This window comes from Zeugodacus cucurbitae, chromosome 3 (assembly GCF_028554725.1).
Source record: "Zeugodacus cucurbitae isolate PBARC_wt_2022May chromosome 3, idZeuCucr1.2, whole genome shotgun sequence".
Taxonomy (NCBI): Eukaryota; Metazoa; Arthropoda; class Insecta; order Diptera; family Tephritidae; genus Zeugodacus; species Zeugodacus cucurbitae.
In genome coordinates, this window is record NC_071668.1 from 1937866 (window position 1) to 1988398 (window position 50533).

At 39.0% G+C, this 50533-nt stretch overlaps 9 protein-coding genes and 1 pseudogene across 9 annotated transcripts; 3 read left to right on the forward strand and 7 right to left on the reverse strand.

The window, feature by feature from the left end:
• The first annotated feature begins 5476 nt into the window (after nucleotides 1–5476).
• LOC105209741 (uncharacterized) lies at nucleotides 5477–6286 on the forward strand. The gene has a single exon (XM_011180320.3). It carries the CDS (start codon nucleotides 5611–5613, stop codon nucleotides 6094–6096), a length of 486 nt encoding a protein of 161 aa, XP_011178622.1. The 5' UTR covers nucleotides 5477–5610; the 3' UTR covers nucleotides 6097–6286.
• Nucleotides 6287–7580: 1294 nt separating this feature from the next.
• Nucleotides 7581–11741, reverse strand: LOC105209742 (ras-interacting protein RIP3). The gene is made up of 3 exons (XM_011180322.3): nucleotides 11468–11741; nucleotides 9398–9697; nucleotides 7581–9333 (listed from the first exon to the last, which is right to left on the reverse strand). The coding sequence occupies exons 1-3, from the start codon at nucleotides 11474–11476 to the stop codon at nucleotides 8095–8097; spliced, it is 1548 nt and encodes a 515-aa protein (XP_011178624.2). The 5' UTR covers nucleotides 11477–11741; the 3' UTR covers nucleotides 7581–8094.
• A 9117-nt stretch (nucleotides 11742–20858) lies between these two features.
• LOC114805278 (odorant receptor 33b-like) lies at nucleotides 20859–21217 on the forward strand (annotated as a pseudogene).
• Nucleotides 21218–21980: 763 nt separating this feature from the next.
• Nucleotides 21981–23184, reverse strand: LOC114805287 (odorant receptor 33b-like). The gene is made up of 2 exons (XM_054227382.1): nucleotides 22454–23184; nucleotides 21981–22392 (listed from the first exon to the last, which is right to left on the reverse strand). Exons 1-2 carry the CDS (start codon nucleotides 23173–23175, stop codon nucleotides 21981–21983), a joined length of 1134 nt encoding a protein of 377 aa, XP_054083357.1. The 5' UTR covers nucleotides 23176–23184.
• Nucleotides 23185–25741: 2557 nt separating this feature from the next.
• LOC128920311 (odorant receptor 33b-like) lies at nucleotides 25742–26972 on the reverse strand. Its single transcript, XM_054227383.1, has 2 exons — nucleotides 26209–26972; nucleotides 25742–26153 (listed from the first exon to the last, which is right to left on the reverse strand). The coding sequence occupies exons 1-2, from the start codon at nucleotides 26928–26930 to the stop codon at nucleotides 25742–25744; spliced, it is 1134 nt and encodes a 377-aa protein (XP_054083358.1). The 5' UTR covers nucleotides 26931–26972.
• A 2650-nt stretch (nucleotides 26973–29622) lies between these two features.
• On the reverse strand, nucleotides 29623–31064 carry LOC128920491 (odorant receptor 33a-like). Its single transcript, XM_054227809.1, has 2 exons — nucleotides 30090–31064; nucleotides 29623–30034 (listed from the first exon to the last, which is right to left on the reverse strand). Exons 1-2 carry the CDS (start codon nucleotides 30809–30811, stop codon nucleotides 29623–29625), a joined length of 1134 nt encoding a protein of 377 aa, XP_054083784.1. The 5' UTR covers nucleotides 30812–31064.
• Nucleotides 31065–32768: 1704 nt separating this feature from the next.
• LOC128920492 (odorant receptor 33b-like) lies at nucleotides 32769–33956 on the reverse strand. Its single transcript, XM_054227811.1, has 2 exons — nucleotides 33235–33956; nucleotides 32769–33180 (listed from the first exon to the last, which is right to left on the reverse strand). Exons 1-2 carry the CDS (start codon nucleotides 33954–33956, stop codon nucleotides 32769–32771), a joined length of 1134 nt encoding a protein of 377 aa, XP_054083786.1.
• Nucleotides 33957–35897: 1941 nt separating this feature from the next.
• LOC105209792 (odorant receptor 33c-like) lies at nucleotides 35898–36909 on the reverse strand. The gene is made up of 2 exons (XM_011180394.2): nucleotides 36062–36909; nucleotides 35898–36006 (listed from the first exon to the last, which is right to left on the reverse strand). Exons 1-2 carry the CDS (start codon nucleotides 36781–36783, stop codon nucleotides 35898–35900), a joined length of 831 nt encoding a protein of 276 aa, XP_011178696.2. The 5' UTR covers nucleotides 36784–36909.
• LOC105209795 (odorant receptor 33b-like) lies at nucleotides 36904–40187 on the reverse strand. The gene is made up of 5 exons (XM_029038706.2): nucleotides 39469–40187; nucleotides 39022–39403; nucleotides 38660–38673; nucleotides 37814–38446; nucleotides 36904–37755 (listed from the first exon to the last, which is right to left on the reverse strand). The coding sequence occupies exons 1-5, from the start codon at nucleotides 40185–40187 to the stop codon at nucleotides 37344–37346; spliced, it is 2160 nt and encodes a 719-aa protein (XP_028894539.2). The 3' UTR covers nucleotides 36904–37343.
• A 2154-nt stretch (nucleotides 40188–42341) lies between these two features.
• On the forward strand, nucleotides 42342–44397 carry LOC105209796 (odorant receptor 33b-like). Its single transcript, XM_011180397.3, has 2 exons — nucleotides 42342–43204; nucleotides 43285–44397. Exons 1-2 carry the CDS (start codon nucleotides 42462–42464, stop codon nucleotides 43694–43696), a joined length of 1155 nt encoding a protein of 384 aa, XP_011178699.2. The 5' UTR covers nucleotides 42342–42461; the 3' UTR covers nucleotides 43697–44397.
• The last annotated feature ends 6136 nt before the right edge of the window (nucleotides 44398–50533 follow it).

A 50533-nucleotide genomic window follows, 5' to 3' on the forward strand; every position in this document is an offset into this window, starting at 1 on the left:
TTCAGATTCTTCTTTTTTTAACTATTTTCGTAAATGTTTAAGACAATCTTATTTTATTAAAGAAAAACTCTCATTTCTGCAACTCAATTGCCATTATATTTCTGTCACGTATCTGCAGCCTTTCAACCATTCCATTCTCTCAGGTATTTAGCAAAGTGTACGTGAAAAATCAACTAAATATGAATTCTCGAAAATATGCTTTCGAACACCTGCCTCGAATTTCCATAATTCATGCGCACGCGCTGCTATCACTCGACCTGTGGAATGCAACAAGCAAATACACAACAAAATACAACGCAGCATGCCATGCCACATTCGCAAATCGGAACACGTCGTACACTAATTTATGTGTACATACGAGTATGTATGCCAGCCAGCGCTCATTGACAGTTCATGTGCAACACACATACATACATACACACATGCGTTGCAGCGCATTTTCGATATATTTCGTACTTTTTGGTCGCTCCTTTTGCAGGCAATTTACCAATTACAGCGGCGCAACTGTGCGGCGGCGGTGGCAGCAACAGCCGTTATGTCGCTGCTACAGTTGCATTATGCAGAGTGGCCATAAAAGGCCGCGCGGCCGTGCAATATTATGTGGCATGTGTTGGGGCACAGCGCTACCGCCTCCTCCTCCTTCACTGACCATCATGGTCCAACAACAGTGAAAAAATGTGTGCGCGTGTGCAAATGGCTGGCAAGTGCTCAAATATGGACAAACAGAATGGGAAATAAAAACTCAAATATGCTCAAATATGCTTGAAAATGCTCGAAAAAGTGCCAAGTGGCAAATACACACACACACATGCACATTTTGTGGCAGGAATTCGTGTGGCAGCACTAAATTAAAGTTGCTGCTATTTGCACTTAAATGCCGCGCCGAATTTGCATAAGTTCGCCAGTTGCTTGGCGGCCGTTGACGTGCAAATCAGTTGCTGCCACAACTGTTGCAAGTTGATGTTCTGCTTACGATGTTGCACATATACTATATATGTATACATGTTGCAGCTATATCTTTTTGTCAAATATGCCAACCAATTGGTGGTGGCGGCGGCAGCAGTTGCGGCGAATTCCCAACCGAATTTCGTGGTACATTAGATTAGGAATTTCAACTCTGATGCCGAAGCGTTGAAAACGAGAAAATTCGAAAATTACCCTTAATCAGCATAGAACAACAACAATAACAACAGCAAATGCGAAAAGAGATCACGCCAAGAAGTAAACAAGCGTGAGTCCAAATGGCTCAAAGCTGACATTACGCGGCGGCCGCATTGGAATGCTGGACGCGGCGTCTTGGCCGCCAATGATTTGGAGTTTTTGGAGCAGTTTCGTCTCGTTTCGTTTCGTTTGGCTTGCGAAAACGTGCTGACGATGTCATTGCGGCAATTTGTGGAGCATAACCGATTGATGGCGCACAGAGCCGGCAGTGCACTTTTACAAAAAGTGGCAAATAAGTGGGTTGAAAAAAGAAAGAAGAGTAGGCAAATAATCGGGTCGCCTGACCTGTGGATAACCAAATTGCATTACCAGCATGCTTGGGAATTTTTCGAATTTGTTGTTTTTGTAATAAGACTTGGAGGATTGGCTTTTCTTTTTGGTTCATTTGAGAGTTTATGAAATACTAGACTGGCTCAAAAGTTCCTGATGCTGGAATTGAGCTCCGAACTGCTTCCGGGTCTGATTTCAGTGGGTGTATCATGTTCCAGGCCTTCATCGAATAATCGCTGGCAATAATTAATAGAGCTTAAGGCCTATATATAATTCGCCTTTACTTCATTAAAATAAGCTTTGATATACTTTTTGGAATCCCTAATGACTCACTGTCTGCTGAGTTTTCTTATCTAAAATTCACACTATTATATTTATTCGCATTTATTTCTCTACAGGGTGGTCAATTGCAAATATCTCAGCCGAGGATTTCCCATCAAATAAATTATTTTCTCAACGTCACCCCTGTGAAATGCAAACAATGCTTTAAGAGCGTTGAAGTGCTGGCAAATGCCACAGTGGTGGGAAAGTGGAGGGGGCTGAGCGCTGGGAGAATGCGTCAACGGCAAATTATTTACAACTGCATAACATTGTATTTGTCTGAGCCATAAAAATTAAAATAAAACTAAAAACAAAAACAAATATGTGAGTGTGTGCGAGGAGTTGGTTAGAAGCACGCAGCGACGACACTGACTGACAGCTCACACTTGGTGCAAATTATCTACGTACCGACATTTGCGTCAGGTCGCACCGCACCGCGCCACACACACTGGCTCACTCACTTCGCATTGTTTGCATTGTATTTGCTTTTACACTGACGCGACCTGCCCGGCTGAATTACTCTTTACTCACTCGGCTGTTCCCAGCCACGATTTTCTACCTTTTTAGTGTGCAATTTGCATAATTTGCATTCCCCCCGCCCTTCATCCAGAAAAGTGAAGCAAATCAGCCAGCGAACTCAGCGAAGTCAGCAAACTCACACAGCGTCTGACAGTGAACTCCTTAGCGTATATGCATCGGCCAACTGACGGACTGTGAACACTTGTGGAGCCCCACAACATGCCACATGCTTACGCGGCGGTCTTGGGAGCTCAGACTAAACAGCGGTTGGAGTTGCAAAAACAAATGCAAGAAAAGCGGAATGAAGTCGAAGTAGAAGAAGAAGAAGATCGCGGCAAAAACAGACATCGAGCAGTTGGTACCGCAACAACAAAAACTACAAAAGAGCAAATTGACGTATCTAAGCAATAATGCCTGCATGTGACAGAGCTGTCCCGACTTAGTTGCGCTTTGACAGCTGCAGTAGACTCCAACTACTGGCGTTTTTCGTTTGTTTTTTCCTCTTTGCTTTCATGTGATCTGCCACTTGACGAAATTAAGACAATAAAATAAGTCAAATGCGCTTGTAATTTCATAAGTACCCACGATGACATCGCCAAAATACAATAAAATCACGAAATTGTCGAAATGGTTGGAACTGCAACAGCAGCGATTTTGGTAACAGCTCGATTGGTGGAAGTAGCAGTTGCTTGAAATGTGATTTGCTGACGGGAATATGTCAGCTCAGGCTGTAAGTCGATGAGCCGCCTCTGCCATGTATATAGCGTTAAGCACTTTGCTCTCGGCTATTCAACGTTTCAACGACTTGAGATGATCTCGATAGTGTTCATCCCAGTAATCATAACATATCTTAAACATATCTTAGGTTTTTCGATGAGATGGCATACATCCAGGTCCCATTTTCTTAAGAGCAGTATCTAATCAACCGAAGACTAATAAAGTAGAGTAAATGGAAAGCAATGTCCTCCGGATCAACGAGGTAGTAATCAACATTGTATAATATGTTAAAATGTATCTTTCAAACAATGGTTTGAATGGCAAAATGCTTCCGCAACATTTATAGCACCCACCAAGTATGTCCATTCATTCATTATTTCCAAACTTGTGAAAATCTCAAGCAAACCCCAGCCTAACAGCTAACAGAAAGTAAGGAATGCCGAAAAAGCAAAAGACTAGAAGTACTAAGGCAAAAACCAAGACAAGCTTCTGCTGCCGTGGTCTCAGTCGTCGCTACTGTTAATCGCAGCGGCGAATGCCTTCGGCGCAGCTTCAACGGACCTGCCGCCATCGCCATCTCATAGCTTTTTATTTAAATTAGCGAATTCTTTGCTTAGTTTTGGTCAATGAACCATAATGATGCAAGTGGAAATTCCAAAGCGTTTCGTAGCGACCAAAGACGATGCGCATGCGCATTAGAACGGAACGTTGTCCCTAGCGAAGCAGCCGGCGGGTGCTGTTGGTGCTATTTGCCGTTGGCACGAGCGAGCGTTAACATCTTTGTTCATGCTCACATTTAGTGCTGGCCCAACTATTTCGTGCGATTTTGTGTTTGTGTAGGTGTTCTTCCGTGTGTTTTCCACATTTTGTCTGCATGTTTGAACACTTTGCATTCTTCGGGCTGCCGCTTCTGTTTGCCCCGCCGTCGGGCGTTATGGAAAGAAGTTTTTCTAGATTTATGGCGCTTTATGAGCCATCTCTTAGTTAATGAGGTGTTGAAAATGGCAAACGGAAACCCATTGCGACTTGCCGCAGCAGGAGTAGCGCACATATTTTGGCATGAATATGGCAGTAACTGTACATTCCGCAACACTTTAGTGCCGCTATTGACATTGTTATTGTGAAGTGTTTACAGCAGAGCATCTCCGAAGGGTTTTTGGTATTTATCCAACAATAACAGTTGGATTGCGAAGCTAGTTTCATGGATGGTCGATTCAATTAGGAGAGTAGAAGTGATTGACTCAATTAGTTTGGTCTCTGTATATTGATTTCATCTAATTCATATACCGCTTGGAACGGATATAAAAGAAAATGAGTTATATAAGCAACTTTGTATCCGTTATATTAACCTCTACCACCCTGTTACTAGCGGTGAACTGTGAGTAGTGACAAACCAAATATCCATATTATAGTAATCGAATTTAAATATAAGCTAAATTGTTTTAAAATACGGTTTAATTAATAAAGTTATGAGAACAATGAGATAATCAAAGTACATTTTTTTATTATAAGGTATATATGTTCTACTTGAAATTCGTGGAATCACAATTATTTACAGCAATTTGTTTACTTCCACATAATATTGTCATTCCTTGCTGTACCATGTGATCTCGGCGGCAGTGTTCAGATCTACAATTCAAATTTTCTGATACGCAAAATGATCGGCTGAGAAATTAACATACTACATATAAGTTACTTATTTTTTACTCTGTCGTTAATATATTGATTGTGTATACGTCATTCCAATTCGGCATTTCAAATTCGATCTCATATGATTCGCTCTCTTAAAGAAGTATTAGTTTCTTTTTTGTTGGAATTTTATATTTATAACTGATTCTATAATTATTTCTTTCCAGATATCGGTACTAGTTATATGTACTAACATAAAACATTCGGTTCGGCCACTAATTTTAATTGTAGCATAAAATTCCAACCGATATTTTGTTTCGTTATGTGTGTTCAGTTTCATATCATAAATCTTCATAAAATTGAGTATTAACCCAACTTTCTCGTAAATAATCTCCTAGTATTCAGGAAAAGTCCTCGTAAAGAATATGTATGCTATATGGCAACTCTATTAACAAAGCCACAAACCGACCGTGACAATCATCACGTGGCTTGTGTCTGAGATATTTCAGCAGTTAAGGCAGTTCAGACACTGTTTTACCGACAGCACTGCTGTGTCCACATGACTGTTGGCTAAATGTTGATATCAAATAAATTTAAAAATATATTTCAAATTTTTTTTTATAATTTCTTTTCTGTAAAATAATTTTAGATTATATTATTTTCCTGAATATATAGCTTCACAAGTCTAAACTTAATTTCCCAGCAAAGTATAGCAAAAGTTAAAAAAAGTGTAATGTACTCAACACCGACATTTTCGAGATCACATCATCTTTCATTATTATTTCATAATAGATACACATGTATTTTCATTTTTAATAACAAATAAAAAGCTTTCAACATTGTTTAAGAAAATTTTTGAAAAATTGTAAAAAAATATATGAAAATTTATTTAATTATTAATTTGTATACTAAAAAATAAAAGATTAATTAATTATGTTGCGTGGCTGCTCGAAATTTACGAATTTATCACAGAGTATCATGAGAAACCTACCACTGAATCCCACACAATTCAAACGCTACATAGCCGACAAGTGCTGTCCGTCACAAGCGGCCGATGACACAGCGGATCAAGCCTCCGCTAAGCCCGCTTTCAAAAATGACGCGTTTACGCCACCTGCGTTTATGCCCCTCACCGCATATCGTGCCTTAGACGATCCGAACGAGGTGCTTGGACCACAATGTGGCGCACATAAATGCAAAGACTACAAGAATCCGGAGTTTTTTGCCTACCATCGCTACTCATTCTATGAATTGCAGTACGCCACTTTGGCATTGGCTAAAAACTCGGAAGGCGGTGTGCTCTACGAAGCAGAGCCTGAGGACGAATGTGAGAAAGAATGTGCCGAAGACGATAGTGCTGAAGCGGAGATATGTGAAACAACAGAAAACGAGTGCAAAGAGAGCAATGCAGATAAGTGAAAGAAGTGCTAAGTTGTAGAGAGGAAAAGGAAAACTGAAGACTTATTTTCAAGCGAAAGCGAAAGAGAGCAGTAACTAAATTTTGACTAATATATTTGTTATTGTTGTTATATAAACTTGTACAGACATGTATGATGTTAAATTTATGTACTGATTTTTTATATAAAGGTGTGCCTTTGTCTCCTAAGCATTCAGAGTATTCTTAATGTTTCAACACCTTACCTCTCATGTTCACAGAATTGGATTATACAATCCAAGAAATGCAGAGCTAATTTCTAAAATTTAGCTTAGACACGCTCCTACAATTGTATTTCTTCTTTGGCAACAGTCCGGCAACCCTCAAGTGTCAATTGACATCTACCGCCAAAACGCCGTTATGTGTCAGTTTCCTCTTAGCGTGTGTACTTGTAGATCGCTGCTCGGCAAGTGATAAAATAATTGTTTAATTTGTATTAAATATCGCGGCAAGTGAACGTTTTTGTTGGAAATATGTTAGTTCGCATGTTGATTGAACCTCGGAATATAAAATTAAGCTTCAGGCGTTGATTTTTAAGTGTTAATTTCGCGAGTGAATATGTGCCTATAGCAAGTGTTAGCTGCTTGTCTACCTTCTGTAGGCTTTTGTGTACAAGGAATTTGTGAAATCCAGTGTTGTACAGTAGAACTCAGGGGAATATACTCTGTTGTAGCATTCTTGGTAAGTTAATAGTACTTAATTCTAATTTATATATGTATATGTATGTATGTATGGATATTGAAAATGTAGCACTTATTTTGTTTGATTGACATCTGCTTCCGAGCACTGCAATGCCAGCAGTTGGAAAGCAGTGAAGAGCTGAATTCACAGTGTTATTCAAACTATAACATAGAAAACTGAGCTATTCAAACCGTCATATCCAATATCGTTTTGAAGCCATTGATATTTTCGATTTTTTTGTTTTTTTGTGGAGCAAAATTTCAGAAAAATTTTTCAATAAAATAACCGTTATTTTCTTTGCAAACTTAAATCCATTTATTAATATTTTTTTGTGTTTTTTGTATGCCATATGAAAACTGCAAGTTGCACTTAAATGTCTAGTTTCTTAAAATGTGAGAACAAGTTGAATACAAACAAATATATAAAATCAATGAGTTGAATATTAGTAAGAATAAATAATATAAAGCTTGGTTAGTTACATAACGTTAACATGAACAACAACACTTTAGTGTACATACATAAATATTAAAAATGAGCATAGAAAAGAATAAAGTAGTTTATATAAACAACAGAATACTGGATAAAAAAGAATTCTTTCAGTTGAGTAAAAAATATCGATAAAAATATTTTCGGAAAACATAAAGTAAGTCTAAATCACAAAGTTTAACATTTTTATATAGAAAGCATTTTATATACATGCGTATTGGTATTTATAACGGTTAACTGTTCGTTCACGTTCGTATGTGCTCGCAGAAAGCGTATGTAGTAAAAGCGTTTGTTAATGTGAGAGTTAGTGCGCGCGCGCCTGTGCGTATGCTATAGCTTTGTAAAGCGTAGATGAAAAAAAGCGATAGCTGAAGTTCACCCAAATCCCGCGAAAGTACAAGTATTAAAAGTAAATAAGTATAGAGTAAAAAATCAACTAAATAGCTCGCTACCACAAGTTGGTTAGTAATTAAATGCTACTGAGAAAAATGCAAACAAAACTAACAACTAAATCTCTAAGTCTATGTTAATGCCGTTACAGATGGCGGCTGCTGCAAATCATAGTCCGTTATACAATAGCTATGGTCCGTTGCCAAATCGTTGCTGACTGTTGATCACACTAGTTTTCTTTGAATACATTTATGGCTACACTCTAACACGCTCCACTGTCACGCTACATTCATTATTGTCTATTCTACGCATTCGTTTGCATGTTCGTCCTACTCTCTCTCTCTCTCTCTCTCCCATTCTCTTTAGAATTGTTTGAATTTAAAAATATTTTTGTTTTGTTTGTGTTGTTATGTTTCCTGTCTCATTTACCATGTGGATTTGCCGCTGCCGTTGCCGCTCGAACCGCTGCCGCTGCTGGAGAAGAGGCTCTGCAAGCGTCTGTTTGAATTTCTTAGTCCATTACGGAGGTCGTCACGAGCATTGCCGCGTTCATCCGAACCGCTGCTGCTGCCATCGAAACCGCTCAGACCGCTGCCGCCGCTGCTACCGTTAAGACCACCGTTGGTGCGTCCCTTGATGCTGCCACCGCTGCCGCTGCTACCAGTACCGCTCAGCAGACGCAGGCTGTTGCGTGTCAATGTGTCGTCATCGTCAGTGTCGAGCTGGTTCAGCAGTTGGTCGGCAGCGCTCAAGCGTCCGGCATCGCCGCGAAGTGAAATGGTGCTGCTGCTGCGTCCACCGTTGCCGTTGCCATTGGTGATCTTCGTGGAGATGACGCTGCGCATGCCTGTAGCGCCAGCGCTGCCATCCAACAGCAGTGGTGAGTGGATGACCTGAGCTTGTACCGTTGCGCTAGCCGGTTGCGTGATCACTATTTGCGGGAGGTTAGTGCGTTCGATGATCTGGCGTGCGTTACCGTCGCGCAGTTCCTTCAGTGTGGTGATGTCGCGTTGTTGGGCGTACACGGTGCCACTGGGTGGGCGCGACAAGATCGTGGGTGGGTGCGAAACAACCGTGGCATGTACGCTGTGTCCGAGCGTGCGGGTGGGCAGTGTTTGCGAGAGGATTATGGCTTGTTCGTTGGTCAGTCGGTCTTGTGATTGTTGGGACTGCGTACGCAGTTGTTGTTGCTGTTGCTGTTGACGTTGTTGTTGCTGCTGTTGCAGTTGAGCCAATTGTTCCTGTTGTTCTTGCTGTTGCTGCTGTTGTTGTTTGTACTGTTGCTGGAACTGCTCCATCAGTTGTTGGGCCTGAGCGCGTGCCTGAGCCTCCGCTTGTATGCGTGCTTGCAACTCAGCGTCGCTTTGCACCTGAGCCATTGCCTCAGCATGTGCCTTAGCCTGTGCTTGGAGTTGTGCTTCGGCGAGCGCCTGAGCCTCAGCATAAGATGCGGCTTGAGCTTGTGCCTCGGCAATGGCTTGGGTTTGGATTTGCGATTGCAGAGTTTCGAAGCTGTTGTACCGTGAGGATGAAGCAGTAGCCGAAGCGGAAGCGCGAGAGCGCTCATCCACCAATTGCTTGGATACTATGGCGTTGAAGCCATTGATATCGTCAGCGGTGTATTCCACAACACGGCGTGTGCCATCTGGTTCAACGAGTGAGTACTGAAATGGAAGGCGTTTTATTGAATTCGTTGTGTTTAGCGTATTTTTCACTTAAACTACTCACTTGTCCTTGCACTAGATCGCCATCGCGTTTTTCTTCCTGCTGTTTCTCATCGCCGGTCAGCGTGTCGCGTACATCGTAAGCAAAACTGTACTGCGGATGGCTGTCATAGTCTTCGGATGAGTCGGTGGTGGTGTCGGTTTGCTCTTGCGATTGCTGGTCCTGTTGCTGTTGTTGCTGCTGCTGTGTAATTGATGACTTCTGCTGCTGTTGCAGCTGCGAGAAATCAATCGCTTGCAAGTGCGAATAGGAGGCGTGCACCACATTGCACGACAACAAACACACACAGAGAAGATAGTAGAACTGCAGGCGTGTTGATGAATAACGAGCAAACAAAATTAATTATTTAGTGTTGTGCCTACTAGTGAACACTTAGAAATTTAAATGTGCCTACTCTGGTTGAAATAAATTTGTGTTTGCAACATTTCGCTTTTACAGCGCATTTGCCGCTGTCTCCCTCGCCCGCCTTATGACGCGCGCAATTTCAGTGGCTCACAACACTTCAGGGAAATTAGCAACTGCCATTTTGATGACGCGCATGCCGAGTGCAAATGAACGAGTGTGTAAAAGAGAAAGCTTAATGAAATCGTAAATATTTTATGGTCAAACTGCCAGCAACAGCCCGCATTCGGATGCAAAATTGCATTTGCTTATGAGCCAATATATGCTGACGGCGAAGGCGAGTGTACCCTCTGGCGAAAATCTGCAACAGTTGCAGGCTCTTTAAGCTTGTCAGTTCGGAAAGATTTGAAGTTCCATTGGGGTACTCAGAGAATATACTATAATTGTTGTTGTAGATGTCACTCTATTTGCATTTGGAATAAAATATGTTGCACGAGCATCTCACTAGTGGCAGAGATTTACTGCATTGCCGTGGACTAGCGGTAATTAAAAACGACTTTCGCTTTAACGTGGTTTTTTTGTGATTTTGTCATTCATATGCGTATTTTAAATGACAGAAGCACACAGTTACGATGTATCTAAAAAGCCAATTAAAAAGCTTTATTTTTCCGGATTAAGGCGCTTCTAGAATGAAATTGTAGGCGAATCATCAAAAATAATAGTTCCTGTCGATATTCAGCACATCTAAGCTTCTTTATGTGCAAATTTAAGCGGAGATTTATGAAAATTGAAACGCTTTAAATGACAGTTGAGGCTACAATGAAAAGCGTTGAAGCTCCACTGAAAGCTACATCAAATGATTGTAATAAATCATTCAATCTTCCTTGCAACATGTTGCTGCAGAATTCATTATGAAAGTGTTGTCATAAAATTGTCAATTGAATAATTTGCCATAACAAACACTTCACTTCGTCAATATTCTAAGCGCGCCAAAAAGCAAATTCGTCCTTTTGCTTGACAATGTGAACATGCAACATTGGAGGCTACTATATACAAAATCGTGTTCAATAAAGCAATATTTGAATACTTGCATTGTAAAATATTTATGAAAGAGCGCCATTGCAAGCATTTATATTTATGACAGTGTCTGTCGACTTGTGTGAGTGAATATCCTGTGACAAGTGTCCACATTGTATCGGCATTCTATTGTGTGTGGGATATGCTGTGCCGCCAATGATTTATAGGCGCAGCAGCCATGTCGTTCGGTTGCAATAAAGTATGACAATTTGCCACTACAGGTCTTGCATGTGCTGTTATTGGTGGGGCCAGGAGTACAATGTGCTTTCATGCCGAGTCACTTTCGTATCATTCAACATTTCGTGACAATGTGGCATGCTATGGGATTAATATTGAATTACATTTGAATGGAGTTGTGCAACTCGCAAGTTGTTGCATTTGCTAAATAAATGAGTTGAAGTGAGACGTTGAGTTTTAGAAAGCACAAATGGAATTTTCTTTAAATATTTGCTAGGAAACTAGAAGAGTTTCTTTATGATAGTGCCACAAAGTGCGAAATATGATTTAAAGAAAGAAATTTAATCACTATAATTTTTGCAGGAGTTCCTTTCACTAAATTCTCCCTAAAAATAAATATTTTCCCAATAATTCGAGTTCCACCAAATTCACCCTTCAATAGTGCTTTTCACCAAACACCAGTTATCCTTCACATACCCGTTTCATTATTGCTGCTGCGCTGCTATGTTGTTTCGTCACTTAGAAAATCACTTTACAAATTTCTTGAAATTAGATTCAACGCTTTTTGGTCGCTTTTTTATTTATATTTATTTTTACTCTCTTCACTTGCAAGAGAAATACAAGCTACTGCGGTATTCAATCCTTGGAGGCACACTTTGTTGCACGTTCACTTTTTTATTGAATGACACTTTGTCAAGAGACGCACACCCAACTGTTGTCCGAGAATGCAATAAAACTTTTGATGGCTTCTCAAACTTGCCACCAGCTTTTATAGTACGTTACTCGGTCGGTCAGCGATGTGTGTCGCATAAAATGTAGCTGGCTTTTTGACTAATAAAATAAAAATAAAATAAATGAAAAAGAAATAACAAAAAAATGCCGCTTAACGCCACACAATAACCGAAAAGATTGCAGTCGCATAACTGATATCTGATAGTAAGAACTTTCAAATTTTTATCAAGTTAAAATTACAAATAACCTCAAAGCATTTGGCGCAGAAATAACCGGACGTACAAATTGTGTTAGGCGACACTCGGACTATGAGCATACTAATACATGCATACATACATATATAACTTGGCGCGCGCTTGTTTTTAGCAGCTTCTCCAGTGCGCGAAAGATTGGCCATTAGTGACGAGACTTGGCTTTTTCGGCCAACGGCATTCACTTGCACACGTCTCAAATTCACTCACATAATGCAACGGACTGAAGGGCAACGATGTTCACGCGTTGCTTTGTTGTAACTAAATTGTAGTTTGGCTCGTGGTGCGCTCAAATTTAGTTGGATTTTTGAATTACTGTGTAAAATCTGACTTACAACGAAGTAATCTTTGCTTATGCCTGTGGAGCATACTTTGGGAAAAGAGGGACACAGACTTCCCAGCTCTACGGTGAGATATCCTTAATAACCATTAAGTCGGAATTCATTTATTTAATTTTATTAAGATAATATATGTACAATGCGATTTATATATTCGTCATAGAGTCCACTAGAATAACGATAATCTTTATATAACGTAGATGAGGGCTAGGGTAATTCCTGTACTGACTTCACTCACACCAAGCTCTATTGTATCCGAGACTATATGCTCACTTCATTACGGTAAGATATCTCACATATTAATCGATATATGGTCTCAAGTCCACCAGATGTTTGAAAACTCTAATATTAGGTATATACCTAATAATATGGGCTAGGAGATGTTATATCCCGACTACACCCATTTTACCCACAGAGGCACATTACTAGAAAAAATAAATGCCCTCTAAATTTCTATAATATATCTGAGAGAATTACCGACATTTTCTGTAAAAAATTAGTCACATGCACTGAGTTCTTCATGTTCGATGTTTTCTTCTTCTTGACTGGCGTAGACACCGCTTACGCGGTAATAGGCGATTCCACAACAGCGCGCCACGTTTCTCCCCTTTAGCCAGTTCGGCGCCAATTGGTAATACCAAGTGAAGGCAGGTCCTTCTCCACCTGGTCCTTACATCGGACCAGGGTACTGCATCGAAAACTTTCAGAGCTGGAGCACTTTCATCCATTCGAACAACATGACCTAGTCAGCGTAGCCGCTGTCTTTTTATTCGCTGAACTATGTCAATGTCGTCGTATAACTCGTACAGCTCATCATTCCATCGTCTGCGGTTTTCGCCGTTGCCAATGTTTAAGGGACAATAAATCTTCCGCAAAACCTTTCTCTCGAAAACTCCTAGTGCCGTCTCATCGGGTGTTGATACCGTCCACGCTTCTGCACCATAAAGTAGGACGGTAATGATGAGGGACTTATAGAGTTTAGCTTTTGTTCGTCGAGAGAGGACTTTACTTTTCAATTGCCTACTTAGTCCAAAATAGCACTTGTTGGCAAGAGTGATTCTGCGTTGGATTTCACTGACATTATTATCGGCATTGATGCTGGTTCCCAAGTAGACGAAACTATCTACTACTTCAAAGTTATGACTGTCAACAGTGACGTGGGAGCCAAGACGCGAATGCGCTGACGGTTTGTTTGATGACAGGAGATATTTCGTCTTGTCCTTATCCAGGCGGGAAAAAGCAGAACTAACGGCCTCATGTTCGATATCTGGGCCTTGAAAAGTTACAGATTTCGACAATTCTTACATCAGCATTTTTGAAAAGTTTTATTCTTTTATCTTCATTGATACTTGATATATAGATTGTAAAGTGAACGAATGAGATGAAATCCCAAAATGGTTTTATATAAAAAGTAGGCGTGGTTGTTAACGAAATTCGCCCATTTTCCACCCATGTAAAGTATTATGTATCAAATTTTGTTGAAATAATTTATAGTTATCTCTACGGAAGGATAATACAGCTTTAATCTCAAACAATTATCAAAAGAGTCGCAAAACGCCGTAACTTTCTCAAAACAAAAAGGAAATGAATGTATTTCTGAAAGCATGCTAAAACGCTTAACTACTTTTCCAAACACATCAATTTCCCTCTATTGCAGCAACTAAGCTAAGGAGTTTCATCAGAATTCCAACCTGTAGGTCATCTGCCATTTCTTAAGCCCACAACAGTTCGCCGAATAACCGGAAATTGAAAACTTGCTGCACAAATGTGCAATAAACAACACACACACACTCACACACATGAGCGCCGTTACTGGCGAGCATATTAGAGCAGAACGGCGCACTTCGACATACATAAATTGCACATCGGACTCCACAGCCGAACGAATTTCCGCCAATGAAGTATGCCCAAGCAACGCAGCAACAGGCAAATGCATCAAATGCGGGGCAGCTCAGCAGCAGCAGCAATGACATGCGATATGCGAGTTGGCCAGTTGTTGTTACTACTGTTTGTTGTTGTGCAGTCCACTTAATCTACTGCCACTGCCACTGTTGTTGCTCTGGCTGAATCACATTGAACTCATCAGTGTTGGTCTTCACTCTGCTGGAACATATCGCATTTCAGAAATGTCAAAGCAGTTATCGTTGTTGTTGGTTCATTGCAGCATTTGTTTTTTTTTCTTGGTTTGGATGTCTCTCTTAGCGTGCTATCAAGCTGCATATGAGCGGCAGACAGGCGACTGCAATGCAATCGGTAACGGTAGACTGTCGGTGGCTGGCCCATTTACTAACTGAAACTCGAGCAACGCGATCGAAATTTGTTTTTCAAAAATACTCTGAATTTTTGTTGTAGTTTGGAATAAAAATTTTGAAAATTACTTGCCACAAGTTTCATCAAAGTTAATCTGGCTAATTGTCGAGGAAATCGCAAATACGCATATCTTCACGTATTCAGTGGTGAAATGATTTACATTTAATTGCCAGCAGTCTCTCCAGTGTTTGCACTGCTTCCCATTCATCACAGCACAGAACAACACGAGCGCAAAAACATTGCGTTTGAGCGCTGGTTGCAACACCCATCGCCATTGTGGCACAGCGCAAAAAGTTCATGTGAAAAATGGCGAAAAAATCACAGAAAAAAATCAACAAGCAACAACAACAAAATGGAGAATGAAAAGCCATGACACACTGCCAACATGAAGAATTGTGCAGAACAGAACCTGTGTGCCACGCAGCCACTCACACGTCAAGCTCGAGTGTGTTTGAGTGTTTTTGTGCGTGTGAATGAGTGACTGACTCTCTTTGTGTTTGGTTGCAGTTGAAAGGCAATATGGCAGAAGTCACGTGCTAAAAAATATGCAAAAGTGTGTAACAATGCAAGCGACATGTTTACAAACCGGACAGAGGTTGGTTGAGTGCCAGCGAAAAATATTGAAAATAATAAAAATTTTGGAAAATTTTATTAAAGGTGTGGATATGGGAGTGAAGTGAAGTTATTGATAAAACTTGGTGAAAATATATACGGGCTTATACATATTTGCGGGAATATCGATGAATTTTAAAGAGGTTATCAGACAATAAATTATATTACAGGATGCTCTTTAATCGATACTGAGCTTTTGCCCAGTAGTACTCGGGCTACTTTCAAGCACGGTGGAGGTCCGGTAATGGTGTGTGGATGTTTCTGCAGAGCAGTTTAAGCAGAAGGTGGAATAACAAAACTCTGGCTTATTTGCCAATTCCGTGCACTAGATGCCCCGACGTGTAGAAACAGTAATAAAAGCCAAGCTTCTAAGTATTAAAATTCTTATATTATTATGACTGTCCTATTATATGTTTGACAAGATTTTTTCTGATTTTATTTTATTTTTTTTTTATTTTAAACATATGAAGGTATTTAAATAATCTACAATTCTGCATCAAAACTTTTTGAAAATTTTCCCATTAAATCGGCATTTGAGTATTCTGAGTGTCCATTACACTCAACACTTACAAACAACCGTTATGTGAACAAAACTATGATACTTAGCAACTTTCGTTACGAAAAAGTTCCTAGTGAAAAATTCTGTAATACTGGTTCAAAAAAATTTATTAAAAACGAAATATAAATCATGAAAAATATGAAAAGTAAAAAAATGGGGTGTAACCGAATACTTTATTAAAAAAGGCACAGCTGTTAGTTTTTAAGAAATTTACCTAAAATGCAATACGCTAATGTTATAGTTATGAAAATTCACTTTCATATGAGACCAAGATTATCAAAATTGGAGTTATGACTATTCAAAGTGTTGAGGTGCTCCACACTGAAGCTCTTCTCTGCTCTGCCGGGTTACCAGAATCGGAAATAGGACAACAGGAAATGATGTTACCGGACCGCATATAAGGTAACCGGATATGGACACATGAAAAGGGGTAACCGGATATAAGTACCCAGAACCGGAAATGGAACAACCGGAATTAGTTATCGGAAATTGGGAAGCGGATATAAGGTAACCGGGACCAGTAACCGGATATGATGTTACGGGTAACCGGAACCGGATATAAGGCAATCGGAAATGGGATAACCGGAACCGGAAATAAAAAAAACCGGATATGGGCTCCCAGAACCGGATATGGAGTAATAATGTTACCAGAACTAGGTTGACTGGAACCAGATATGGGATAACCGATGGAACCAGATTTGCGATTGCGCTCATATTCCATCCGTGTCATCACGATGTCTAGAAAGTCTTATGTACCGATTTTATTGTTTTATTTTAATTTTTTTAATTTTTAATTTTAAAACTCTATTTGAATAAAAGATCCTACATTGTTTTGAATGTATTTAAATAATCTACAATTCTGCATCAAATTATATTTTTTTGGAAATTCTCCCATTAAAGAGAAAAATCGGCATTTGAATAATAATCTTATACCAAGTGTACAATTAAACGTTTGAGCCACTGTAGGTATATGCAATATCACAGTGTGCAGGAACCCAATTCTATAGTCAAAGTATTTAGAAAATTTAATAGCTTTTTAATTAAGCATTATCTTGCCATTTAAGCTTATATTTACCTTACTTCTCTTCAATGTGAATCTAATTGAAATTTTAATGAAGTAATTAATATTATCTTTCACCAATATGAATTCAATAGGATTTCCAATTACTTCGATTGATGAAAAAGGGCCAACAAAATCGCTGCAAAAACTACTGGCGTAAATATTGATATATTGACACTTATATTTTTTGCGACTATTTTCGAGCGCTTCAATTCCCAATGCAATTTATCGCTTTGCGGCTCAAAACAATAAAAACAATAACAACATAGTCAAGCATAGTTTTTTTTGGTAAACAATTGAATATTTGGCAAATTGAATTAGCGATTGTTTGCACAATGCTTTGTTTTCAAATAAACTTCGGATTTGTATAGCTGTATTACTCACTCACACATATGTTTGTATGTGTGCCAATGTAAGCTCACTTTGCATGCTATTCGTATATGAGTGTGTGAAATGTTTGGTTTTATAACGATTTCATTTTATTTTATTTATCGTCCTTTGTGCTGCTCCAAATGCCACTGCATTGCTATTTCTATTTTGTAAGAGCGAATTTGACAGGTCGACAGTGCAATGTGAATATTTTCGTGTTTGATTTTTTTTTTTTTTATTTTGCTTATGCTTTGTTTAACTTCTTCGCTTGCGTTTTTATAAGCACTGATTTTTCCAGCATCTCAGGAGAGCATTTTGCGCAATGAAAACGTTGAATTACTTATATACATTTACAAAAACAAATATATATACAGTTATGTTTACAAACGTATTCGAGGCAATCACCTACATATTTACTCAAACATATGCGCTCAGTGCGGCAATTGAATTGGTTTCACTTTTGCACTTTGATGCGGCGCCCAGAGCACTTTTATCCACAAAAAAAAAAAAAAAAAATAATAATAATAATAACAATTCCACACAGTCCGCATAAATATATATGATTTTGTTGTTGTTGTTGTTTACTTTTCCACGCTTACTGCTTATTGTGTTCGGCTTTCGGTGCCTACAACACCATGGAGAATTGAAGTTTTTCGCCAGTCCCCCCCTCAACCTCAGCTCACTTCACACAACCGGCAACCAGCATCCTGCCAACTCCGTTTTGGGCTCGCTTAAAGTTTTTGGCCGCCACTTGCCTTGCGCCGGCTGCCTGCCGTTGTGGCATGTACAAGTTTCGACAAGTGAGTCTGTGTATGTGCGCGTATACACCTGGCACGGACAACGACGAGTGCCTGCTACACCTGGAGAATGAACGAGGCATGAAAGAACTTTTTGATTACTACTTTGCGAATATATTTTTTATTATAAGTTATAATGTTTTTGTTTTCTTTTTTGTTGTTGTTGTTGGGCTGTTCTTTCATGTGATACCGGAACTTTGTAGCTCGCTTTTTGTGGTTTGCTTTTAATTAAAAGTATGAATAATTTCGTTTTCAGCTTGTAATGTTATCTTGTTGGAGTAATGTCTGAAATGCCTCCAAAGTGTAGGTTCGGCATTACCGTTATGAAATTGCGGATTACGCTTGAAGAAAGAGGTGGAGAAGTGAGCGGTTAAGGATTAAAAAGTTCATACATTCGAGAGTGTTTAATTAACCTCTGATATTTAAATAACTTCTAATATTTGTGTGAATTGCCGAGAAAAAAACATTTAGGGGTCTTATATGATCTGTGAGTAATATTTAATATGAATCTGAATGTCTCTTTCGAGTACTTTTCTAAATTATTTTACAATTGATTTCCACTAAATAGCATTCTACTATTCAAAAAAATCTCCTGAAAAGCCACACATCCTCTCTAAATTACATGTGAATCCAGCGTTAGTGCTTCAAGCAGATCAAGATTAATATGTGTGAAGAGCGCAGCTTAATACTTCTTTTAACCCATTAAGTGTTTTCGCTGTCTGTCACAGTGGCAGTGCGGTAGACGAGCCATGACAGCAACAACATTATTTACATACTTGTGAAGCTCGACGCAAGCATTTTTCCGTTTAGCGCTAGACTAAGCGACAACAACAACGCGACATACTTCTGCTAAGCTGTTAATGCCTTGCACACTTGGCTAAGTAGAAAAGTGAGGAATTATGGTTTCGCGTTGAGAAGTGGAGCGCACACATACACGACCAACTGAAGAAGTGCGCTGACAAAAAGACTAAAGTGCGAGACATAGACGTGGGTTGATTTTATGACACGGGGGTTAATACAAACAACTTATTATTTTTTTTGCATATATTAAAATATACTAAGAAGGCCTGCTAGAATTATTTTCAATTCAAAAAAGTTAAAAAAAATTTGAAAAATAACTTTTTAAAAATTTCAATTTTTTTCGCCACATCTCTGCCTTCATACTTGTCACATATGCGCTTGACACAATTGCAAGCGACTGCACACGCTTCTGCCGTTAAGTGTCAGCGCAGATATGCATTTCCTTTGTCCTTCGCGGCGCTGCTTTGCATAAGATACTGTAATATAGGCACTTAAAGCCGCGCTGGCATAAGCATGAAATTGGTTTAGTCTCCGCGTTGATTTTAGAACAATTTCGAAAGCATTAACAAATTATTAGACATTGGTTATGTATTATAAATCAATTTTGTGACAATATACATACAAATATATATTTCAAATTATAGATACTCAACATCCATACCCATCTTAAAGTATTATGTAATATTAACTCTCAACAATTAAATGACAACATGACCGCCAGGCACGATAGCAGCTAGCACATTCAATGCAATCCTGCGTAATTCGTTCAATTTGTATACATATGTCTAGCGGTTTTAATCAGCCAACAACAAGTCCCAGCAGCAGCTCAACGCGATAGCTCTTCGCCACTTTATCTCTCCTCGTCTCTCCACTCTTCTCTACCTTCATCGCTCCCTTCTTTTTTATGTGAAGGTTAAGTATCTGTTATCCCTTCGCTTACATCGCTTCTTCCATCTTAATTACCACAATTACTGCAACTGTGTCATGCAACTTGGTCGCCGAGACTTTCAACTATCGAGAAATCATTCGCCGATTTCATTTTACACCTTCCTCCCACTCAATGGCGTTGCCCAGTATATATGCAAGCTTTAAAATGCATTTAATTAATAGACATCATGAAGAGTGTAAGCACTGCCATGAAAATTTACGCCTTCGCATTACTCAAGCTTGCCCCTTGCCACAGCCTCTTGCCATGCTTGTATGCTCCAAAGGTTGCTTGTAAGTAACTGTCTGCTGATAGGTGAGGGACAACAGGTTCGCTTGAATCGGTGTTGGATAAGTGAGAAATTGTTTTAAGTAATTGGCAAATGAATCTTCTACATGAGTATGCACTCACAATACATTCACTGACCTTAATTTGCATACCCGCCACGGCGTATGAGTAATGTTTACACTTGAGATTTTACGATAGCTTAAAGTGTTAGTAAATGTGTGTTTATTTAGTGATTGGTATTTTGCGAAAAAGTAAAAAAAAAAAAAATGATTAAAAAAAATGTGAAAGAGTAATACTAAATTTGTTTGGAAATGAAACAGTAGGAAGTCTTTCTTGAGTGCATATCCATTATGTTGAAATGTTAAGTAAATCAATATCGAAATGCCCATAATGCTCAAAGTATGTTGAAAAAGTAAAACATTAGTCTCGTGAATTCACACTAACATTCGATACATTAATGCAAAACATGATCTTGCAATGTTATTGCACTGCTGCGGAATTCCAAATTCTGCCAGTTCAAGCTTATACCTTCTATAAATATTTTGCAAACATTTTTCGTTAATTGCTTAATCCATAATCCTAAAGCGCAACCTATAATTTTAAATCAATTTACCTGACGCCAAAGTAAATAATATTTAAATGTCAATAAGGCAAGTCTCCGATATTGTATTTGAATTGCAAGCGGTTTCATTGTGATTAAGCAATTTTGCTGTAACCCTGAAAGAACAAGGTATATAATGCACACGTCGTCTCAATTAAATTAGCAGACTACATTCAACTTTTAATCAGATTTCTTCAAAAACAAAGAAATTTATTTTGCGAAGGCATGGTTTTCACGTCAACCGTTAAAGCACCGGTGGACACTGTGGTGCGTCTCGACCTTTTCTGGTTGTGCTGGAAGCTGTTGGTCATTTCGGTCAATTCCAAGGAATGGTACATAAAACTCTGCGACATAATGGTGAATATATTCATCACAATATTCTATCCCATTCAACTGACATTCGGTCTCAAAGAATTTGGTCATAAATATAACAGCTAGAAATCTATCTTATCTCGTTGGGTACAAGTTGCCGAAAATTCGCCAAATGCAGCATCTACTAAAGGAACTGGATGAGCGAGTTGTGGCGCAAGAGGAGCGTGATTATTTCAATAAGAGTTGAGAGAGAGATGTGTGTGATGTCTGGTCAGGTGTGTTTGCTGGCCATGCGTGTCTCGGAGGTTGAATATAATGAATCGAAGACACTTGCCTAGCATGGAAAGGAAGTGAACGAATGAACAAGCTGTTGAGGTTAGTTTGGATTCATTCTGTCTAAACGTTTCCCGAAATCAAGACTTATTGATTTGTTTTAGAATATTCTACTTACCGCAAGATGTATTTTGGTATACTCAATTGGTTCAGTTCTCCTCGGTCACGCTTACTGCTGGAGACATAATAAACACACATTTAACTTCATTCAGAGCCACCTGCAAAATGGTTTTCGTTTTAATGAATATTAAGTAGAGACCACATCGAGATGGTGTTCTTATTATCAGCACTTAGATATAGTAGTAGCCCTAGAGCACATTAAACTGAAATAAAAAGCCAAAATTACTTTAATTTGTATTATTTGAATGGAAACAAAAACTCAAAAATTTTGATTTCCAGTTTTTAGAAACTAACGTCCACTGTGTTCACACAAGATGGCTTTAAATATAGCGAGAATGTTCACACTAGTCGAATATTGGATGAAAGAGAATAAAAGACACGTCCAGGGAAATGCTTACAATTTTACAGTTAGATGCGAATGTTGTTAACAAAATCAAAGATTTCTATTAGTCTACCGTGCTTAATTTTATTAATTTTATGTTCAACACAATAACTACAAGTAACTAATGAACAGTTAATTAGATCTTTTTAAATAAAATGTTAAAATGCAGATATATGCTTCACTCCTCTCATCGACCACTTCTACTTCATGGTTTGTATAACGGTGAAGAATGAGTATCCCGTTTTCAAAGTACTGAAGAATGAGTCGAGATTAATACGAACCATACCGCCGGCATACAAGGCGACCTCCCTTAGGGTCAACTCTGTAAAATTCACAATATTACGACGAAATGGGCGTGGTTGTGACGGCCAGTTGCAGCTAAAAATCGCATAAGACAAATCATGAAACTCGCACTCCAACATGCTGCCGTAGTAACAACAAGGGAATAGCTCAATCAACATAGCAGTTATTTGAATCGAATAGTATACGTAAGCGATGTAGTTATCGGCGAAGAATAACAAATAAACTAGCGCAGTGCAGAGGTTGATGCCAACGCCACCAAATTGCACTAGGTAGCTAGCGGAGATAGTGCGTCCCACTGCCGTTGTGGTGCTGTGAAAGATATCACAAAAATTTCAACTTTCGAATAAAGTGAACTGTAAATAAATAATACCTCATCAACAATTTGTGATCTTCAATACACAACGAGAGTTCTTTATAATTGTCGTCCACACTGTCGGGTTTATCGTGACCAACGCGTGACACACGGTTCGACAGGAGATGCACATGCCCGGAGAGCATACAAAGTAGAACCGGTCCATATGCGTCGTTTGCTATATTCTGCACAGCTAGTAGCGTAACTCCAATGAACTGGAAGGATAGACTCAAAGCATATTTGAAAACGGACGTCCGCCATTGTAGCGGAATGAAGGCAGGATAAATCAGCTCACCGGTGACTAAGGCCGTAATCAAACCCATTATGCTGACTGCAAAGTAACAGCGTGTGAAGCAGTTCACCATAAAGTTGCATGGTCGCTCAATTAGACGCTTGTAGTAATCATAGTCCTCATTGATGCGCACGCGATCGTCGAGCTGTGCTAAGACTTCATTTATCCTCTGCATTTCCGGAATACGATAACGATAGAACAAATGTTTGGAGACACAAGAAACGCTTGCAATACCCATGACCAGATTTGTGAAGAACTCCTCCTGATTGGTGCTGAAAATAATTCCCACTATCAGATGGAGGGGAAAGCAAACGGTGACGACTGTGTTAAGCAGAATATCATAGACCAAACGTAGATGCCTTTGAAATGGCCAATGGATGATACCGAGTACACGCCAATGGATGAAGATTGGGGTAAAGATTGCCCTTGTATCCAGTTGATGCAGCATTTGCGAACGTTTGAGCCGAGCCAGTTGAAGAACAAATAACTTAAGACAAAATTATAACTGCGAGTGGCCTTTAAATACCCAGAAAAAGTCATTAGAGCTCAACTTCTTGGCAATGCAAATTTGTCTGCTTACCCTATAATTAAGGAAAGGGGGCGTAAATCAATTCACTCATGTGAACTGAAACCTTGAAATAAGTGCATTGCGAATTCATGAAGTGTTGACGTTAGGGACTTTGCGAAAAGGATACATATTGTAAAGTTAATTAAATGTGAGAGAGGGAGGTACTCGTAGGGGTGACTTTTATTAATTTTTAAAAACAAATACTTTAGAACCAAAAGAAATGGAAAATAATAAGTATTCTGTCGCTGCAACTCGAAAACGTCTGTACAGATTTATCTTACCTTTGTCTTGAAATAATTGTGGAATCCTAGGGAAGGTTCAAAAGTTGAAAAAAGACCGTATAAACAGTATTTTTCTTTTTCCCATATCATATTATTTATACATTTATATAAGCGCAAATGAAATTATATGAAACAAGACCAAAATCTGTGCCGATTTCAAAATTTCTTTCACCATTCGAAAGCTGCATTCACCTCGAGTAACATAGGCTATATCTATTGCTAAATCTAAACTAAAAAGACTCAGGAGAATCTTTATCTGAAACTGAAAATCGTCAAAATATTAGAAATATACAAGCTCACTTCATAATCCGAGTGAAATACATCGGACACCAAAGACCACACTCAAAAATGTAAACAAAAATATCACGTGATCTTGAAACGATATCACGTGATCAGGGTGGGGTCATTAACCTGTAAACAATAATATCACGTGATCTTGAAACGATATCACGTGATCAGGGTGGGGTGATTAACCTGTAAAAAATAATATCACGTGACTTTGATGTGACATCACGTGAACTGGGCGGGGTCATTGACCTCACTTAAAAATGTAAACAAAAATATCATGTGACCTCGAATTGACATCACGTGATCTGGGAGGGGTCATTAACCTGTAAACAAAAATATCATGTGACCTCGAATTGACATCACGTGATCTGGGCGGAGTCAATGACCTCACTAAAAAATGTAAACAAAAATATCACGTGATCTTGTAAGGACATCACGTGATCTGGGCGGGGTCAATGACTTGTAAACAAAATTATCACGTGATCTTGTAACTACCACTCGTGATCAGGGTGGGGTCATTGACCTCACTCAAAAATGTAAACAAAAATATCACGTGACCTTGATGTAACATCACGTGATCTGGGTGGGGTCATTGACCTCATGGGATAACCGGATATGATGTTACCGGAACCGGAAATGGGGCATCCGGAAACGGATATGGATAACGATATTGCCGGAACCGGAAATGTAGTGGCTGAATATTGGTTACTGAAACTGGAAGTGGGGCATCCGGAAACGGAATGAGCCAACTGAAACAAGATATGGGATAACCGATGGAACCAGATATGGGAATGATGTGCCGGAACCGGAAATGAAGCAACCGGAAAGATTTTACCAGAAACGGTTGTTCGATATAAAGCGAAATTGCACAGGAAACGTCCCTTCTACAGAAAGTGCTTAGTGAATGAAGCAGCGTCGGCTTCAGGGCTTAACATAAATGTTTCCTGTTCATGGGAGACTTCGGCTTGTATCCGCTTCCGTTATAAGACTTCCGTTTCCTGTAATCGTTATCGATATTGGTGTAACGTTTTATTCCGCTATCTTCATCGGACACTAAAGACTAGAGGGCAAGATTTAGCTCATTACAAATAAAATATAATTTCATGCTCGAATTTTCTTAATTTTACTTTTTTAAATGAACCCACGCAAGAAACGGGAAATATATATATATGTATGGAAGCGTGTGTAAAAACTTATAACTTTTGAAATATTTGTTCAAAGCCGTGCGAAGCCGGAGCGGTCGGCTAATTCTAAATAAAACTACAATATAAGAACGATAATTGGCTGAGTGAACGAGCAATATTGGCGACAAAAAACAAAAATGTCGATGATCTCAATACGACAATTTTGAATTTCCTTCCAGGAGAGTTGATTATTTACAAACCAGGATGACCCAGCCAACTGTCCCACAGCATTTTTAAAATTATTAGATTTGCCTGGACTCCCATCACTTAATTTGCAATCAAACGTAGGTCCAGTTGTCATCATGCTGTTTAACATAAATCAACCTTGACTTTGCAATGCAAGCAGGCTGGCTGTGAAGAAGCTAATGAATATCGTCGGAGAAGATCATCAAGAGGAAGTACAAAGGAGATGAGTCTTGATATCGCTTATACTAATTATTCCAACGGATTAGCCATTCGTCTGGCTTTTGCAATAACCATCAATTAATCTCAAGGCCAGTCGTTGCAAGCTTGCAGAATCAATGTATATCAATAATTTTCAAATTTACCGGCTATAAAGTAAAGTAAGAATATGTTCGCTGTATTGAAAAATTTACTCGAATATAATTAAATGGTGCTAATTTTTATTGTGTTTCACTTCATCACTACTCTACAAGAAACTAATCAATATTTTTTATAACTTTTGAGACACCTCTACTTCATGCTTTGAATAACGGTGAAGAATGAATATCCCGTTTTGCATGTAGCGAAGAATGAGTCGAGATTAATACGAACTATACCGCCGGCATACAAAGTGACATTCCTTAGTGTTAACTCTGTAAAATTCACTATATTACGGCGGAATGGGCGTGGCTGCATTGGCCAGTTGCTGCTAAAAATCGCATAAGACAAATCATAAAACTCAAACTCCAACATGCTGCCGTAGTAGCAAAAAGGGAATAACTCAATCATAATGGCGGTTATATGAATCGTATAGTAAACGTAAGCGAAATAGTTATCGGCGAAAAATAGCAAATAAACTAGCCCTAAGCATAGGTTGATGCCAACGCTGCCAAATTGCACCAGATAGCTAGCCGAGACCATGCGTTCCACTGCCGTTGTTGTGCTGCGAAACAAGAAAATCACAAAAATCTTCGAAAACACTGAATTGTAAATAATACCTCATCAACAATTTGTGGTCCTCAATGCACAAGGAGAGTTCTTTATAATTGTCCTCCACATTATTGGGTTTATCGTGGCCAACGCGTGACACTCGGTTCGACAGCAGATGCACATGCCCAGAGAGCATACAAAGTACCACCGGTCCATATGCGTCGTTTGCTATGTTCTGCACAGCTTGTAAAGAAATCCCGGCGAACTGGAAGAGTAGACTTACAGCGTATTTGAAAACCGACGTCCGCCATTGTAGCGGTACGAAGGCAGGGTAAAGCAATTCTCCAGTGACTAAGGCAGTAGTCAAAGCCGTTATACTGACCGCACAGTAGCAGCGTGTGAAGAAGTTCACCATAAAGTTGCATGGTCGTTCCATGAGACGCTTGTAGTAATCGTAGTCCTCCTTGGTGCGCACACGGTCGTCGAGTTGGCCAAAAATTTCATTTATTCTCTGCATTTCCTCCATTCGAAAGCGATACAACATATGTTTGAAGAGGCAAGAAACGCTTGCAATACCCATGACCAAATTTGTGAAGAACTGATCCTGATTGGTGCTCAAAATAATTCCCAACACCAGATGTGCAGTAAAGCCAAAGGTGACAACGGTGTTCATCAGAATGTCATAGACCAAGCGCAGATGCCTATGAAATGGCCAATCTATGATACCGAGTACACGCCAAGTGAGGAAGAGTCGCGTAAAGATCGCCCTTGTATCGAGTTGTCGCACCATTTTGCGAATGATTGAGCCGAGTCAGTTGAAGAACAAGTAACTTAAGACAAAATTGTAACTGCGAATCGCCTTTAAATACCTGGCGGAAGTCATTAGAGCCAATTCAACTTCTAAACGATGCAAATTTGTGTGTTTACCCTATAATTAAAGAAAGAGGGCGTAAACCAATTCGCTAATGTGACCTCTAACCTTGAAATAAGTCCATTGCGAATTCATGGAACGTGTGAACGGTTGGGTGAATTGTGTTCCCTGCCAACACACTGATCACTGATATAGACTCAAGTTTACGAAATAACATTTTATTGCAACAAGAAAATATTATACTTGCAAGAGAATATTCAGCAGAAATTGGGACCGAAAACCGAGTATAATCATGTGGATGTACTGTGCCGTCATTACACCAATCCTTATATACGGAGCACTAGTGTGGGGGCCAGCGTTAGAGAAATAATTCATTAAAAGTTAAATGGAATACAGAGAGGAGCCTGCGCGGGCGTTACCGAAGCCTTCAGGTTGGGTCCTACCGATGAACTTAAGGTAACCCTGCTTCAACTGCCAATAGAAGTTTTCATTAGGAAATTATTCTCTATAAGAATAAACGAGCGAGGTGGCTAGAATCGCAAAGTTATGGACACAGCGAAATCTTGAAGCAGTTTATTTCAATACCGAATAAAACAGACTAATCCTCCCAAAGTTGGATTTCAATAGTCACATCCAAGTGAGGATAACTCTCTAGACGGGAATGGAGAAGAGTTGTGGTTGAAGAGGAGAGCACTATATCAATATATACCGAAGGATCGGAAGTAGTTGTAATAGAGGAAGCCTGTGATGCTCTATTGAGCAACTACGAGATAATAGAGAAAGTGAATATTTACACATACAGCCAGGCGGCAGTGTTAGCTTTATTCGAGCGCGGTCAATAACTGCAGGAAGGCTTTGAGCTCACTGGCAAAAAAACTCCACAAAATGGGTTCACGCACTCAGGAACATTTTCGGAAACGAAAAATCTCACGAGCTGACAAAAATAAAAACTTCACAGGGCGATTCTGAAGCGAAACAATTACCATGACCGACAGGCACTATCAAGCGAGATCTTCACACTCAGTATGAACAGATTGCCCAGGAAAGATGGATATCGAGAACTGCAAAATAACAATACAGATTTGACCTAAAAATGATTGTATAAGAACCGAGGACTTATTGAATAGATCCAGAAAAAGCATTTAAGACTCTTCTGTTCACAGCGATTACTTTGCTGAGCTGTGGACGTAGCATTAAGGGGTTACATTTAGTTAGGAGCCCTAAAAAATGAGGTTTTCAGAGTATAGAATATTTTTTATTTGTAAAATCACGCCCAAAGCCAGGTGTAGCGGCAAGACGAGGCTAAAATTGTGGACAATTCGAAGTCTCGCTTGAGTACTTAGCTAGCATTGTTGGTAATGTTAAGTAAATAAATATCGATCTGTCAATAGTGCTGAGAGTATACTAAATAGGTGAGGTAGTGGCCTAGTGAACCCACCCGAATGTTTGATTAATTATTCCCCTATTTCCTATAACGATTTAGTACGCGTGTGGAATTCCAGATGTTGCCAGTTCAAGCTTACCCGCTCTTAAAGTTCCTCTATAAATATTTTGCAAACATTTTCCGATAATTGCTTAATCCATAATTCTTAAGCGCAACCTATAATTTGAAATCAATTTAAAGTAAATAATAATTAAAAGTCAATAAGGCAACTTTCGCACATGTTGTATTTGTAAAGAATTACAAGCGGTCTCATTGTGATTAAGCAATTTTGCTGTAACCCTGAAGAACAAGGTACATATATAATGCACACCTCGTCTCAATTAAATTGGCAGAGGACGATCTACTTTCAATCAGATTTTTTTAAAAGCAACTAAATTTATTTTGCAAAGACATGGTCAAACGGTTTTTTAGTTTCCTGTCCAACGTTAATGCACTGGTGGACACTGTGGCGTGTTTCGACATTTCCTGGGCGTGCTGGAAGCTGATGAAAATGCAAAGACGTGTTTATTGTGATTAATGTAATAAAAACCACCAACAACAACATAAGTAAAGTAACAAACGTCCGTTATCGGTATGTCTGCCTACCTAGCGGTATTGAAGCAGTTATAGATTGGTAAAGAATTGAGACAAAAAAGATAAACACACGGCCTAATTGCAGCACACGAAACGTAAAAAACTTATGCACAGATACTACATTAGGTGTCCATGAAAAAAGAAATGAAGCAACTACAAAGTCTGGATATTAACGCGAGAGAAGCAAATAATTATAACTCTAATACGTATAATAAAATAAAAAGCTTAAAATACTTTAATTGCCATCATTTTAATTGAAAAAAACTTAAAACTCTTGATTTCCAGGCCTTAGAAACTTACGCCTACTTTGTCTTACGTGCATATAGAGTGGCTTAAAAGATGCCGCTAGTGTTCTCATTAGTCGGGTATTGGAGGAAAGAAATACTTACAATTTTACAGTTCGACGCGAATGTTATTCCAAAAAGTCAAAGATTTCTGTTCGCCTACGGTTCTTATTTTTATTAATTTTATGTTCAACAAAATAACTACAAGCAAATAATCAACAGTTAATTAAATTTTTTTTTTATATATAATGTTAAAATGTGATTAAATTTTTTAAAATAATATATGCCTCACTTCTATTATCGGCTACTTCTACTTCATGCTTTGTATAACGGTGAAGAATGAGTATCCCGTTTTGCATGTAGCGAAGAATGAGTCGAGATTAATACGAACTATACCGCCGGCATACAAGGTGACTTCTCTTAGTGTCAACTCTGTAAAATTTACTACATTACGGCGAAATGACCGTGGTTGCATCGGCCAGTTGCAGCTAAAAATCGCATAAGACAAATCGTAAAACTCACTCTCCAACATGCTGCCGTAGTAACAAAAAGGGAATAACTCAATCAACATAGCCGTTATATGAATCGTATAGTAAACGTAAGCGAAATAGTTATCGGCGAAGAATAACAAATAAACTAGCCCTAAGCAAAGGTTGAGGCCAACACTGCCAAATTGCACCAGATAGCTAGCCGAGACCATGCGTTCCACTGCCGTTGTTGTGCTGCGAAACAAGAAAATCACAAAAATCTTCGAAAACACTGAATTGTAAATAATACCTCATCAACAATTTGTGGTCCTCAATGCACAACGATAACGCTTTGTAATTGTCCTCTAAATCGTCGGGTTTATCGTGACCAACGCGTGACACCCGGTTCGACAGTAGATGCACATGCCCAGAGAGCATACAAAGCACCACCGGTCCATACGCGTCGTTTGCTATATTCTGCACAGCTAGTAGCGTAACTCCATTGAACTGGAAGGATAAACTCACAGCATATTTGAAAACCGACGTGTGCCATTGTAAAGGGATGAAGGCAGGGTAAAGCAATTCGCCAGTGACTATGGCCATAATCAAAGCTGTTATGGTAACCGCAAAGTAGCAGCGTGCGAAGAAGTTCACCATAAAGTTGCATGGTCGTTCCATGAGACGCTTGTAGTAATCATAGTCCTCCTTGGTGCGCACACGGTCGTCGTGCTGTGCTAAGACTTCATTGATTCTCTGCATTTCCTTCATACGAAAGCGATACAACAAATGTTTGAAGACGCAAGAAACGCTTGCAATTCCCATGACCAAATTTGTGAAGAACTGATCCTGATTGGTGCTGAAAATAATTCCCAACACGAGATGGGCAGTAAAGCCAAATGTGACGAAGGTGTTAAGCAGAATGTCATAGACCACGCGCAGATGCCTATGATATGGCCAATCGATGATACCGAGTACACGCCAAGTGAGGAAGAGTCGCGTAAAGATCGCCCTCGTATCGAGTTGTCGCAGCATTTTGCGAATTCGTGAATTGAGGCGAGCCAGTGGGAGAATAAATAACTTAAGACAAAATTGTAACTGTGAATCGCCTTTAAATACATGGCAAAAGTCATTAGAGCCAATTCAACTTCTAAACGATGCAAATTTGTGTGTTTACCCCATAATTAAAGAAAGAGGGCGTTAACCAATTCGCTAATGTGACCTCTAACCTTGAAATAAGTTCATTGCGAATTCATGGAACGTGTGAACGGATGAGTGAATTGGGTTTGCTGCCACCGCACATTGGTCTCTGATATGAGACTAGTTTACGAAATATTATTTTATTACAACAAGGAAATAAATAAAACCTATTTGGGCTAGTATACCTGCTAGAGAATAGTCAGCATGAATTGGGGCCTAAAACCGAATATAATGGAATACAAAGAGCAGCTTACCGAGGCTTTGAGGTCGGGTCCTACTAATGCGATTAAGGTAATACTGCAACTAGGCGGCATTGTTAACTTTGGTTCTATATATATATATTATACTCACGCAGATATCTTTAAGAACTTGAATATAAATATAACTGATATTGCTCTAGCACGAAACATAAACGCTTGAGGTACAATTTGCCGAAAATTGTGCAGCGTCTACTAAAAGAACTGATTAAGGGAGTTGCAACGCAAGATGAGAGCGATATCTACAGTAAGAGTTGAGAGAGAAGCTGTTGAGTTTAGTTTGGGTTCATTAAACCTATATGTCACCCACTTTCAAGACTTATTGGTTTGTTTTAGAATATTCTACTTAAGGGGTTATATACAGTTAGACGGCCGAAAAAAGTGAATTTTCGAGATTTTTTTCTGAGAAAACTTTTTAATTTATTGATCCAAAAATTTATACACATATTATGGTATCTTTTAACTGTATTTTAAGACTTAGTACTAGTAAAAATATTTATTTGAAAAAGAACTACAGCTGATCTCCAGGAGCTCCTCTCAAAAAAGACGTTTTGCGGTGACCACTATATCTCGGAACTGAATCATCCGAAATTAAAAACCAAACAGATTTCGTTAAAATAATGTTAAATCTAGTAATTAATCGAAGGAATAAGCAAAATAAAATTTTTTGACAAAATGGCGGTTTCTCAAAAAAAAAATCGATTCTTCACCGAAATTTCGGCCTTAAATTGTTTATAAAAAAAAAATATTTATCGGAGAGAAAAATCTTCGATTAATTACTTAAAAATATATTTAAGAAAGTCGTGTTAAAATTTGAGACTAGTCGGTCTAGCCGTTTTCGAGTTATGTTGGTCACCGACTTTGAAAACATCATTTTGAGAAAAACGCGTTTAAAGTTTGGACTTGGTACTTCCAAACACTCTAAAACGCCTTTTCAAATTTTTCATTTGCTTGTAACTTTGAAAATATTTACCGGAACGATATCAAATTTTCTGTGTGTATTCTTAAATATATGTACAATAAGAAAATGAAATAATAAAAAAAATCGATTTTTTGAAAATTCTAACTGTATACCTATAACCCCTTAATGCGAGATGTTTTTTGGTATACTCAATTGATTCAGTTCTCCTCGGTCGGGGTGAATATTTGCCTGACAGTGGTGTCATCTTACAGTAGTGTTTATTCTTACCTTCAGTAGTAGCCCTGAGCATATGAAATAGAATTAAAAAGTCCAAAATACTCTAATTTGTCTACTTTTTGTGTAAACAAAATTCAAAACTGTTCATTTCCAGGTTATAGAAACTTACGCCTTCTTAGTCTAACTTTAAGACACGTCAAGGGAAATATTTACAATTTTACAGTTCGACGCGAAGGTTATTCCCAAAAGTTAAAGATTTCTATTAGTCTACGGTGCTTCTTTATATTAAGTTTATGTTCAACAAAATAACTACAAGCAAATAATCAACAGTTAATTAGATCTTTTGAAATATAATGTTCAGGGATAATATATGCTTCACTTCTATTATCGTCTACTTCTACTTCATGCTTTGTATAACGGTGAAGAATGAGTATCCCGTTTTGCATGTAGCGAAGAATGAGTCGAGATTAATACGAACTAAGCCGCCTGCATACAAGGCGACTTCTCTTAGTGTCAACTCTGTAAAATTCACGATATTACGACGAAATGGGCGTGGCTGCATCGGCCAGTTGCAGCTAAAAATCGCATAAGACAAATCATGAAACTCGCACTCCAACATGCTGCCGTAGTAACAACAAGGGAATAACTCAATTAACATACCAATTATTTGAATCGAATAGTAAACGTAGGTGAAGTAGTTATCGGCGAAGAATAACAAATAAACTAGCCCAATACAAAGGTTCATACCAACACCGCCAAATTGGACCAGATAACTTGCCGAGACCATGCGCTCCACTGCCGTTGTGGTGCTGAGAAAGATAAAATCTCAAAAATCTTCGAAAACTCTGAATTGTAAATAATACCTCATCAACAATTTGTGGTCCTCAATGCACAACGATAACGCTTTGTAATTGTCCTCCAAATCGTCGGGTTTATCGTGGCCAACGCGTGACACCCGGTTCGACAGTAGATGCACATGTCCGGAGAGCATACAAAGTAGAACCGGTCCATATGCGTCGTTTGCTATATTCTGCACAGGTAGTAGCGTAACTCCAATGAACTGGAAGGATAGACTCACAGCATATTTGAAAACCGACGTCCGCCATTGTAACGGGATGAAGGCAGGATAAATCAGCTCGCCAGTGATTAAGGCCGTAATGAAAGCCGTTATACTGATTGAAAAGTAGCAGCGTGTAAAGAAGTTCACCATAAAGTTGCAGGGTCGCTCCATGAGACGCTTGTAGTAATCGTAATCCTCATTGATGCGCACGCGTTCTTCGAGCTGGCCCAAAATTTCATTTATTCTCTGCATTTCCGGGATACGAAAGCGATACAACAAATGTTTGAAGACACAAGAAACGCTTGCAATACCGATGACCAAATTTGTGAAAAACTGTTCCTGATTGGTGCTCAAAATAATTCCCAGCACGAGATGGGCAGTAAAGCCAAATGTGACGAAGGTGTTAAGCAGAATGTCATAGACCAAGCGTAGATGACTATGAAATGGCCAATCGATTATACCGAATACACGCCAAGTGAGGAAGAGTCGAGTAAAGATCGCCCTTGTAGCGAGTTGTCGTAGCATTTTGCGAATTCGTGAGTTGAGGCGAGCCAGTTGAAGAATAAATAACTTAAGAGAACAATGTAACTGTGATTTGCCTTTAAATACCTGGCAGAAGTCATTAGATCCAATTCAACTTCTAAAAGATGCAAATTTGTGTGTTTACCCCATAATTAAAGAAAGAGGGCGTAAACCAATTCGCTAATGTGACCTCTAACCTTGAAATAAGTTCATTGCGAATTCATGGAACGTGTGAACGGATGAGTGAATAGGGTTTGCTGCCACCGCACGTTGCATTGCAGTGTGGGGACCAGCGTTAAGGAAACAATACTTTACAAATTAAATGGAATACAAAGTGTAGCTTATGCGGGCGTTACCGAAGCTTTCAGGTCGGGTCCTACTGATGCGCCTAACGTACTCCAAGATCTTGACATTACTCTTTCTTTTCGTCTACCAAACTCATTAGAGAGACAGTCAGACGGCATTGTTAGCTTTGGCGTCGCCAAATATTAATTCGAGCGCAGTCAACAACTACAGGAAGGCTTTGAGCTCACTGGCAGATAAACCCCACCTGGTCATAATATGCGTTCCCGGCCCCAGGCACATTTTTGGAAAGAAAAGAAGACGACCTGGCAAAGATAAGAGCTTTTCAGGACGAATCCGAAGCGAAGCAAATAACATGCCCGACGAGCACTATCAAACGAGATGTTCACACTCAGTCTGAACTGATTGCTTAGGAAAAATGGAAATATATAACCAAACGCAAAATAACAATGATAAGAACTAAGGACCTATTAAATAGATCCAGGAAAAGCAAAGTAGATAGATAAGAAGTATTAGAGATGTGACGCGGTAGTCGAGTGAACTCACCCGAATATTTGATGATGTTGCAAATATTTTCCGGTAATTGCTTAATCCATAATTCTAAATCGTAATCTATAATTTTAAATCAATTTACTTAATGGTGGAACCAACTTTCGCGTATGTTGTATTTGTAAAGAATTGCAATTTGTGCGGTAACCCTGAATGAACAAGGTATATAATGCACACCTCGTCTCAATTCAATTGGTAGACCGAGATCTACCTTCAATCAGATTTCTTCAAAAGTAAAGAAATTTATTTTGTACCGATGAACACTGTGGCGTGCTGCGGCATTTTCTGTGTGTACTGGAAGCTTATGGGCATTTCGGTCAATTCCAACAAATGGAAAATAACACCCCGCGACATTGTGGTGAGTATATGCGTCACCATATTCTATCCCATTCGCCTGGCAGTCAGTCTATTAATGGTGCCTACACTGACAGATGTTTTCAAGAATTTGGCCATAAATGTAACGAATGTTGCCTACAACACGAAACATTATCTCTTTCGGTGCAAGTTGCGAAAATTCGCCAAATGCAGTGTCTACTAAAGGAACTGGATGAGCGGGTTGCAGCGTAAGACAAGCGTAATTACTTCAAGAAGAGTTGGGAGAGAGATCAGAGAGAAGCTATTGACGCAATGTTCAAAGGCAATAAGATTACACAGTGCAAAAGCTTTCTGCAAAACATTCGTATATTTACAACTCAGGGTTACTGCTGAAGACAGAGATTGTGCTCTTATTATTCGTATTTACTTACAGTAGTAGTCCTAGAGCACATTAAAAAGAAATAAAAAGTCAAAAAATGCTTTAATTTGTATTCCTTTTCGTGTAAATAGAACTCAAAACTGGTCATTTCCAGGTTAGAGAAACTTACGCCTTCTTGGTCTTATTTTAAGACACGTCAAGGCAAATATTTACAATTTTACAGTTAGACGCGAATGTTATTCCAAAAAGTCAAAGATTTCTGTTAGTCCACGGGGTTTATTTTCATTAATTTTATGTTCATCAAAATAACTACAAGCAAATAATCAACAGTTAATTAGATTTTTTTAAATATAATGTTAAAATGGTAATATATGCCTCACTTCTATTATCTACTACTTCTACTTCATGCTTTGTATAACCGTGAAGAATGAGTATCCCGTTTTGCATGTGCCACCAAATTGCACTATGTATCTAGCCGAGGCCATGCTCTCCGCTGCCATTGTGGTACTATAAAAAAATAATATCACAAAAATCTTCGAAAACTCTGAATTGTAAATAATACCTCATCAACAATTTGTGGTCCTCAATGCACAACGATAACTCTTTATAATTGTCCTCCACACTGTCGGGTTTGTCGTGGCCAACGCGTGACATGCTATTCGACAGGGGATGCACTTGTCCGGAGAGCATACAAAGTACCACTGGTCCATATGCGTCGTTTGCTATATTCTGCACAGCTTGTAGCGAAACTGAGGTAAACTGATACAGTAGAGTCATAGCGTATTTGAAAACCGACGTCCGCCATTGTAGTGGTATGAAGGCAGGGTAAAGCAGCTTGCCAGTAAATAAGGCCGTGACCAAAGCCATTATGCTGACCGCAAAGTAACAGCGTGTGAAAAAGTTCACCATAAAGTTGCATGGTCGCTCCATATGATGCTTGTAGTAATCATAGTCCTCATTGGTGCGCACGCGATCGTCAAGCTGGCCTAAAATTTCATTTATCCTCTGCATTTCCCTCATTCGAAAGCGATACAACACATGTTTTAAGACACAAGAAACGCTTGCAATGCCCTGGACCGTATTTGTGAAGAACTCCTCCTGATTGGTGCTGAAAACAATTCCCACCAGCAGATGGAGGGGAAAGCAAACGGTGACGACTGTGTTCGTCAGAATGTCATAGACCAAGCGCAGATGCCTATGAAATGGCCAATCGATGACACCGAGTACACGCCAAGTGAGGAAGAGTCGCGTAAAGATCGCCCTCGTATCGAGTTGTCGAACCATTTTGCGAACGATTGAGCCGAGTCAGTTGAAGAACAAATAACTTAAGACAAAATTGTAACTGCGACTGGCTTTAAATACCCACATAAAGTCATTAGAGCTCAACTTCTTGGCAATGCAAATTTGTGTGCTTACTCTATAATTAAAAAAGAAGGCGTAAACCAATTCGCTCATGTGAGCTCTAACCTTGAAATAAGTACATTGCAAATTAATGAAATGTCATCGCTTGGGACTTTGCGAATAGGATACATATTTTAGAGCTTAACAAATGTGTGAGTGGGGGGGGTACTCGTATGGGGACTTTTATCCACTTTTTAAAACAATTACTTTGGGACCAAATCAATGTACAAAGAAATCAATACTAATAAGTATTCTGCTGTGCAGTTCAAATACATTCCTTCAGCCGCATTGAAGTTTTAACTCCAATTGTTAGTCCATTGATTCACGAATATTTGTTGCGGGTGTGGATCTAATATATAAAAGGTGCTAATTTTTATTGGGTTTCACTTCATCACTACTCTACAAGAAACTAATCAATATTCTTTACTACTTTTGAGACACCTCTACTTCATGCTTTGAATAACGGTGAAGAATGAGTATCCCGTTTTGCATGTAGCGAAGAATGAGTCGAGATTAATACGAACCATACCACCGGCATACAAGGCGACCTCCCTTAATGTCAATTCTGTAAAATTCACGATATTACGACGAAATGGGCGTGGTTGCATCGGCCAGTTGCAGCTAAAAATTGCATAAGACAAATCATGAAACTCGCACTCCAACATGCTGCCGTAGTAACAACAAGGGAATAACTCAATCATGATGGCTGTTATATGAATCGTATAGTAAACGTAGGCGAAATAGTTATCGGCGAAGAATAACAAATAAACGAGCCCAATACAAAGGTTGATACCAACCCCGCCAAATTGCACCAGATAACTAGCCGAGACCATATGCTCCACTGCCTTTGTGGTGCTGTGAAAAAATAAAATCATAAAAGTTTCGATCTTTAAAAATACTCAACCGCAAATACCTCATCAACAATTTGTGGTCTTCAATGCACAACGATAACTCTTTATAATTGTCCTTCACACTCTCGGGTTTGTCGTGGCCAATGCGTGACACACGGTTCGACAGCAGATGCACATGCCCAGAGAGCATACAAAGTAGAACCGGTCCATATGCGTCGTTTGCTATATTTTGCACAATTTGTAATGAAACCGCGACGAACTGGAAGAGGAGGCCCACAGCATATTTGAAAACCGACGTCCGCCATTGTAACGGGATGAAGGCGGGGTAAAGCAGTTCGCCAGTGAGTAAGGCCATAATCAATGCCGTTATACTGACCGCAAAATAGCAGCGTGTGAAGAAGTTCACCATAAAGTTGCATGGTCGTTCCATGAGACGCTTGTAGTAATCGTAGTCCTCCTTGGTGCGCACGCGGTCGTCGAGCTGGCCCAAAATTTCATTTATTCTCTGCATTTCCGGCATACGAAAGCGATACAACAAATGTTTGAAGACACAAGAAACGCTTGCAATACCGATGACCAAATTTGTGAAGAACTGATCCTGATTGGTGCTCAAAATAATTCCCAACACCAGATGTGCAGTAAAGCCAAAGGTGACAACTGTGTTCATCAGAATGTCATAGACCAAGCGCAGATGCCTATGAAATGGCCAATCGATGATACCGAGTACACGCCAAGTGAGGAAGAGCCGCGTAAAGATCGCCCTTGTATCGAGTTGTCGCACCATTTTGTGAACGATTGAGCCGAGTCAGTTGAAGAACAAATAACTTAAAACAAAATTGTAACTGCGAATCGCCTTTAAATACCTGGCAGAAGTCATTAGAGCCAATTCAACTTCTAAACGATGCAAATTTGTGTGTTTACCCTATAATTAAGGAAGGAGGGCGTAAACCAATTCGCTAATGTGACCTCTAACCCTGAAATAAGTGCATTGCGTATTCATGGAACGTGTGAACGGATGAGTGAATTGGGTTCGCTACCGACTCACATAGGGCACTGATATGAGTCAAGTTTATGAAATAATATTTTATAACACCAAAGATTATATTAAATTTAATATATTTGACGTATTATTGTTTAAAATAAATCTATGTATTATAAATGAACTTATAATCCACCATAGAGAGAACAACTGAAGAACTAACACAGTTGCAGACTATTGGAAAGTCTGTGTTTCGTGTTCAAGTCTAATTTACTTTAAACTTTGTAGAACTGTAAAGATTGAGTAACCCATTTTGCAGGTCTTGAAGAACGAGTCCAAATGGATTTTCATCATGCCACCCGCTGTTACTGTGACATCCTTTAGCGAGAGTTCCGTAAACGTAACAGCGGCGCGACGGAAAGTACGTGACTGTGACAACCAGTTGCTGCGGAAGATGGCGTAAGACAGCGCATGAAACTCCGCTTGAACCATGCTGCCGTAATAGCAACAGGGAAAAATCTCGATCATGATGGCCAAGATGTGGAAAACGTAGTAGCAATAGGCGAAGAGATTATCGGCGAAGAACAGTAAATATATGAGACCGACCACGACGTTAATGCCAACAGCTGTGAACTGCACCATATAGCTGGAGGAGATGACGCGCTCCACTACTCTCGTTGTGCTGCGGATATTAGGAATCAAATTATTAACAATATTTGCTGAAAATAATTCGCTTACCTCATCAAGACTTTGTAATCGTCTATGCAATGCACCAACTCCGCATAATTTCTTTCCACTTCGGTTTCGTGCTCGTGCCCAATGCGTAAAATTCGCCTGGAAAGCAAGTGCACGTGACCGGAGAGCAGACACAGTATCATCGGTCCATACGCATCGTTGGTGAGATTCTGCACGATCTGCATATTCAAGCCGTAGATCTGAAAGAGCATAACAGCCAAATATTTCCAAGTCGAACCGTGCCAATCGACGACCACATAAGCCGGATACAAGACGTTGCCACTCCACAGCGCAGACAGCACAGCCATAACTGCTACGGAGAAATAGACGACAGTGAAGAAATGCATCATAAAAATGCACTTCTCGCGCATTTGCTTTATGTAGTAATGCGTATCCTCATCACTTTGCACACGCTCATCCAGTTTCTGTAGAATTCTGTTCACAGCGATTACTTTGCTGAGCTGTGGACGTAGCATTAAGTGCTTCGCAGTGCAGGCAAATGTGGAAATGCCAATAGCCAGATTGGTGAAAACAACTTCCTTGTCATCGGCGAAAATCACGCCCAAAGCCAAGTGCAACGGAAAGGCGAACGTCGCAAAAATGGTCACAAAAATGTCGTAGAGACGTATCAAATACTTATTGTGGTTGGTGGTAAAGCCCAAAATGCGCCAGAAGAAGAACAACCTCTTGAAAGTATTCACTGTGTCAATGCTTGAGTCCATTGCGGAAGTGCGATCTCTTCTGGCAGTATATTGACTCTGCCGATGACATGAAAACTATGCGAGTGCATTTCTGGTGCGTTCTTGTATTTAAAGAACTCGACGAGGATGAAAACAATTGAAGGCGTAAATAAGTTGTTGTGCGTGTAAGGGACTCTGTAATTACTATGTGGATTTGTGTAATTAAATCACATAATTACTGTTTTCGTTGAAAGTCACAAACACGACACTTTTCAAGCGCTTCATTACATAATATACTTACGATACAATCAGCTATTTGACGGGGAAGCGTTCTACAATTTGGTGGGTGTTAGAGATGTAGATTGATTGAAGTGACAGATATTGTTGTGAGATGTCAAGAAACGCAGAGAGTTATAGTGCGGTCCCTCATTTCATTTAGAGAGGTTGGATGATTTGAAGAAATATAAACGAATAAGGGCCTGCATAAACCAGTTTAAGGAATATTTGATGGAATTTTCTAGAAAGATTGGGGTATTAGATTAAGTGTAAATATCCACCATAACTTTTCTTGCACTTCTCTAAAATTTTCACTCTATAAGTTGGTAGTTATAAACCTTTGTCATCGTATAGGCCACACCAATTCGGTTATGTCCATATTTACTCATAATACATAATACCAAGTGAAGACAGATCCTTCTCCATCTGGTCCTTCCATCGGAGTGGAGGCCTCCCTCTTCCTCGGCTTCTACCAGCGGGTATTGCATCGGAAACTTCCTCGGCTATAACCGCGTAAGCGATGTCTATGCCAATCAAGAAGAAGAAGAAGCAATTGCATGATTGTATGACAAGTCGGTAGCGTTCAGGGGCAAATTGAGGTCGTTAAATTTGAACTGCAAAGTTAAATGGAATAAAAGTTGTACGATTTAACTTTCGTTGCGCCGCATACTCGTACATACATACGACCGTATTGATAAGCTGCCTGTGCGACAAAATGGTGCCCTGGTCAGGCAGCTGAAGCAATGATAACATCTTTAAAGCAACAGACGCAAACATATGACAAAGTTTTTCGGTCCATTCAAGAAAATTAATCGAAAACGGAAAGTAGAATTTACGCCCTTAAGCACACACACGCATACTCGGAATATCATATATAAACATATGTATGTATATCGGTTGAATCGTTTCTCCGGTGCAATAAAAACCTGTAAGTCAATGCAGAAGTACATGAAAGCCGGTAAAACATAAATATTGGAAGAGCTAAATATGGAATGTAAGAGCAGGAAATAGTGGAGCCAACTAGTAAAGATACCGACATGAGGGTATAAACTTTAACCGAAGACACGAGTAAAGTGACCAAAACTGCTGCATATGCCGCAGTTGTGTTGCAAGAAGTCTTCTTTATCGCGATTTATTTGTGAAACTTGTGTATAAAGTAAAGCAAACTTTGATAGCTTTGGTCTATTAGCATTGAAGTGTGCAGAAACTGACACCCTCTACCAAGCAAGTAATATATTAGCTGCAAGTTCTTTACTGCGAGCCCTTAATGGCAAATTAAATATACGGACGACATCTAACAGTACAAATAAGCATGTGACCTTGAGCGAGTGGTTAGATTACAACAAATATGCATTTGGCTTAGTCAAATATATGCATAAGAATCTCTATGATGGAAGAGCATATGCAAATAATTTATTTAGTTAGCCATTAAAATAGCGTTGCTCAATCTGAGGGCAGTCATTTGACCGTGAAAATTTACTTTGTTGTGGGGTAGTAACTTTAACCCTTCACGTCTGAGTTCTGCCTCGTCATCTGTTTAGTGTCTCGTTATTCTCACGCATTGGCGTTCGGTTTTAATGACTTAATTATATAGTCTGTTGTGTAAGTATTAATTGCTTAATATAATAAACAAAATAGAACGGTGTAAATACAACACCCACGTTGATTGCTGTCGTGCCTATAGACTATGTGTACACTCTACATCAAAGCAATACAAAGTGTTTAGAAATATTTTTTAGTACACAAGAAAAAAGAAGAAAAAAAATTTCGAAATGCGCTAAAAATTATATTTTTCTTGTTTTATTTGTGTAACAATTTGCCAGTCTAACGAGGAATAATCTAATTTCTCAAGCTTCGTCATCTTATTTGAATTAAATCACTTTAAAAAATTTAATTATGTTGCATAGTGTAATTTTGACATTAATCTACTTCTGCTAAGCCATAAAAGCCCGCACAAGAATAACTCCGTAGCTAGTGGTCGCATAATTTACGCGCGATTCTCACAATTATCAAAGTTACTTTCGAACAGCTGCTACAGAGATGTCGAGTTCGAATCCATCATTGCAGTCCGTTAACTCTGTGGTGCTCTATCGCGAGTTCTGGTTGTGTTGGCACGCAGTCGGCATCTCAACCGCATACCAGAAGCACCTCTGCGCTCTCTACGACCTGCTCATAAACGTGCTGGTGACAATCTTCTATCCAATACATTTGATTGTCGGTCTCTTCCTCAATCCAACGCCAGCAGATCTCTTCCAAAATCTGTCAATTACCATTACCTGCTTCGTCTGCAGCGTGAAGCATTACTTACTGCGTCGTAAATTACCGCAAATACGCGTCGTACAAGCGTTGCTGGCCGACCTGGATAAGCGCGTGGAGGATGCGGAGGAGCGCGCATACTTCGAGCAGCAGCTTGTTGTTGGCGCTAAGAATGTGGTGAAATTGTTTTCCATCGCCTATGGTGGCGCAAATATGGCAGCAATTTCAGCCACGCTGCTCAGCAAGGAACGCCGTCTCATGTACCCCGCATGGCTGCCGTTCCAATGGCAGGCCAGCACGTTCAGCTACTGCGCTGCGGTCATTTATCAGATTGCCGGTGTTACAATACAAATCGTGCAGAATCTAGCCAACGACATTTACCCACCGATGAGTCTCTGCATTATTGCCGGGCATGTGCATCTGCTGGCGTTGCGCGTGGCCAAGGTGGGCAGGGACGGCAAGAAATCGTTGAAGCAACATAATCAGTCGTTAATCGAATGCATCGAAGATCACAAGAAACTGGTGCGGTGAGTTTGTAGGTTGAGATTTGGTGTACAAAGGATGAATGATTGCTGAAGGTGTGTGTTTTTTGATTTCTCAATTGTAGCATCTTTGAACTGACGCAGGAGACGCTCTCGCAGGCGCAGCTGGCGCAGTTCATTTCCAGCGGCCTGAATATGTGCATAGTGCTGTTCTATTTGATTTTCTATGTGGACAACGTGTTCTCCTACATTTACTACGCCGTTTACTTCGTCAGCATGGCCATTGAGTTGCTGCCGAGCTGCTTCTATGGCAGCATGTTGATTTATGAGTTCCAGCAGCTGCCGTCGGCCATCTTCAAGTGCGGCTGGCTCGGACAGTCGCGCGAATTCTATCAGAACCAACGCATTTTCGTGCAGCTTACATTGAAAGAGATTGTTCCTTTGGCAGGTGGCGTTATCGGCATACAGCTGAATTCTTTTCTGGGCACCTGCAAAATGGCCTATTCGTTGTATACGGTGTGCAATCGCATGAAATAGTCAATGTTCGGCTACTGACGAATTATAGATTATGTATAATTTTAAAGTCTTTATGTAAGTTTTTGTTAAAACTTGTTCGACCTTACCCTACAAAAGCATCCAAAGCACCTGCTGTTCTCACATTCCACAGACGCCGTCATCAGCTGCATTAGACCTTCCTCAATAAGCGGCAGCTGAAACAAATATTGCATCACACAAAGTTCCTAGCGGAATTTATTGAAATTCGAATATGAATTTCTACAATAGTCAAGCAATCAAAATTGCAATCAAAGCGGCGCCAAAATGCAAATTCAATTGAATTTCAAATGCGCGTAGCTAAAATAGTTCTCAATAGACTTACCTGCGGTGAAAACTGAAAACGCAAAACTTTATTGTACTAACGCAACAAAAATAGAAAAAAAAAATATGTTAAAACCATTGAAATGCAATTTTTAAAATGTCTGGGAAAGTGAGAACAAAGATATTTCACGTACATACATATATTATTATTCTCTGTATAAACAAGTTCTTATGAAAGTGGCAAAAAAAGAAAAACAAAAACAAACAACATTTGGAATGCGATTAACTAAATTCCTTCATTGAAAACATTCGATTAAGCTAATACAAACAGTGAAAATATATGTGTACTTATGTGTGCATAAGAATATTTATTTCAAAACGTACAGAAACAATATGTGCAATGCAAAGAAAAACATTTTAAATTATAGATGACTAATCCCGCTTGCTTATATTCTAAGATGCGGCGCTTTGAAGGCTTTGATATCATAAATAATGATGTGAAAGTTTTGAATGTATGGTTATTATCGTTTTGTAATTTTCTGTTTGCCGACAAGCCCAGCGCGAGATCCCCCACACCTTAAAATATAGTCAAACCCAACAACAGCTGACTCCTAAAAATAAAAACAAACTCAACATCATCTGCCCCTTCAAAATATAAGCCAATCTGATCCCTTAAAATATAAACAAACCAAACTCACCTGAACCCTTTAAATATAAACGAGCACAACATAACCTAAAACACAACCTCACCTGCCCTTAAAATATCGAAAAACCCAACCTCATCCGACTCATAAAATATAGACAAACTTAATCTCATCTAAGCGCTTTAAATTTAAATGAACACAGTCTCGCCTGATCCTTAAATATCCCCAACCCAACCTCATCCGACCGACTAAAATATAAACAAACCCTACCTCACCATTAAAATATGTACAAACCCACCCTCTCCTGACTATTAAAATATCGCCAAACCCTACTTCATCCGAACCCTAAAATATAGACAAGTCTTATCTCACCGGACCGTTTTAAATATAAACAAACCCAACCTTATGTGACCCCTCAATATTCCAATAAATTCTGGCCAGAGGTCAGTGACCTCAACCTAAAGGTAAACAAATCTCAATGACCCCGACCAAAAGATAAACAAATCCCTGTCAAAGGCAATGACCTCAACCAAAAGGTAAACAAACTCCTGTCAAAGGCAATGACCTCAACCAAAAGGTAAACAAACCCCGGCCAAAGCTCAATGACCTCAGCCAAAAGGTAAACAAACTCCTGTCAAAGGTCAATGGCCCCGACCAAAAGGTAAACAAACCTTTGGAGAGGTCAATGACCTTTGGTATGAGTTTGTTTACATTTTGGTCGGGGTTTGTTTATTTTGTAATATTTCGGTTAGGTTAGAGACCTTTGGTCGGGGTTTGTTTACATTTTGAGGGTCCAAGTAAGGTTCTGTTTGTCTCTATTTTAAGGTGTGAAAGGAGGTTGGGTTTTTTTTTTTAATATTTTGCGTGGTCAGATTTGTTTATATTCTAAGGGCTAATGTAAGATTGGATTTGTTTATAGTTTATCTTTAGTATACTTATTTTTGTTTACTTCTAGGAGTAGATGAAACTAGTCTAGTGAGCTTTATTTTCATTCAGTGAGCATGCTATTTTAGTTGTTATTTTTAATGAAGCTTTGTGGCAAACTTTGTTGAGAGCATTTCAACGATTTTCAATTTGATATAATAATAAGTTTTGACCTTTTAGCTAGCGCCAAATTTAAAACATGCGAATATGAGACCTATTCATACCTGTATTCATACCATTTTAATGAGTCGATTCGTGGGTGTCTATACAAACAGCAAGTTCAGACCTAAAGGCCTCTAAGCTTTAATATTGGTGGCCAAACACTGACAGCAAACACCGATTAGCCATATTCATTTTGATATTCCCATTTAGTGGTGCTGTTTATTGTTCAAATTTTATTTGCCTAACGAACCGCTTGGGGGAAGCGAAAACGAATTGGAACGCGTGTGCCTTGTGCAAATGGCAAATCATGTTGCCACAATAACAATAACAACAACACAAAAGGAAATCAGTCGGTACACATGCTTGTTTACGCACAAATTATGATGTTTTCATTTCGCTTTACAAGTCGTTTGCCACTAAATGCTCTCAGCATAGAAACAACAAAAAAGCACAAAAAAATAAATAAAGGCAAAATTTTATTAAGACAAAAAAGACTAAATCGAACGCCAACTAAAGGAGTACAAAGTAAATTGTGTGTGAAAATATTTGCTTTAGTTGAAATTGTTGTTTTGTCTAAGCAATGCCGCACACTCTACAGCGCCACCATTTGCCACTTACATACATATCGACAAGAAAATTGTTTGCAATATGTTTATACGAGTAATATGTGTGGCGTAACGATGCCCCTCTGTTGACTACTTAATGCGACCAGTGATATGAATTCATGCAGTGTTCGTGTTGTTTATGCTCGTTGCTGTTGTTGTTGTTGTTGGCGATGACGTTGTTCGGACTGTTGAAGCGATGTGCTAGTGCGGCTATTGGTCAATGGAATTGTTGAGCGCAAGTAAAAGTTTCGTTTTAGATAGTATTCTAATTGAAATTAATTTTTGTATTGTAATATCACATCACCATCTTATCACATCACATCACGTGATATGTTCACATAGCAAAACACATCACATCACGGCATCATTTAATCACAACTTTTCGCATCACATCACAATTTCAATGCAAAAAAAATGTTATTCGCTTCAACAAGCTGTCCATTAATAATATCACAACCTGTTACATCACATCAGAATCACACGCTATCACATCACATGATATATTGTCACATCAAATCACATCCTATCATATCACATCACAAAAATACGATTTTCAATATATCATATACATATTTCTGACGCAAATTTAAAAATTTAAAGAGTATAATTTTTTATATTTCTTGTAATCAGCTGGAATATTTTTCTTACGAACTGTAAAACTATTTTGCTTTCGTGTGTTCAAACATTAATAAGTTTTCCAACATGTTGTATTCGAGCAAGCCTCAGGCTCTACCCGCCATCACTGCCGTATACAAGTTTAATTTTTGAAGAGCCGCAAACACGCTGACATTCCACAATCCTATATAATCGTGCTTCTGTCAACCTTCATTGCCGAATAATGTCGTCAGCTGCAAATTTATTGAATTCCTGCGGCCGAGTACCGAATGCCTTGAATATTAAATGTAAACAGATCAGAGGTATGCTTACTGGGAAATTATTTCCTTTGAAGTTGTGACCCACAGACTAGTAAGGGTCCTCAGTGAAGTCATTATGGTTCAACAATGGGTATATCTACATATAAGTATGTCTGAAGAGAAGCCGCTGCAATTCACCTCTCTAAATCTACTATTCGCCTTTTCATAAATTCAATTGCTTGAGGCTCTTCGAAAACTATTTATGTAGTATTTCTGCAGTGTGAAGTAAAAAAGCATCGCATGAACAATAAAATAGTTGAAATAGCACGTGATAATAAAAAAATGAAAGCGAAGAAATGAACATGGAATTGATTACAAATAAATTTATTAGATCAAATTTACTTCCATTTGTTGTAATTGTGTTGTTTATGTGTGTGTTGGACCAGCAAATCGATTTGTTCTCAGCGCAAATGAGCTTTCGCTCGTGCATTCCGGCGTCAACGCTATCGCATATCTAACGCATTTGCCGGTACAATGCATAGCTCGAGTCGCCGCACAGCATATCTGCATGTAAACGAGTTGTGCTGCGATTTGCGGTCTGTGGCTGTGTGCATGTATGTATGTGTGTGTGTGTGTGTGTGTGAATTTAAATGTGCATTTGATTGCTTCGCTTTGGTCTGCGAGTCAGTGTCTCTCGGCCAATGCATACTTTGGATTGCAAAAATACTCAACTGCACTGTCGTCTGCTGGCATGGTGGAATCACTGGAGCATGTAACCGCATTGGCGGTCGATTTGTCGATTTTCTTGTCCAGCTTGCGTGCGTGTGTGTGTATGGCTGTGTACAATTTGCGGTTGTTCTCGCTTAGTCGACTTGTCGTGCTAACGGGTCGCCAACACTGTCGCTTTCGAACCACTTAAATGCCATTGTGAATTCATTGAGAATCGATTGATTGCTCCTTAACTTTGCTATTTTCCACTTGCATAGCTGGCGGTTTTCTGATCAATGCCTCATTTGCCCCACACTTGGTTTTGTTTTTTATTTCATGCCATTATATTGCTGCTATGCATTCGTATCAGCATGTATAGTTGAAATATATACACGCATAGGTTCATCATAATTATAGAGTGTTTAAGCGTTTTAGCGAGTTCTAAAGGTTTCTATCTCGATTATAATATATTTCTAAATTATGAAAATTATTTTTTAAATCGAAGTGGACACAAATTATAGTTAATTTTTATATGTAGACGCTTTTGAGAGTTTGGAATATAATTATTTAAAAATTTATAAAAAAAAATCTTTTTTTTCAAGTGTTGAAAAATATTTTATTTTTATTTATTTTATTTACATATTTTTAATGAAATTAAAACTTTTACATTTTTTTTAATATTCTAAAAAGTTTGGAAATAAGAATTTGCAACCTACAGCCGAGCGTAGACTCGTACCACCGCAGTATTTCCTTGCTTTATGTACTCACAATCGCATTCACTCAACTTCTTATGTCAATTGACTGCTGATTTATATTTATATGTATGTGGCAACGCAGCCCTTATCACTTGCTTAACACGCTTGCTGCCAACCATCGATGATAGTCGCTGTTGTTGTACGTATATATTTGCCAGTATTGTTGTTGTTACAAATTCCATAGCAAATTCCTTATGTTGTACGTTCGTGTCGAAATTCCATTGCAATTTCTGCATACAGCCCACAAAATCGTCGTCGAGTAATTGTACCCTGTAGGAAAAGCTGTGTATGTGAGATTAGTATTAAGCGATTCATATTGAGATTTTTATCAAATGAAAAGCGAAAAGGCTGAACTGGAAAACATTTTGAGTTAAGCTGTATATTGGCCATAATCATGAGGAGCATGAAGTCATTATTTCTGGAAATCTAAAATTTATTCCTGCTGGGATTTTGCGCCTATTATACATATGGATATACAGTTATACATGTAAGCAATTTTCTCAATTTAATTTCGAACAATCGTTTCCTAGTTACATATAGGCTTCTACATACAAATATACATATATATGTATTTATAAAAATGCGTAGGCGCGCTGGCAGAATTGTCATTGAGATTGAGCTGCAATTGAATTATGGTTGTTATTGTTTCACATGTATACGAATACGTGATTATAGGTATATAAGCAGACAAGAACCATGTAGTAAAAAGTCGCACCTGTTATGGCATGGCATATTTATCTGGAATTAAACTGGATAGCATCTAAAACCAGTTGAGAATGCATTCTAAAGTTCTGCAGTGTAGTATAAGTGCCAACTCGCAAGTATTTTTAAAGCAGCACCACTTGCCCGAATTTTTCAACATGAAGGAATGTCTAATTATCAGCCGAATTTTCATACAACAATATATTGATGTATGTATGTATATGTTAATTTTTTGACTGAGTGGAATTTAATCAAGTCCTATCAAACTTCAAACATCCACATTGGCGTTTTGCATAACATACCATCTCTTTTCTTTAATTTTTTCCTTAAATGAAAATCATTTTCGTGGCAAATGAGTTTTGATATTGTTTACGTGTTGACTGCCTCTGTTGGCTCTGCAACCACGTATTAAGACATCCAAAATGTAGTGAATGCTTCCTTGCTTAACTGTTGGCTTTGTAATCGAGCTCCAGTTTACGGCTCGATGTACGGGGTAGTTAACTAATTATTAATAACTATAGATCTCGAATAATATCGGTTGTTGTTTGGGTTTAGTGTCATATAGGGCAAAGCTATGGAAGCTAAGTATCATTTAGGTCTATGTCGTCAATCGACCACACGAATACAAATCAAGTCTCCATAGGATTGAGGTTGAGAAACCTTCTGGACGAAATCTTCGGATTTCCGATAAATATGGTATTCTTTAAGAGAATACGATTAAGATTAGTTGAATTTGAGTGGATATAATAGTAAGATGTCCAAGCGCTTTGTCGATCGTCGTGGTCTTTCTGATCCATTAGGAGTTCTTTGATACCACAAAGGATAGTGTTTATAACTGTCCAAATGAGATTTTCTGCCAATGCAGAGATCTGCCTTTTAACCTAATCTGGCCCAATAGTAAGACGACGAGGTTAGTTCGTCGGAAATGCTAAAAAAATACATCTAAATGCATTAACACAACTTTCAAGAAACTACTTTGTTAAAGGAAATACCTTATTTAACCGGATTTGTCGGCGGCATTTCACATATGAGTAAATGAATATATTAGTAGTATGAGTGGAAGATAAGCGAATAAAAGACACGTGTAATTTAAACGTAGTAATTACTCTACTAGCGGGCTCACACACCTTCGCAATGAAGCTTCCCATACAACAAAGTGTTATTACGCCCGCTTGTAGGCCCACAAACGCAGTGACGTTTTTGT

Excerpts from the sequence above, each read along its gene's own strand:
- LOC105209741 (XM_011180320.3), top strand. The coding sequence starts at position 5,611 with ATGTTGCGTGGCTGCTCGAAATTTACGAATTTATCACAGAGTATCATG.
- LOC105209742 (XM_011180322.3), bottom strand. Across the intron at positions 9,334-9,397 it reads GCGATCTAGTGCAAGGACAA|TACTCACTCGTTGAACCAGA; the intron begins GTGAGTAGTTTA and ends CTTCCATTTCAG.
- LOC114805287 (XM_054227382.1), bottom strand. The coding sequence starts at position 23,175 with ATGCTGCATCAACTGGATACAAGGGCAATCTTTACCCCAATCTTCATC. Across the intron at positions 22,393-22,453 it reads GATCACAAATTGTTGATGAG|CACCACAACGGCAGTGGGAC; the intron begins GTATTATTTATT and ends TATCTTTCACAG.
- LOC128920311 (XM_054227383.1), bottom strand. The coding sequence starts at position 26,930 with ATGGTGCGACAACTCGATACAAGGGCGATCTTTACGCGACTCTTCCTC. Across the intron at positions 26,154-26,208 it reads GACCACAAATTGTTGATGAG|CACAACAACGGCAGTGGAAC; the intron begins GTATTATTTACA and ends CTTGTTTCGCAG.
- LOC128920491 (XM_054227809.1), bottom strand. The coding sequence starts at position 30,811 with ATGCTGCGACAACTCGATACGAGGGCGATCTTTACGCGACTCTTCCTC. Across the intron at positions 30,035-30,089 it reads GACCACAAATTGTTGATGAG|CACAACAACGGCAGTGGAAC; the intron begins GTATTATTTACA and ends CTTGTTTCGCAG.
- LOC128920492 (XM_054227811.1), bottom strand. The coding sequence starts at position 33,956 with ATGCTACGACAACTCGCTACAAGGGCGATCTTTACTCGACTCTTCCTC. Across the intron at positions 33,181-33,234 it reads GACCACAAATTGTTGATGAG|CACCACAACGGCAGTGGAGC; the intron begins GTATTATTTACA and ends TATCTTTCTCAG.
- LOC105209792 (XM_011180394.2), bottom strand. The coding sequence starts at position 36,783 with ATGGTTCGACAACTCGATACGAGGGCGATCTTTACGCGACTCTTCCTC. Across the intron at positions 36,007-36,061 it reads GACCACAAATTGTTGATGAG|TACCACAATGGCAGCGGAGA; the intron begins GTATTATTTACA and ends ATTTTTTTATAG.
- LOC105209795 (XM_029038706.2), bottom strand. The coding sequence starts at position 40,187 with ATGGACTCAAGCATTGACACAGTGAATACTTTCAAGAGGTTGTTCTTC. Across the intron at positions 39,404-39,468 it reads GATTACAAAGTCTTGATGAG|AGTAGTGGAGCGCGTCATCT; the intron begins GTAAGCGAATTA and ends CAGCACAACGAG. Across the intron at positions 37,756-37,813 it reads GACCACAAATTGTTGATGAG|CACCACAAAGGCAGTGGAGC; the intron begins GTATTTGCGGTT and ends ATTTTTTCACAG.
- LOC105209796 (XM_011180397.3), top strand. The coding sequence starts at position 42,462 with ATGTCGAGTTCGAATCCATCATTGCAGTCCGTTAACTCTGTGGTGCTC. Across the intron at positions 43,205-43,284 it reads GATCACAAGAAACTGGTGCG|CATCTTTGAACTGACGCAGG; the intron begins GTGAGTTTGTAG and ends TCTCAATTGTAG.